The sequence below is a fragment of the Dermacentor andersoni genome, chromosome 3 (genome assembly GCF_023375885.2).
Source record: "Dermacentor andersoni chromosome 3, qqDerAnde1_hic_scaffold, whole genome shotgun sequence".
Lineage (NCBI taxonomy): Eukaryota > Metazoa > Arthropoda > Arachnida > Ixodida > Ixodidae > Dermacentor > Dermacentor andersoni.
In genome coordinates, this window is record NC_092816.1 from 181043123 (window position 1) to 181115211 (window position 72089).

Below are 72089 nucleotides of genomic sequence, written 5' to 3' on the forward strand. Positions count from 1 at the left end.
TTGCGCGCCGACGACAAAATCGTGAAACGTGGCCAGGGACACCACAGGCAAAACATATTGGCCGGTTGTCAGGAGTGCGCCATTGTCCACTGCTGTACCGTGGCTGAACGAAGTGAGGAGCTGGACGCAGTGGCACGACCGATGGGGATGGCGCAAAGGTCGGAGGTGGTGGCCGCGCGAGAGCCTCGGCATAGCTGAGAGGTGCAGTTACCTTGGGAAAAGCAACGGGGCTCGGTACAGGCGGGGCGGAGTCTCGCGGGCAGAAGGGAGAGCTGCGCACATATGCTCGTGGATGACCTGGCGAAGGTTGGCCGGCAAAGGCGAAAGTGGTGGCGTGGCTGAGGACAGCAGCGAAAGCTCACGAGCGACCTCAGCACGGACGAACTCTTTTGTCTGGCCAAGCAGGGAGTCCATCTCAGGGGCCGCTGTCATGCTCGCGAGGGTTTCGTCGGACGCGGGGGGTCGCCGCGTGAGAAGACTCTGTCTGCAGAGCTCGTTGAAACTCTGGCAAAGCTGAAAGAACTGAGAGACAGTGTCTGGGTTTTTGGAGAGGAGCATATGAAAATCATCGTCGGAAATGCCATTTATGACGTGACGTATCTTGTCCGCCTCCGCCGTCGTCGAGTTGACACGCCGGCAGAGGTCGACGATGTCCTCTATGTAGCTGGTGATAGTTTCACCAGTTTGCTGGGATAGGCTTCGTAGGCGTTGTTCAGCAGGAAGTTTGCGCACGTCAGGGCGGCTGAAAACTTCTGTGATGCCGATTATGAAGCTAGCCCACGTGCGGAGATAGGCTTAGTTGTGTTTTAAACACAGCTTGGCGATGGCCGATAAATAGAAAATCGCGTTGCCGAGCTTCAGAGGATCGTCCCATTTGTTGGTGTTGCTGGCGCGTTCATACAATTCCGGCCAATCTTCAATGTCTTTCTCATCGGTGCCGCTGAAGATATCAGGATCCCACTGACGCTGGGCACCGGCACATACGATGGCTGGAGTAACCGGTGGGGATGTCGGGCTGAGGTCGTCAGGCATGGCGGATGGCAGAGTTCGGGTGCATAATTCCAGGTTGGGGGAAAACCGCAGCGCCTCCACCAGAATCTAATATGAATACAGCACAAGAGAGCAGCAGGCAGCGTGTCTCAACCAGAGCAGCTCAGGCAATCTCGAGCTCGCGCCTCCCGGGCGACTGGCGATGTGGCTGCGGCGCCGGGCATTCCTCTTCACTACACCTCTCGCATTTTACAATAAATACATGTTAGTGAGATTTCCTCGTGGTTTTCTGGTGAATATCTTTCGCCGTTTTTGAATATGGCAACAACTTTCGCAGCAGTGCAATCTGACGGGAGCTACCCTGCAATATGACTACAGCCCATGACTACACTATGCTGAGTTTGCACTTTGCTCATCGCTAATTCGGCATCTCCATAAAACTGTTCTACTTCATCATCGTGACTGGAGGTTTGAACGCAAGCTCGTACTACCTTGTTATGTACCTCCTATGTAGCTTTATTACGACTACTGCTACTCTCTCATCAATGCTGTAGAATTCACCAATGCTCCCACTGTGTCCTTATGGATTATGAATTCTACTCAGTACTGCTTCTTACCTGGGTGTCCTCTGTAGCAGAGGACGTGGCTGCTAGTCAGTATTGTATAAGCCTCACCAGCTCTTCTAACCTCACTGAGGCAATAATATCCCGAACAATCCCTGATATTTTTTCAGATTCCTGCTCAGCTAGCTTCACTCGAGAGGGTTCTTGTGTTGACGTTGCCAGGGTCAGTTTGCATTGGCAGCCTGTCCGGACCCACAGATTCTTAGCACCCTCTGCTCCTTTACAGGTCTGACCGCCGCCTTGGTCAGATTCTCCGCAGCTGCTGGGGACTGAGGGCCATTGGCTAATTCTAGATATTATCCGGAAGGTTGTGGCCGAATACTGCACCAGGTAGGCCAATTCCTGTTCTGGTGAGGGAGTTTTTTTTACTTGAAGCTTAGCTGGCCTTCTTGATTTGGTTGCACCTTGACTAGCATAGCCCCACTTGCTGTCTGCATTTTTTTAGATGTAGTGAACTGGAGGAATATTATAATTGAGGTTAAGTAAATTTTGTAGTTTTACGTGTATAAATGATGAGCTGAGGTTGCTCTAAATTATTTGAGTCTTCCTTGAATCGTGATAGTTGTTTACCGATAGAATACGCGAGGCTTTGAACCTTGTTCGAACGTTATTTCTCTCACGTTACCTAGCAGATGCTTCATGGGGCCTTCTGAACCATTTGGCCGACCGGTTCGGGAGGGTTAGCCGAATAACGGCTGGTTATGGTTCAATTCCAGAACGGCGAAAAATAGCACTTCAGTCCTGCTTCGACTGAAAATAACCACTCTACTGCGATTTTCGGTACAGTTCTGGTAAAGCTGGACGCCATACTACGACGTCGGCGACGTGCTTGGATGTGGGGCGCCAGCGTGTGCGCCTGCTTTTGCGAGTTTATATTGTCACGTGGTCGTGACGTCAAAGAACACAGTAGCAATACTGTGAAACACAAAACTAACTTTTATTGGGCGAACCTGTGCCCACAAAGGAGGCTACACTTATAGCACAACGATAGCGGCGAACACGGTCGGCGATCGTCGAAAATCTGATCAGCGGACTCAGCGCGTCGGCTTTTATAGATCAGTCGTTGAATGTTCCAGATTAACCGATGTGACCCGCGTGTCTTGCACAAAGTTCTACACTATTCGCGTCGCGCACAAATGCAATCAGATTACATAAGTTGCGGTGAAAGGCAGTGGACGGAACTATCGATAACATTCCAGAAACTTCTTTTACATGCAGGCGCGTCCTGCGCTGCGTTATAACCTTTGTTAGGCGGCTAAACGAGGTCGCCCGATAAATTTAGGTACACGTGTCAAATATGAGCGTGAAATGCTTTTTGTGCCGGACTTATGGTCACTGCTATTGAGTATCTCACGAAGTCGCTTTCTGGCCAGCAGAGAATTCTCATCAATGCAATTAGCTGCGTTAAAGATTTCTCACCTCGCATTCTCCAGTTAACACAAGTTCATCTTCACCAAAGTAGCAGCTGACGAACGGGTGCAAATAAACACACAAAGACGAAGTAGGTAGGATCCGTGTACTTCATCTGTGTATGTCTTAATTTACACCCTTAGTCGTGTAGCTATATATATCAAACAAGGAAAAAAAAAATTTCCCAAAGGAGGTTATCCTAGGGCATTGCGAAAGCACTGTGGTGTTTCGCTACGATTTTATTGCGTACTTCGCTTTCCAAGTCGCGTGCGAAAGAAGGCGTTTAGCGTAAGCAGTGGGAGCAGCTTATGCTTGTAACCATACTGTGTTAGTGCTCTTCATTTGTGCTATACTTGCTCGTTCTGTGTTCCAACTCAAGGAAAAGATGATGCGGCACACACATGCACTACCACTTGTACCTGAACTTAAGGCACAGACGCTGATCATAAAACATCTCGAAGACGATGTCAAGTTACTTCCAAAGCCAGATGTTCTCTCTTTCAACGGGCTTCTAGGCTGATATTCTGGGTTTTATCATGCGGTTAGCAGTGCTTAAAAGATAGGCTTAGCTTATGGCATACTCTCCTATTTATAGTCAAATGCGAGCAAAACGAAATATTGTTTCAAGAAAAGTTTTGAAAATTGAAGAAAAGTGGTATTTAGGAGAGAAGGTTAAAACCTAGCAACTATACGAAGCGTAGTGCCTAGAAAAGCTTTTTTTTTTCGTTTTGCTATAATGGGTTGATTATTTCAATAAAAAAAAGGCGACGTTCAATTTTTTTTTTAAGTTTCACTCTGTAATGTCAATACGTCGTCACGAATTCCAACTTGCGTGATTGGGTACGGTCCTCGTCGGGATACGAAAATAAATCTGTAAATATGTTCCACGTGAACATTCATGCTACGAAACCCGCGTGATACCTATGCAGATAATCTTGCTGGAATATCGTTTCACACATGCGCCACGCGTAAACCATTTGCAGGCGCTGCCAGATTGCGCAACTTGTTGAGTGGCATGCGTGAGAGAGAAGTCCAGCGGCTTACACGCCTCTTAGAATAAACGTTTCGGCACTGACAGTCCTATGCGACCTGCGGGGTCTGAGTAGTCCTTACCATGAAGAAGCGGAAAGAAGTGATGTGAGCAAACAACTATTTATTACGCAAACTGAATAAATGTCTATGCACAGATTGTACTCTAAAGGAACTGCTAGTGATGGCCAGGGCAGAAAAAAAAGGGAAAAAAAAGAACACGAGCGCTGGTAATTGTGGCGGCGATATTGGTAACGCGACACAGAACATGAAACTCCGGCATAGGGCTAGGCGGGCGGCTAGACACTCCAAGCACCTTGATTTGCAGGGTGCATTAATTAGTATAGGGATGGCTGATGGAATGTTCGCGAAGTACCCAGGACAATAATTCATGCATAGCCTAAGATGACATGCAATAAATGAGCGGCTACGCGATGCTGATGTGTCTCGCATTTTGCTTCCTGACACTGCGCGAAACACACAGAGACGACATACTCTAGCCTTGACAACAAGGTTTAATCACCCCATTGGCTGTGCGAGTTTATGGATACGGCACGTGGTCCTGCTGATTATACACCGAAAAAATGACAACAGTAGCAATTCGCGTAGGTACTCGGCTTTCTTTCTGTGTTAGATGAATGGACTAATGACGCCACCAACAATTTCCTGAGAGCATAGGCAAGTTAATGATATGAAGCTCGATTCTGGCTATGAAAAACTGTGCCGAAATAGGAGAAATCTGCTGATTTCACTCTCTGTGACAGTCAGTTCAGGCGAAGCTTTCACTGGTGTTTGTGAAGAACGCTGTACCTTACTCGTGAAGTACAGCAAAGAGCTCAAGGTGGTCTAAATTATGCCGCAGTCGCAAACTAAAGGCTGCCTCATAACTAGATTGCGGTTTTGGCACGTAAAACCCCATAATTTATTTCGATTTCTTTTTCTCTGGTGGCATTTCTAAGCAGACGATGCGCGACCCAATTAGACACATTTTCACTGGGCACCGCCTCCCTGGACATGAACGTAAGAGCTCGATCGTGCCCATGTCACGCATCACGATGAACGATTCAGAGAAATTGAAGAAACATGATAGCATTAGGATGAACGCACGACGAAAGTGCAACAGCGTTATTTGAATGATAACCATGGCTTGACCGCAGTCACATGACGACGATATAATGACGGCAACAAAGTGACGACTACGGCACGAGTACGGGATGACGACGATGCGCTGACGACGATGGCATGACGATGACGGCATGGAAGCATAATGTCGAAAATGCAATGATGCCGATGGCATGGCGACGACGGCATGGCGACAAAGCTATGGTGAAGGGAATGACGGAGCGAGAATGACGGCGATTACTTCAGGACAACAGGAAGTCGACAATGTGATGACGACAGTGCATTCACTACGACAAGGTCACGACGATGGGACGACCATGATGGCAAATACTGTGTGACGACGACGGAATGACGACGACAGCACTGCGATGATAGAATTATAGTGACAGTGTGACGACAACGGCTCAAGATAGCAGCCTGATGATGGCGATATGGTAGTGCAGTGACAGTGACATAGTAAAGAGCGAGGGGAGATGACAATGACATGACAACTTACGAATGATAGCAATGGCACGAAGGCTTTGAAAAGATGACGACGCAATGCCAAGGTCGAGTGTTGTTGTTTGCGTTCACGCGCGCTTCCGTACATCAACTGCCAACGGGGGCCACCTCGATCTGCTTTATATCAAATCGTAATTTGCACAATGCCCGTCCAGAGACCAATAGTTCCAGGCGCCAGCAGGTACGAGAATAGTAAGACGACGTCGGCAGGACGACGATATTGCTTTCAGTATGAAGGCCCTGAAATAAGGCAAGATTTAATCGCCACGATAGCAGCTGCTAGCCGCAGCAGCAGCTGGCAAGTCGAAGCAACGGGGCAATGAAAGCTCCACGTGAAAGAAAGTGGCCACTTATGTTGCTATTGACGCCCGTTGAAACATGATCTGCTGAAGTAAGAAACATCACAGAAATGAGGGAAAGAAATCTGCAGGGTATGAAAGGCTTCGAGAGGAGCGTAAAAGGCTAACCCACTTCACGCGCAATATGCAAAAAAAAAGCGAAAGTAACGAGGACCACAATAGTGTACAATTTCAACAACGCCTTTCTAGACAGGGAGTGACACTTGTGAAATGCAGGGGCATATTAAGCCTGGAGCTGTATTGCTCCGGTCTCCTCCTTTATGTTTTTTTTTTTTGCCCTCGTCATGGATTTGCACTAAACGGGGAATCCTTTGTCACGAGTATCAGCCAGTCACGGAGAGAGGTAACAAGAAATGAAGAGAATCGGAGGATGTTTCAGTGTGTGACAGTTTTAAGTAACAACCTGTATTCGTCCTTACGAAAATTGGTACAACTGCTACTCTTTGGATATGTACAGATCTCTTAGCAGTGTGTTGTCATTGCCGTACACATTTGTTTGCATCATCAGTTATATATTCCCTGCAAGACCGCCGTACAGGAAGTCGAATCAAATTATCCTTCTGCAGAATTCAAGAGATATTATCTAGAGTTGAGTCACTAATAATCACGATAAATAAGTCATTTTGTTCTCACTGCAGGTGAATTGCACTTCTTTCCTTTCTACTTGTTCTAGATCCAAATCTTGTAACTTATTATTCATTTGTTTTTGTTGCTGAGTTACGTGTTAAGCCGGAACCGCATGGCGCGTTTTTCGCGAGCGAAAAACGTGATGCGCGGCAAACGACCGCGTTGCCGCCGACGCGCGAGCACCCGTACGAAAAGAAGGAGCGGCGCTTTCGCGCCGCGTTTTCCGGGTTGCCAGACAACCTAGCTCCCAACAACATGAATTGTCTTTTTTACTGCATATATTATATGCCCTTAAACTTGCAGAACATTACGATAAAAACAGTCCTCGTGTAATTAGACAGCGACATCTTTTTCCGAAGTGTATTTACGAAGCTTAATTTCAAGCAGCAAGGTTGTGTGCGAAACTGCGACTATGTACCTTCCGCATGCTGAGAGGCCGCTGCTTGTTTACAACTTCGCCTGGAAAATGGAGTGTTGGCCGCTTACTACCGAGCAAAACAGACGATTGCTGCTAATAAGGGGGATGCTGATACTGAAGCAAGAACAAATGCGGGTCAGGAGGTCTATGTGGGTGCGGCCTGCATGGTTGAGAAGAAAGCAAGAGAGCGAGTTACATACACTGGTAATATTTCAAATTGTCTTGCCAGCATTAGCGATAAGAAATGAGGCCCTGAAGCCTATGTCTTTGTTATATGCAGTTTCAGGTTATGAGAGAACAGGATCCGGAGCTCTTCTTCAAATATTGTCGAATGACCCCCGAACTCTTTGATGTAATTCATGGCCGTGTGCGGGAAAGGCTCACAACGATGCACGTCGTTCAGGAGCCCATCTCATCTGGCGAGCGTCTGGCTATGACATTAAGGTAACTAACTGTGTTCACTTTGTATGTGTGCTTGGTTATTTGACACTCACACATTTCTCACAGGCAAGTTATCCAGCCAAATGCAGATGTATGTAATATGCAGATATAACAGATATGCGCAACACCTTGGTGGTGCAATATCAATTGATGGTCTTTCGTTTTTAAAAATGAATTAACACCCTCCTGCTGATACTGAACCTGATTAAAAGTACGGCTCAAGAAGTGCATTTAAAATAATGCTTACATTACCTATAAAACATGTGCTGCATGGTTTTGGGTGTTATTCTTGTTCTGAAAAGACACCTGTGGAAGAATGGACGTTTGTTTATACTTTCTACATACAATGCTTGGCACGCGTCAGGTATCTATGTTCAGGTAATGCCATTGTTGACATCGCCAAGGACTTCCGTGTCGGGCTGGAGACGGCACGAGAAGTGATCCACGTGACTCTGGAAGTTCTGTGGGATGATCTCGCCCCTCAGTATATGAAGGTGCGTCATTTAGAATGAATACATGCTTTTGTGGAATGAGAGTCCACCTCTTGCAAGACCCGGGCTATTTTTTCTAAGATTCTGTGATGTTATCTAGACTTATTTAAAGCCAGTGGTGTCTTTTACCTGAGGCACAACTTTTGTCAAAACTGTGTATTAACTATTTCATGTAATGGGCATCACTGCTGTGGCTTGTATCCTTGCAGCCTCCAAATGAGCAAATGTGGCGGAACATTGCTGATGGCTTCTGGAAGCGGTGGCAGTTTCCGAACTGCCTCGGATCAGTGGATGGCAAGCATGTTCAGATTGTGGCACCAGCAAACTCTGGCAGCCTATACTACAATTATAAGGTAAATGACACATAAGTAATGAATATTCGAATGTTTTTATTTAGATGCGATAATTGGGGTGTTGAACCTTGTACATATAGGTGTGTGATTGCACGTGCTCAACCACTGACAGATTCACTTACTTGAACATGAACTGTTTTTAGGCCTTGAAATTTTCTGCGTCTCAATGCTGCCTCCTATCCAATTTCTTTTTTTACTTTTTCCTGTGGCCATGTCTATTGCTCAAAAGTGTCTTTTTGTGCTTATTTGTTACAGGGCACATTTTCAATCGTGCTTATGGCTGTAGCAGACAGCGGATATCTGTTTCGTCTCATTGACGTTGGGGCTCCTGGCCGCATAATTGATGGAGGCGTCTTCAAATGCTCTCCGATTGGCCGACAACTGCATGCTGGTCTGCTGCAGCTGCCTTCACATTCACAGCTGCCTGGCTCCCACAAAACACTCCCGTTTGCCTTTATAGGGGACGAGGCTTTTCAGCTGCGAGAAGATTTTATGAGACCATTCCCTGGATATAGGGAAGACCCTGCTGAGCGAATATTCAATTACCGTCTGAGCCGTGCACGGTGTGTGTATTTTCCATGTCCTCTTGAAAGGAAAAGTACATCATTTTCAACTAGTGTTTATTTTAACACCGTAATTATGCTCTCATGCAAAGCAAGTTCCTTGGTATGAGTGTAACAAAATTAAAACTTTAGTAAATTAGATAAATGGCCTAGTTATGTATTCATCCACACTAAATAAAAGGGGAGCAGTTGGTAAAAAACTTCTACAGGAAATTAGATCACACAGATGGAATGTTTGTGTTGTCTGCTCTCTTCTTGTGAGTTTCCCCTTTTGTTCAGCATGAGAACACAGAATAGCTAAGCGGCAGCTTGAGAAGCGAAGTATTACTGCAAAAGCTGAGACAGAAAAAAGTTGTGGTTTCGACATTATGCTACACCCCTCAATACTTGGTACAACGAATTACCTGCTATTTTTCTTTGTTTCTAATTAACGGTTAAAGACACCGTTTCCTGCTTTGTTATTGCCACCACAAACTTCTACTCTGATTCTGAGCTCGTTTTTTTTCCTGCTGTGCAACTTCAAATTTATTTTCTTTGTTGTATACTTAGCCAAACTGAAATTATTTGCACATGAAAGCAGAATTTTGTCGTTTGTACGAATCGCCTTGCTGTGAACGCATTTTCCTTTATTTTTGCAGGAGATGTGTAGAGAACGCCTTTGGCATTCTGCGGGCACGGTTCAGAATCTTTCGTGGCCCCATCAGCCTCAGTCCTGAAAAGGCCAAACGGGCTGTGAAGGCAACGTGCATGTTGCACAATTTTTTGTGCATGGAGTCCAATGGACGCTCTTCATATAGCCCAGTTGGATTTGCCGACCATGAAGATGTATATGGTAATATGATTGACGGTTCGTGGAGAGCAACAACCTACACAGATTCGGCAGCATTTGGCCTGCAGCCAACGCATGCACGCAAGTGTGCTCGCTCGGCATTGCAGGTGCGCAAGCAGTATGCAGCGTACTTCGCGAATAAAGGAAAAGTTCCCTGGCAGTGGAAATTGCTGGAAATTGATGAACCCGCTGATGAAGAAGTGCAAGAATAGTGCCTCAATATTGTGGAACTAGTCTTCTGGAAAAAGATGTGAGGTGTCAGAAGAAAAATTGTATTGCAATAAATGTGTCTTTAACTAATTTATTTTTCACTGTTTGCCGAACTTCCTTTTTCAAAAGAGACTGACAACTTCCCGTTCTTCACTGACAGCTTTACTGATTGTCCACATAACGAGCGGCAACTTGCAGTAGTTCCAACTCAAATTGTCCTCGCAGATGTTGGGGGACTCGTCTGTGCTTGTCCCCTATAAAAAGCCCGAATAGTTCAGAAGCGTCGGCTCGTTTGGAAGCCAATTCTCCCAGGATTCCTATTTCTTTTTCAAAGACCTTATCATGGCCCCGTTTCCTTTTCTGTGGACCAGGTGATGCGCTGCTGGCTGGTGATGGCGCTGATGTGGGGCTGGAGCATCCACTCCCATCTTCCTGCCTAGGGGTGGTAGGAAAGTTGCTAGCAACCAGATTGGCTTCAATGTCTATGATGCTAGTTCTTTCAGTCTGAAGATATGCGGTGCTTGTTTCGTCGAATGAGTCGATGTCTTGAATATCCATGAGGTTCCCGCTTGTCCTGCATGGATAATACACATTGCAAATTCACACTATATTTCAACATTTGTGTAAAGCTACCATGACTTGTGGCCTGGACATTTTGCAACTTGTCATAAGCTGATTATGAATAAAATTAAACATGCAGATAAATGAACCGCAAGCTATTTCCAACACTTCGACACTATTATAAGCAGGATTAATTTAACTGTACACAGTAGATTTGAAAAGTATACCTTATGCATATATGCCTTTGAGTAATGTGCCCGATTTATTTATTTAAAATACCTTATAGGCCCCTTGATAGTAAGGGGTTAATAAAAGTGCAAAGTAAGTCGACGGAGTACATACGGCTCAAATTTGCAATTTAGATCAAATAAATGTGGTAATAATAAAGTGGTATGACGGCAATATAAGGTTGGGCAGGAACGAGGACAACACGAAAAAAATATATTGGCTGGCATTATACATATGGCAAAACTGCACACAATAACTATAGAGTGTACCAATCACAATGACGACAGTAAAAAGAAAAACTACAACCAAAGATTGCCTGAAAAGGCGGTATAAAATGTTAGCAGGAATGGAGACAGTGTTTTTAAGAATTTTAAAGTTCATATTGTCAATGCCGGCTGAAGTGGATAATTTAAGCTTATTAATTAGAAGTGTTATGCCCTCGGCAGGTATTTCGATCGGTTCCATATATGGGAAGTCAAGATCGGGTACATATGGAACGTCAAAATGGTCTTCCCGGGTGAAAACAGATGAAAACAATGTGTTAAATGCTGAGGTTGAAGGGAAGGTAAATATCTAGAAATTTATTTTTGTTTAGCAGATCCTACTGTGGAACAATAAGTTATCATAAAATAGATGCCCTAGAAATTCGGAAGAAATACTCACTCAGGATATTCCATTGTGTCAAGGAGAAACAGCAGTTGGTTGTAATGGGGCCACCGCACACTGACAACACTGTCCGCGCCGGCGCCACTTATCGTTGTTGTCACTTCTTTGCGTATTTTCATGAAAGTGTCGCGTAGGGATTTCCACCGCTTCATTACTTGCGTCACTGTAAAGCAGTAACAAAGTGTCAGTGTGAGCAACATATATGCGCTCGCAGGAAGGTGATGCAGCTAATGAAATGTGCTGCATAAATTTATTTTCTGCAGGAAAGAAAAAACAAAATCGAGAAGCCTGCATCAGTCCACGCTAGTTTCCTTCTGCTAGTATTTTCTTACAGGCATATTCATGCCAATCAGATGTCAAGAAACAACACAGCTTTGATCAAATTTTTTCTCTCGCAAATAAAGAAAGCGCGGCGGCACGCTCTCTGCCTGCGAGATAAGTACGAAAACGGCGGGTAAACATGCCAAGTTCACACGCTTGTCGAGGCGAATGTACATAGAACAAGCAGGGCACCCACACCACGTGTGCACAGATTTGGTACATACCGTCTACGCTGAGGGCATCTGCTATTGCTCGCCAAGCCTGGTCACGTTTCATATTATTCTTGTAGTTCCTGTCGCGTACGTCCCACAGGACGCCACGCTTCTCAACTTCAGTTATGAGGGCCTCGCTGAAGGTTGCCTTGTCCATGTCGAGATGCGCGAACGAAATCACGATAGCACTTGTTTTGTTTGACGCAAGCGCGAGTTCTGCGGAGAGAGAGAGAGAGAGAATGAAACTTTTATTTGAAGTAGTGATTTGTCAGTCGACGTGGGAGGGTCCCTTATTCCAGGAGCCCTCTGGCTTGGATCGCCCTCCGGGCCCGGGCGACTAGTTCGCACTGGTCGACCAGGCCCGGCTTGGAGATCGCAGCCTCCCACGTTTCAGCGAGGAGGTTTGGATCTGCGTCTGCTGCTATTAGTTTTGTCGCTGTGATGCTTGCGCGGCTGTTCTTGCATTGCAGGAGGAGCGGCGCCAGGGTGTCAGGCACGTTGCAGTGGGGACAGGTGTAGCTGTATAGCGTCGGGTGGAAATGATGCAGCAAGATTCCGTGGGTAAAGGTATTGCTCTGGAGTCGCCTGTAGTCGGTGCCTTCGTTTCTTGTTAGTTTGGGATGTGGTGGAGGGTACACCCTGCGTCCAAGCCGATAGTGTTGTAGTAGTGCTTGGTAAGTTAACGGTATTGTTTCCGTTTCCTCCCTGATTTGTGTGGGTGGGACCTGGGTAGATTGCCGTGCGCGGAAGCCCGGTTGATGCTTGCGCGGGCCGCGGTGTGTGCCGCTTCATTCGCCTTGAGTACCTCGTGTCCCGGAACCCACATGATGCAGGTGTAGGGGGGGGGGGGGGGGGGGGGGAGTATCGCCACGTTTCAGTAAGTTGATCGCTTTGGTGGAGGTCCTGCCTTTCATGTAGTTGTGTGCCGCTGTTTGAGAGTCGGTGAAGACCACTATGGCATCCTCGCTTGTATGGGTGGCGAGTGCTATAGCGGCTTCCTCAGCTGTGTCCGCGCGTTTGGCGAGAATTGTCGCCAACGCCAGTGTCGTCCCCCTGTAGTCTGTGACGCTGATGGCGAAGGCGTTTCGGCCAGGATACTTGGCTGCGTCCACGTAGCGAGCCTGCGGGTCGTTACGGTGCTTGTGTCTGATGGCGTTTACCCTGGCGAGCCGTCTGCCTCGATGGTGTTCTGGATGCTTGTTCCGAGGGATCTGAAGAACTTGTAAACATTCTCGCAGCTTCGATGTGATCTTTTCTTTACGTTCGCCATCGTGTTCTATGTTGGTTACATATCCTGTGCGTCGGAGGACTGCTCGGCCTGTGGTTGTGAGCTTGAGTCTCTCGATCTGGTTGATGAGGTGCGCTTCCGCGAGTTCTTCCCAGGAGTTGTGAACTCCCATGCGAAGCAATCGGTCAGTGGAGGCGGTTGTCGGTAGTCCTAGGGCGAGCTTCGTGGCCTTTCGTATTAGACCGTTTAGCTTTTGTTTCTCGGCTGTCTTCAGGTTGAGGTAAGGAGTTCCGTATGTAATGCGGCTGTAAAGGAGGGCTTGTACCATTTGCAAAGTTTCGTGCTCTTTGAGGCCATTGCGGCGATTGGCCACGCGTCGTATCAGATGAGTAAGCTGTGCCACGGTGTTGTGTAGCCTGGGGAGTGTGGCGGAGCCGGACCCGTCCTTGTGTATATGGACTCCGAGGACTCGAAGTGAATCGACCATCGGTATCGGGACTCCCTGGAGAAGGACTTGCGGGTCCGGTGCGTCGTGTCTTGGGGGCCGGCCCCGGGTGCGTGCCCCGAGTACTAACAGCTCGGATTTATCTGGGGCGCAGTGGAGGCCGCAGGTGTTGAGGTACCGTTCGATGATGTTGACTGCCTCCTGAAGACGGGTCTCCTGTTCGCCCGTGCTCGCGCCTCTCGTCCACAGTGTGATATCATCTGCATATAGAGCATGGGATATCCCTGGGACGGTGTCTAGGAGGCGGGAAAGGTTGAGGAGGGCCACGTTGAAGAGGAGTGGCGAGATTACCGAACCTTGTGGCGTGCCCCTGTTAGGTAGGTGAAATTACTTGCTTCGGAGGTTGGCAATCCCCACCGTGGCCGTACGGTTGGTGAGGAAAGCGCGCATGTAGGCGTATGTTTTGGCACCGCAGCCGATATCTTCTAGATTACGGAGAATGGCTTCATGGCTCACGTTATCAAAGGCGCCCTTTACGTCTAGCGCTAGAATGGAAGACATGCTGTGTTTGCTCAAATGGTCAAGAATATCTTCTTTTAGCTGGAAGAGGACGTCCTGCGTGGAGAGCATCTGGCGGAAGCCGAACATGGTGTGCGGATAGCGATCGTTTCCCTCGAGATGTGTGGTGAGCCGCTCGTTGACCATGTGTTCAAACAGTTTCCCGGCGCAGGACGTAAGGGAGATGGGGCGGAGGTTTGCGATGGAGATGGGTTTGTTTGGCTTGGGTACCATGGTTACCTCCGAGTGTTTCCAGGGTGTTGGTAGCTCGCCTTTAATCCAGCAGTCGTTATAATACCAAAGGAGAGCCGTCAACGCCCGAGGGGGTAGCTGTCGAAGGTGCTTGTTGGTTACTCTGTCTTTGCCCGGGCTCGTATTGCGTGTTATCCTAGAGAGGGCCGCCTGCAACTCTGCCTGTGTGAAAGGCCGATCTAGCTCTTCGTTCGGCGCTCCTTGGTACTCTCTGGGGGTGGAAAGGTTGGTGGCAGTGGTTTGCGGGTTAGCTGAGCCGTGTAGCTTCGTCTGAAGTTCTTGGAGTAGCTGATCCTCTGTGCCGCCATAGTTGTGGATTAGTCGGTGAATTGTATGTCTTTGTTGGGTTTTGGTGTGGGTGTCGTCGACCAGGGATCGAAGTATATGCCAAGTCTTCTTTGTGCTGAGGGTTCCTTGAAGTTGGTCGCAGAAGGATCGCCAGTTCTGACTCGCTAGCTGTTCAGCGTACTCCTGTGCCTGCATGCTTAATAGGGCAATTCGGCGCTGGAGCTTGCGGTTCAGCTTTTGGCGTCGCCATCGTTTGAGGAGCGATCGCCGAGCCTGCCATAAGTGCAGTAGGTGGTTATCGACCGCCGGGTTGTCCTCGTCTAGTTGAATCGTCCTGGTGTGGCCGTCAGCCGCACCTACGATACCGTTTAGCCAAGATTCAACGTCTTCGATGTCCGAATCGTTGTCAAGCTCATTCCTATACGCATTCCAGTCAGTGAGTCGCGCCTTTCCTGTCTTGTGCGCGCGGTGAGATTGTTCAACCTCGATTTGAATTATGTGGTGATCGCTCCCTAGCGTGTCCGGGAGTCGGGTCCACGTGGCCTTTCGCACGTCTCGAGCTCTGCGGAGCAAAAAAAAAAAAATGCTCCAAGGAAGTTTCGTCGAGATGCGCAGAGACTAGGGCCATCTGGTGGCAAAAAAAAAAAAAAAATGCCGTGTGACCAAATGCCACGTGACTTACCTGAACTCTGATTGGTGGATGCGCCGCGCGACGCGTTTTTTTCTACTCCGAGCAGCAGCACGCGGCGGCGCGATTTCGTGATGGATCTTGCTAGCCACGCGTCAAAATGACGCGCGCGTCCCACCATCCGCGCGTCAATCGCGCCTGAAACCGCGCCATGCGTTTCCGCCTTTACGTATTTACGTATTACGCATTTACATATTACGGTATTTCAATGGGTTCTGGCTAATTGTTAACCTAAATCACCCTTCAGTTTGTTCATCAGTTTACCCTTCATATTTTAGTCTTTTAAAAACTACAGACCTGTCTCTTCAAACCCGAAAGAAAGCATCAATATTGTAGTTCCATGGGCATTTTATTACAAACCTTCTTTTGCCTGCATTCCCGGGTTTGACGTGGTTGGGTGCTGTCGGCTGCTGGGGCGGTCTGTATCTCTGTGAACGTATATGTATATACGAGGGTGATGTGTTGCGCGATTGGCCGGTGCAAGCCGTAGTGCAAACCGCACCAGATGTAGTGCAGGCCGAGGCGATCCGGGCTGTGAAGTTTCACCCCATGCAACTCCACCCCTAGGTAATAGACTTCAGTACGAATTATAACCGGTGTTTGTCGAAAAACACTAATTTCAGGAATGGATGATTTTAAAATTCATGCTGCGCTAATGTCTAGCAGCGCATAGCCACATCTGAGCGATTGTGGTCACCGTTGCGCAATTTCGGCGATAGTGCAACACCGAATCGCAGGGAGCGTGTAATAGAAATTTTCAGGAACCTATGGTGAGTTGTCTTCATAATCTTAGCGCAACTGTCATTGCGAATGACCTAGGAGCATGAAGATGCCTCACGTTAAAACTAGCGTAAATGCCCAGGCACGTTAGTTTTTAGCACCGCCTAAACGGTTTATGTTTGCTGTAGCTGAAATGAGTGAGTATGGCTCTCATTACAACTCGACTGTTTTCTAGTGATCATGGGAGCTTTGAAATATTTTTCTCGCGATGCAAGGACAAAGCAAAGCATGACATAAAAATAAACAAGAAAAACAGGCACTGCCTCTCTACTCGTCTGCACGGAAAGCGTCACAAATCCTTGGGTGTAACACTAATGGAGTTCTCCGCCGTCTGCGGTTTCCCTTTGTTTCATAAGAATACTTCGTGTCCCAGTTAACGTTAGGCAAGCTGTTCAACCAAGAAAAGGTTATAAAAACAAGGTTCATGGTACAATTATAATTCCTGCAGCGTTTAGTTGTCGGCCGTCTGACGACTAAACAACGCAGGTCTTTAAATCATATCTTGCACCGTGTTTCATAAACATTTTGTTTCCATTTAAGAGTTTGGCAAATTTAGCTGGGACACTCTATATAGCGCTGCCGCATGGGGCCGCACACAAAGCACCAGACCGTTAGGTTAGCGTCAATAGGCCTCATGGATACAACAGACAATCCCGATATAACATGTGCTTATCTTTCAACCTAAAAAAATTGTTTGCGACGGTGCTTTCTCTTTCGCACTGCCCTGTGTATAACACACGCCGAATCTTCAAAAGTGGCAAAGCTGAAGGCTACGAAGGATGGCGCGTTGACTTTGTAATTCCGTAAGCATTTCTATGGCTACCCAAAGAGACATTTGTTCGTCACGTAAGGCAATAAATGGCTCATAGCCTTGTAAGCAAACAAAAAATGCAAAGGCGCATACGCACGTAAGGCAGAGACTACAAGCGCTCAGCATGCTGAAGCGCGCAGTGCATACATTCATTGAAATCCCCCATACAACACATAGAACTGCATACGTTTCAAAAAGAACAATCTCAAAACAAGCATCCGAACAAACCATACAGCAGTGTATACACATCTCAGCAAACGTAGTGACGATTTTGAACGGCTACGCTAAATAACCCTGATTCGCCCTAAGTAACAACAATGATGTAGGGTTTAGTGCCCTAAATAAGTGGATCTGCATTAAATGTAAATAATTAACTTTACTTTAATTATTAGTAACAGTCGTGGGTTCGAAAGACGTAACAAAATATGTGCTAAATAAACATGTCTTATTATGTCGTCTATCGAACATGACAGGCGAACGACCGACTAGGGTTTCTTTAATTGTGGGGTTTTACGTGGCGGGTTTTACGTACGTCTTACCAGTACTCACTTAAGGGGCAGAAACCTGGAAGCTTACGAAAAGGGTCCTGCTTAAATTGAGGGCGACGCAACGAGCTATGGAAAGAGGAATGATAGGTGTAAGGTTAAGGGATAAGAAAAGAGCAGATTGGGTGAGGGAACAAACGCGAGTTAATGACATCTTAGTTGAAATCAAGAAAAAGAAATGGGCATGGGCAGGACATGTAATGAGGAGGGAAGATAACCGATGTTCATTAAGAGTTACGGACTGGTTTCCAAGGTAAGGGATGCGTAGCAGGGGGAGGCAGAAAGTTTGGTGGGCGGATGAGATTAGAAAGTTTGCAGGGACGACATGGCCACAATTAGTACATGACCGGGGTAGTTGGGGAAGTATGGGAGAGGCCTTTGCCCTGCAGTGGGCGTAAACAGGCTGATGATTATTATGATGATGATGATGACGTGCCGAAACCAGGATCTGATTATGAGGCACACCGTAGTAGGAAGCACCGGAAATTTGGACCACCTGGTGTTCTTTACCCTGCACCTAAATCTAAGTACACGGGTGTTTTCGCATTTCGCCTTCATCAAAATGCGGCCGCCCTGGCCGGGTTTCAATGCCGCGACTTTGTGCTTAGCATTACCACTTAACGCCGTGCTCCATAACTCCGTCAAAACTTCTATGGCGCGACATTGGGACAACCCCGAACATCGGAAAGAGCGCCTCCGTAGACTTCACGCTAGTTCACAATTCTGGCTTCCACTTCAAATGCGGAGAGGCCAGGGAACACTCATTCATCGATTACGGCAGGGTGTGGCATACACACACCGATACCTTCACAAGATTGGACAAGCATGGGACCCTGACTGTAGCGTCTGTCACACTCCCGAGACAATAGCTGACGTACTTTGCGTGTGCCCTCAATATGCTGCCGAACGAAGAACACTGAAATCTACTGTTGACTGCTTGGACTCCCGCCTCTTTTAAGAAGAAAAAGTAGAAAAGCTTTTGGGCGCGTGGAGGAGTGTTGACTGTGCCCGACTTGCCATCATATCACTTTTGAACTTTCTAAGTTCAACTGGTTTAGACGATCGCCTCTAGTACCTATGAGACGTGCAGTCAGTGCGAAATGTGTTTGCGCAATAAATTTTGTGACAAGCTTGTTTTTTGAATGGACAAGATTGCTATTGCGTGTATTGCGCCTACAGAGCGCATCCGCATATAACACAGCGTGTATATAGTATCTCCTTGTACCATAACATAATCAACCGCCACCTACCTTTCCTTGTGTTTGCCACTTCCCCTTTTCCCAGTGAGGAATTACAGACTAGAGACACGCCCTCTAGGCCCACCTGTCCTCCTTTGTCTTCATTAAGATCTACTCCTGCTCCTCCTCCTCGTGGTTAGCAGCCTCACACGATAGCCACTAAAGAACCATGGACGGTCGACCGATGAGGGTTGATAAGGGTTTATACTGGTCGGATTAGGTTCAATAACACTGATAATGACACCGGTCCACGCGGAGATGAGCAACTGCCACAATGCTTAAGCATACTTAGAGAACTGCAAGATTTCCTGCGTGAATTTTAATAGCATAGATAAACAGGGATGTATGGCCGCAGCTGAATGCAACCGATTACATTCTTATAGGTAACTTCACTCCCACACCATGCTGCATGGCTGTCTAGGCTAATAGACAAGTTATACAGGCTAACGTAAGGAACTTACGCCATTAAAATAGCGTAAATAGAAGAAAATGACTAGTTACTAAAAGGCGTTGGAAACGAAATGCGCGTGACGCAAATAAAGAGAGAAAAAGCTGCGTGATTCTTCGGGCATCTAACACAACAGGCAGTGATGGCGGGAGCCGTCAAGGCGTAAAATCCAGATACGCATAAAGAACTCGGCAAAATTGATTCTGTGATGAAACCACGAATTCCGACTGTATATTAATAGGTGAGCATTCTCCATCGGACGTCTCCACCGTAGATACGTTTGTGCATCGACTGCCCTGCATAGATGTATCTGACGGTGTTCGCGGATTTCCGGCTCTAGATATTTATGCTCCACGCTCGCTTTGTAAAACCCTCTTTCTGCAGTAATAGCTTTCGATTCTGCCGCTGACAACTCTTTTCCCTTACTGTCTATACGGGAATAGACTGTTAAATCTTTCACCTCGGGAATACTGCCATTGTTGAGCGGTTTCAATGTTTGGCATGCCCACGAAAACACATTCAAGTGTTCTAAAGCAGCCGTAATTGTTTCACTAGGGTGAAGAAAGCGTTTATCCAGCGGATGACTACGTGTGCAACATTGTGTAAGGTGCAAAATACTGTGATTTTAGGTAATATGTAGCAGTTAACTTAAAGCGTTGGAACAAATATTCAATTGTTATTAGAGGTTAATTCATGCTTTGCGATGGCCTTTATGTGTTATTACAACTGGACATCGCTTGGAAGAAGTATTTAAGCTATTAAACTGGGAAGGTTTAGGAGTAAGGATTGACGGCGAATACCTCAGTAATCTTCGGTTTGCAGATGACATTGTTCTGTTCAGCAAAACTGAGACGAGTTAGAACAAATTATTAATCACTGGGAACCCTAACCATAAGAAAGAAATTTACAGAAGAATAAAAATTGGTCGGAGCGCATACGGCAGCACATTGTGAGCTCTTTACTGGAAGCTTACCATTATCATTGAAAAGGAAGGTGAATTCAGTGCATTTTACCGGTGCTGACATAGGGGCCAGTAACTTGGAGTCTGACAAAGGAGCTTGAGAACTAGTTAAGAACCGCATAAAGAACGATGGAACGAAGAATGGAAGGCATCTCTTTAACAGACAGAAAGAGAGCGGTTTCGATCCGAGAGCAAACGAGTAAAGCTGATATTATAATTAAATGGAAAAGAATAAATGGAGCTGGGGAGGTCTTGTGATGCGCAGGTTACATAACCATGGACGATTAGGGCTGTAGAATGGGTGACAAGAAAAGGGAAGCGCAGTCGAGATCAGCAAAAGACTAGGTGGGGCGATGAAAGTACGAAAGTCGCGGGCGCTAGTTGGAATCGGTTGGCGCAGGACAGGGGTAATTGGTGATGGAGGGAGAGGCCTTGTTCCTGCAGTCGACATAAAACAGGCTGATGTTGATGATAATGGCAACGTTTTCTGTGCGCAACACTACTCGTATTAAAAGGATGTCCACATGTTATGACCTTTTTTTCACGTTCAGATGGGTACATTCAGCTTCGTGAGGGCGATGTAACGCGTCGTGTAACAGCTGAGGGTGACTCCGTGGCCACGAAGTCCTGGCTTCCAGCGTTCTTCGATCTCTTATCTTTCCACCACTAGCTGTTATGTCGCGGGTCATGGCGGTACTTCGTACAAGCCAGATTCTTAGGAAAGCTGACCTGTGGAACTTAAATAATATTACAGTAATCAAAATGAGGGTGTAGGGTAGCGCGCCCAGCCAATGGTAGGCTATGCAATCGTTGTGGTCATGCACCATATTTTATGAGCATCATCATCATATTCGCTGTGCCCACGTAAGCGTCGTTTCCACTTATGCCCATGAACTGAAGACGAAGAAGAGACTACGCTACGGGGTATGGGCAACCTTCTGAACCCCACCATTGCTCATGACGGCGTCGAAATGGCTGTCGACAAACTACTTTCAAGTGGTGCCGATGAATTGCCCGCTTCCAGCGTACTCATTCCACGACAGCACCTGAGCTTCGCCTCGCCGTTCGGCTGGACAATCAGCAGCCCCATCCACAAAAAGCGCGGGGAGCTCCGACACTCTGTCACTACCTTGGTGATGAAGTCATCCAGTGTACTCGGGGAAGCCAATAAACCGAGGCACGTGAAACGACCACGTATTTTGTTGCAGAAGCGTTCGCTGGGTCGCTCTGCCTCACGATTCAGGACTAGTCGCAGGCACAGGTATCTGTCATCACAGGAGACGCTACAAAACGCGGAGGTAAGGAGCAATTACGTTTATACGTAATTAATTGTGTATACAACAACTCCTTGATACATCATCGCTCTCGGTGCGGAACACTTATTAGCCAGTAAAAAACGTTTGACCGAATTTACTTTGTTATTTGGCCCTTCGCCATAAAAGTGTTGTTATGCTTGAACTGTTCGTAGAACCATATACGAAGCAGTCCTGATGTTTGACATATCATTAGCGAAGGTGGTCGGCCAATGGCAAAGAACACTCAACAACGATTACTGTTGTGAATTCAAACCCCTCTTTGCTTTTGGCCTTCCGCCTTCTTCAAGAGTAGGTCCAGCATCGCAATTGGTATTAATTTTTTATTGCGAAATCTCTAGGGTAAAACTTTCTTGCGCATGCGGCTCCAAGATTGTTCTTCATAGTTCGTTATTCAGGATGGGCGAACATCAGTTTTTTTCAAATGCGTATCGAAACCAGTACTAAGCATCGGATAACGGATCGTATATCGTATAGTTATACGCAGATCCATATATTGAGAGTAAGAACATTTATTTAGGCATAATGAGGTAGCATGCCTGTACTGAATAGCGCATAAAGTACAGCTAACTATCGAAACAAATGATCATTTTAGAGCAGAATATCACAAATTTTCATTAAATCGGCATGAGTAGCTTCAATGGCAATAGAGCCTGCTTGCCAGCAAGCCCTCCAGAAAAAACTGGCTGTTGTATGACTGACTTTTCGACGAAAAGTAAAAATACAATTGCCGAAAAGAAACGATTAGAAAGTGCGGAAAAAGGCTACTGAAGGAGTGGCCTACCGTAGATACATGTAAAAAAGCCCTGCAAGGAAAACATAACTGGTGAAATCGTGAAAGATACAGTTACACTTTCAAGAAGAAAACTACAAGACAAATTATACTGCAAGCATATATCGCAATCTACCATGTAGGCTTCCACCACACAATCGTACACAAAACTTATGTTACCTCTTTTATAACTAAACGAGAGGAAAGGGCGTTAACCGAGGGGCCCGATTTTTATTAATCATATCATAAGAAGCCAACAAACACTTACTGTACTGTATTTACTTACTATTACTGTATTTCTAAAATATTTGTAATACATCTGAAGATTTGCATACCTTTGCGTACCGACTGTTTAAGCATAGGTACTATGCTTAGACAGTCGGTTGTCAAGAACTATTTGGTTAGTTTCGTGCCCTTCAAATACACCAAATAGTTCATTTTCAAATGCAAAACGAATATTACGCGCTTAGATTTCACATTCGCAATTGAAACTTTGAATATTCATCCATACCCTAATAATCCTTTTTTTTTGCTGTTGCTGTAGGCTTTGCGAACAAGCCTGGTACCGAGGTTGTGGACTAGTTAGTTAGGATGTCCGAGGTATTTCACATTGTCTTAACACTTGCCTGAAACCTCTGTAAGTTTTTCGGAAATAAGAATGTCACTACGCACTATAAACAGCAACAGACGCCTACGACGTGTAGCTTGTACGGTGGTGCGGACCAACCGTCTCGTACGGCAAGTTGCAAACGGAGCGAAATGTGACGCAACTGCCTCTCTAATAAGGCCGGATTACATGGAGCGTTTTTACGACCCCATGTCTGCGATTTTCGACGGACGCTGCGCATGCGGCGCCCGGCGTCGAGAAAAACGCTCGCCGCCACCGACAAGGTCCATTCAGATACTTGATGTGCGCCGTGGGGCGCTGCCGGAAGCGGCCAGCAAGTGCTGCCAATCACTTCCGTCTTCCTCGCCGGCACATGCTTCTCGCGCGTGCGCCTCTGTGTTCGTGGGCTTGGCACTTTGTGTTAGATACATGGCCATGACTTCAAAGGCATCTCGCGTGGAATTCAACGATAAGCTGATTTGTGCGGTGCAGATGTGTCTCATATTGTGGCATAGTGGAAGGGTCGATTACAAAGATTATAAAGATTACAACGATGGATACATGTCTGTACGTCACTCTTTTCCGATTACGTACTGCGGGACCATACCACTGATTTCTAACGCAATCTCTCCGCTAAGTAGCCACAAAGTATGCTTATAGATTATTAAAAGCAACCGGAGGAGCTTCAGACAAAGTTTTGTGGTTTTTCTGTTGTATTTTTTTGCTTGAAAAGAAAGAGCAAACATCTATCGGTTTTATTTATGCATTTCCTGTTGACTAAAGCAGTTTTGCTTTGCCTGCCCACACTGAGGCGGCACGCGCCGCTTTGTCGCTCTCTATATCCTCAGCCAGAGAAAGTTGGGCGTCGCGCCGCCGGGGCGTTTTCGGCTGTGCAAAATTCGTCGAGAAAAACGCTCCAAGTATCCCTGCCTATAGGGTGATCGCGAGTGGTGGCGCGTGGGTGACACGAGGGCACGACTCAGAGCAGCCACCGGGGACAGACCGCCCATGCAGCGCTTCGTTTCCGTGCAAACGACGCGCGCTACTCCGGTGCCATCGCGTAGCCATTGTCACCGCAAAGCTGCCTTACGTGGCGCTACGCTTTTCCTTTCGTGCTTTTGTTCCTGCTACTCGCGCTCTCGTCGCTGTCGATGTCTTTCATCTTCCGCTGCGCTGTGCGTTCGCTTTGATCCTCCGTTGTGTTTGTTCGCTCGGTTACGAGGGACAACGTCGGCGCTCGCCGCAGGAACGTGCGCCTAATAGCTGCGCTGTAAAAGTTAAAATATATTTTTGTATATGCACTTTCTTTCACAACAGCAAGCATCGCGCCGACGTCTCAAAAGCAGTCCCTGCGTGGTGGTTAGCCCATCGAAGCGCAACGCAGCGTCGAAATTGGCTACGGTAATGACGGGCCACTGGGGAACGGGTTCATCACCAGTCACCTTGGCTGCGGAGCACTTGGCTTCCACGTCACCCTTGAATGAGCATCGCATACTACTGCCAACTGCGAGTGCGACAGCGGCGTTTGCGGAGCCTCGAGGAGCGCTAGAGGTATGGGCAAATATCGAAAGATAGTGTTGCAGCACCTCAAGTATCAATTACACATTTTTCTTTGCTGTTGGAACTGGTGGCTGCAAGAAGATGAAGAACGTTCAAACATAAAAATGGTTGGACACAGTCGTCAATTTAGCAGCATTTCAGAACCTGCAGTGCCTTTATGTTTATTTGGAAGCGTAGTCAATTTTCTGTGGGGTGCAACTACCCTGCGGCATTCACTATCGCCCGGTACAGTCACCACTCGAGCAATAACAGAGGCCGGCGCTTATGTGATCGTCTCTACACTGTAGCGGGTATGCCCAGTCATGACACCTATAGCGTTGCACTCCATCTGACTTTCTTAGCGGTGTCAGTGGTAAAGTAACTCATTGCGTGAGCTGGTATATAAATGAAACTTGGATTTCGCCACAGCAGACTTCTACTCATAGGTGTATAATATTAAGCAGAAGTATTCTGGATATACCGTCACCAAGGACAATGACATTATCGTAGCCAACATGGTGATGTCGGAAGAAAAATACCGGTGTTGCACTGTTTCTGTAATGCGTTTTGGCACAGTGTCATGATCTACCATGTAGTAAACAGAAGATACTCCTATTAGTTCAGCAACGGTTTTGGAATAGATTAACCTGTTGAGGAAAGGCAAGGCTAAGTAAATAGCCCTGCACATTACAAATACCCCTGACGCCACAAAATTTGGTGAGACCTGAGCAACTTTTAAAGGTTTTCCATCGCACACAGTGAATATATGCCACCACAGTAAAAGCTTTTTCATCTCGTTGCTTCTTTACCGCTACAGCGTGCAGCATGGCATGCGCGGCGGCGTATGAGTCGATTTTTTCGTGACTTGGGAAGCTGTTAAAAAGAAAATTTTGCAAACGATTGTGCATTTCTTGTCAGGTATTCTGAAAAAAATTCCGAAGTCTGCACTTTTACTTCTATGCTATTACTCCATTCTTACTGATGTAAGCAATGCATTCTTCTCCTCAAATGGCTCTGAATGATGTCAGTTATTGTCAAAATGATGTTACTCACTCCTCTCTGATCCACAAGTAGTGCACTTCAAAGCATGAATGCCTATTAGGATAGGTGTCAGTGAGCGTACAAAGCAGTTTTAGCAATGAGTTAAAGGAGGCCATTTGTGAGCTCATACAGGCTCTTGTTCATAAGTATGGCCTCCACCTTACGGTGATCTAGGCTAAGTGGACAAACTCACACAGGCGCAGCGCTTTCACAATCAAACTGGATTGATCACTTATATTCAAGCAGGAGTCCAAAGAGTTGCCTAAATGCTTGTCGCTATACTGCCAGCGCTTTTGAGAGCGCACCTTTCTGTGCCTCTTCCTTCAACTTTTCCACTTATACTACTACTGCTGCTGCTGCTGCTGCTGCTGGTGGTGGTGGTGGTGGTGGTGGTGGCGGCGGCGGCGGTGGTGGTGCCGGGGCGGTGGCAGCATTTGCATGCTGCATCGGTAGGTGGTACCAAGCATGTATGTATTTAGCCGGAGCGCGGCAGAGAGGAATGGCGACGCGAGAAACTGGTGTAAACCTTTCCATCGCGTCCCTACATTGCCCTCTTGGGCTCCCTGGGTGTCCCCACAATACTCTCTTGACAGCTGTAAGTATTCGTCGCCCCCCTGCAAAATCATTACAGAAGCTGCAGCACTAACCTGTGTACTATGTGAAACAGAACAGAGGAGGTGGGAAGGATAGCAGAGAGCAGGTAAAAAGAGGTGTCAGAGAATATGTTGAACATACGCACTTGGGAAACGAGTGAATGCCGAAGGCCTTGCTGCTCTTCACACGCAGCTCGCATACACGGGGGCATGCGGGAAATGGCAAAGGCGACGTAAGAACGCAAGGAAACGCTACCAACAAGACCGCGACTCTGTACTAACCGGATAAAATTAAGTTAAAAAAATTCAGTCCGGCATGTTTTTAGTGTTAATGAAACAGAAACAACCCGCAAATTTGTCTAGAGGTCAATAGAAGAATGGCGTGCAGAGGCAAAGGCACTGTAAATCAACGTAGTGCCTAGGAGCCATTATGGAAGCGGCCGGATGCCAAATGAACGCTTGGGTGCCCGTCGCGGTACCATTGTGGCTATGGCGTTGATATAGGTGGCGGGTTTGATACCGACCGTGAGAGCCGCATTTACACTGAGGACGAAGCAAAAACGCTCGTGTACTTGCATTCAGGTGAACACTAAAGAACCCCAGGGAGTCAAAATTAATCCCGAGTGCGCCACCACGTCATGCCTAAAAATCCTATTGTGGTTTTGCCACCTACTGCCCTAGAATTCAGTTGCAGTTTAACACTTCGGCCATTTAGCGATGTGCTTTGTGACGCAATGACAATGTCAACCTTCTCAGAGGTTATAAACAACGGCGCAGACCAATGCTTCAAGCAAACACGTCTCGCTGTGTGTGCAAGTGCTTCACAGCAAAACAGTGGCAGTGTGCGTAAATTAACGTTTAACATCATCTCCGCAATAATGTATTGTACTAAACGCTGAAGACGTTAACGATCCCCATCGACGTGGCCGCTAATTATTGGCGCTGATTGTCCCTCTTTTTATTGTCAATCAAACCAAACAAGACAGAAAGCTTCGCTTACATCGATTCCCACACTACGTGATATCCGCTTAATGTTTGGGGAAAAGAAAAGCATCTTATAGTTCTAGTGTGGCCCACTTCCGTGGCGTGCAGCAACAATTTACCTTTGCCGAAAGCACGGAAGGGAATGTAAGATTAGCTATAGGTTCGTTGTTTAGCCACGTCAACCACGTCGCTAGTTAAATATTGCAGCGGAGCTATTATTCTGGCTAGAAGTGCTCCAAGAGGCAAATTAATACGCACCAAGATCACCAAAGTAAACATGGACGCACAAGTACCGACAGGAACACGCTTGCCGGGACCCATTCTGAGTCAGTGTAAAAGCGTAGGTGGGTCACGTAGAAACCTCGTACAAGGATTTCTACCACACACAATCAAAAACGTGGTGCCGCAGATCGAATATTGTAGGGAGAATGAGGGAGCCCATAGTTAATGTCCACATTATTATAATTGGCGTGAGGTTTGAGGGTTGTTAGCAGACTATATAGGTTGTCGAAAAAGAATTGCTGAAAGTGTCAGGTGCATAGTTAGTAGAGCGAGAGAGCATGTTCTGATGCGCAAGTAGACGGGCTATCTTATCATCATACCGTCTGGGTCAAACAGCGCAGTGACCAGGACAAACGGAGAGACGCAACAATACAAGACACTCGCTGCATTCGCACATGCTTCATTTCAAAAGAAACACTTCACATTTATAGACGTCTGCACCCTCGGACGTCCAACATAAGCAAAGCGAGAATCATAGCACTTTTAAAATCATATACCCGCGCACATAGGGCCCAAAAGATCGGCAACTTGTCTAACAAAGTGTGCTTTATTAGTTGCAACTGTAACATATATCTTTTTTATTATTCGAAAATTTATTCTAGGGCCCTTACTAAAAGGTGACATCACGGTGGCTCAGTGGAACTGTATGTTGACTGTGACAACCCTTCTGTTTGAGAAACCTTTCTTCTGTTTATGCGAAAGGCTACTTATATTTCCCAGGTCAACTCATCCTGATGGCAAGAAAGACGTGTAGTGTCAATGAAAAGCGGCAGGCACTCATACTGTGAGCAATGCTCTTTAACTTGGCAATGCATGTTTTCCCTCAGTGGCCCCCTGTGTTCCCAAAGTCTTGGGTTCCCACGCCCGTAAGGCTTTTCCTCAACATAGGGGCAAACAGGATTAATTGACGTTCTAGAATTGACAAACGCCAGCGTATGTTTTAATGTGCACATAAGCTTATTTACTTGTACTGTTGACGGAGTTCTATGATCCAGCGAGGCAGATATGTTACCGAGCTTGTTAGGTGCTGCAAAATTTACTTCTTGATCATGCCTGCCACCTACGTTTTCTTTAGGTTATCCGTAATCTTGTGCACATATTGACAGCTGTACTTATCGAACATTTTATCGGGGACTGCATTTTATCTACTAACCACCTATTTATCGCACAGCGAGAGACGCGCTGCATGGTTGCAACTTACTGGAATGTTATCAATGGTTTTGTTCTTTCTCTGCTGTCACCGAAGCTTGTATCTGACTGCATGCGCGACGCGAATTATGTAGTCCTTACTGCAAGACACGTGGGCACAAGCGACTACTCTGGAACTTCAATGACTCATGTATAAAAGCCTGCGTGCTTGACTGGAAGATCGGATTCCGACGATCGCCAACTGTTTTCGCCGCCATCGCTGAGCTTTGAATGTAACTTGCTTTTGTGGGCACAGGCTCGTCGAATAGAAAGCTAGTTGAGTTATTTACGCTTTTTCTGCTGTGTTCTTCCCCGTCACTACTACGTGACATCTGGTGGAAGTGCTTGTGTGTTCATGTACCAGACCGCCCCGGAAAGCCGCGATTAAAGCCCACAAACCAAAGACAGCATCCACTTCAACTGGGACCATAGAGCAAGCCGCAGGCTACAAAAGCTGCCCCCGGTGCGCGGATTTCTCCCTCAGACGACCAAGAAGAGCGTTGCCAAGACAACCACCCTAGTGGCAGCTCCAGCGTCCCCCCTCCTGCTGTAACAGCCCACGGAGACGCCGACCTACCGTTGCTTATCCTTTGAAGTCCCCGAGAACCACCTGGAAACACGAAATTGTTGCTGTATTCAACAAGTGGAACTCAGACGAAAGCTACGCCATGATTACTTCTGCTTAGAAGATGCCACCAGGACGTGGTTTGAGAACCATGAGCCTACCTTCAGAACTTGGGACTTGTTCCGCAGCGCCTTCTTGAAGACCTTCATGAACGCCGTCCGCAAAGAGTGAGCTGGAGCGATACTGGAATCCGGTGCGCAATTACGCAAAATAAATGATCCGCCTGTTCCACTACGCCAGATCGGATATGTCAGAGAAGAAGGAAATTTGCTTCCTCATGCGTGATGTGAAGGAACAGCTCTTTGGTGAATTGATTCGAAATCCACCCAAGAACGTCGCCTAATTTTTAACGGAAGCCATGGGCATCGAGAAGACGCTGGAAATAGGTACTCGGCAATAGAACCGCCAAGTGCTTTCACCTGAGAGTGAATTCAAGCACCAGCCTCCGATTAACTGCGAGAGAACATTAGAGCCGTTCTACGCGAAGAACTCGGTAAGATGTTCCCGTCATCGAAACCTCATGTGGCTATGATTGAAGGCCAGGAAAAACACGGGGAAGGCGGGATATGGAAATTCAAGACGATGATCAAAACCGGAACACGGTAAAAGCGGGAGCCATCGTTTGGGAAAGTGGACATGTCTTTTTTAAAGCGACACAAGAGAACTCCACTTGTCGAAACGTTGACTTCCGCTTTTACCTTGTTCTCGCTTTGCTCTTCGATTGAACACGTCGTACGCGAGGAGATCGAATAGTGACTCGGAGACCCTCAATCGCCGCAGCCTCAGCCGGAAGCGATGACCTAGGCCGTCGTAGGGCGCCGTAGTGTTCTCCCTCCGCGTGCATGCCAGGGCCGGGTAACGCCGCAGTTTCGTCTTCCACCACCGCCGACGCCAGCACGCCAACACGTCGCCCCGTGCAGTATTCCAAGGAAGGCTGACGTTTGGCGCGCCCTCGACCACCGTTCGCTCTGCAATGACTGCGGAAAAACGGGCCATATTTACCGCTGACGTCCATACGGTAACATGAGACTGCGACGGTTCGCAGTCAACGTGCCGCGCCTTCAGCAAGGTGAAGTGTTTCGTGATATTGCAGACTACCTCACCCCTACTCAGTCAAGCTTCGACAACCGTCCTGTTCGCCGTCACCCGGCCACTACCTCGCCCAGCCCGGGGCGGGTCTGCGAGCCCACATTCGAAAAACTAAAGGAGCAACTGATGGAGGCGCGTTTACTGTTCGTCGAAATGACGAAGACCTTCCGCTGTCGACGAAAACACCGAAAAGCCTGCCTCGACGACATATCAACGAGACGTCAACCGTTCGACGAAGCTTGGAAGCAAAGAATGCGCATTCAAAAGAGCCACAGGTCAACACAAAGCCGTGATCTGACGCGAAGACCAAACAATGCACCACCGACCTCGGCATGTTTCTCGACCGCCAAGCAGTGACCGCCTTAGAGGACAAAGGAGCCGACTACTCCCTCGTGAGTGGACCCATTGCCGCACAGTTATAGAAATTAAACACTGCATGCAGAGGCACTAAAATTCGCACAACCGTAGGACAGCTGATAATTCCGACCGGGATCAGCACGTCAAGAATTACCGTTCATGAGCAATACTATACTGCCAACTTCGTTATCCTCCAACAGCATTCGCGTGACGTAGTTCTCGGCAGGGACCTCCTGAACCAACAGTGCGTAATCATTGACCCGAAATGGAAGTTGATAACACTATCCGAAAATCCCGCGTTAGTGCCAGATAGCTTACGTAGTCACCCCGCCTTGCGTGTGCTCGACGATAAAAGTGGGCATCCCGCCTCGCTCCAGCATTGTCATTTCCGTCGCTAATACCCGCAGACGTAGAAAGTGTCGTCTCGCGTGACCAACGTCTACTGCTCGATCTTGAAATTTTTATCGCAAGAGGGATCGTTTGACTGCATGGAGGAAAAGCAAAAGTGATGTTGACCAACTTCAGCCAGTAGTTCAAGCGCGTGAACAAGGGCACGACGATTGCATAGCTGGAGAAAATTGCGGAAACCAGCGATGGGTTTGTACCCTCGGATTCTGCCGCATCTACTACGACGGGCTTCCTTTTGTGCGCAAAGGTTCGCCCGATAAAACGTTTTTCACAGTTTTTTCTGCTGTGTTCTTCCACGTCGCTACTATGGGATATGGTACTTACACAGTTTTTTGGTACAGACGCAAGGGCACATATGCAATCTACATATGGTATTGACACATATGCTATTGACACAAAAAGAACAGCCAAAGGCTGGATGTTACTGTTGAATGACCAAGGAACGACAAGCTACAGTTTTTGGTTGCTTCGCTAAATACCAAACCAGACGGTGTTTGCTAGTCATGCAATCCGTCATCAGAAAAGCCCTTCCTTAGCGGCAATTCAGGACACTGAAAAGTCCTAAAAAGCGGCGTATGTCTGCGTGCGGCCTTAGCTAAGTCCTGCCCGGAAACAAATAAATGAAACTTTAAGCCAATAAGTTATATGCCCGAAGTTCGCGGGATGCGAAAAACATGTGCTCTGTAAATTAGCCTATTGACCCTTTCGCTGTATGCAATCATTGGGCCTGGACCGTTTCCGGTTTTTTTGCTCATTGACATCGCCAGCTAAATCTAGCGAGCAAGGAAGGCATTGGCGGTGATATCGAATAGCAGGAGTGCGTTAAAATCAAAGCCCGCAGATTTTCAACAGTTTTCCTCTGCAACATAACGACAATTCCTCTGTCAAGGTTGCCGTGAACTGTACGAAAAATTGTATCTATTAATCTTGAGGCGAATGCGCATGTCTTTTGTCCAGAAACCTAAATATATTAACTTTCCGCTGATTGGAAAAAATTAAAGAAACACGCTTTGCGTTCCGGCGTAGTAGAATGATAAGGCCCGTGACCGGACGTTTCGTGGGGCCGCTTTCTCGCGGCTGTTATCGCGCGAGTGAAACCGTCAATAGGTTGGTTAGTTTTGTGTCGAATAGCTTTCAGAAGTAACATAAAGAAAAGGGAATGACCGCAGGAAAGAAAGACTGTCAGCACCACATGCGCACAAGAATGCGCATAACTTCGAAAATGTAGGTGGTGGGTATGACCTAGAAGTAGTTTCTCCAGCACCTAACGAGCTCGGCAAAGGATCTGCTGGGCTGGACCGCAGTTTCATCAATAGAAGTAAATAAAATTAAATTATGGGGTTTTACGTGCCAAAACCACTTTCTGATTATGAGGCACGCCGTAGTGGAGGACTCCGGAAATTTCGACCACCTGGGGTTCTTTAACGTGCAACTAAATCTAAGTACACGGGTGTTTTCGCATTTCGCCCCCATCGAAATGCGGCCGCCGTGGCCGGGATTCGTTCCCGCGACCTCGTGCTCAGCAGCCCAACACCATAGCCACTGAGCAACCACGGCGGGTATAGAAGTAAATAGGTATATGTGCACGGTAAAGCACACGCTAGCGTCTGTCATTTGTGGAACGTCCGTTCATACTCTTTGCCTCTATCTTATGAAAACTTCACATGGGTCGGTGTGTGAACACAAGAATTTTGGAACTCAGGACCACTGCGGGGAAACGTTCATTCCAACTTTAAAGGGCATTGTTCACAGTATGGGTGCCTGCCGCTTTTCACTGACACTACAGCTTTTTCTCGCCATAAGGATCGCCTGACCAGGGAAATGGAAGATGCCTTCCACATTACCAAAGCGAAAGAGTTTTTTTATCAGTCAACCTTCGGTTCTACTGAGGAACCGTGAGCTCACCTTACACAGCGAAGCTGTATACGTCTACCGTCCAAGGAAATTTTCGTGTCGTTGTGGTAAGCGAAAAAAGTCCCCATACGTGGGTCGATCCCGGAGACAGTGCAATGCCGAATCGACCCGCGGCGGAGATGAAACAGGCGTTAAGCGCTCCCCGTACGTGGGCCGATCCCGAATATAGTTCAATGGCGGGCCGACCTGCAGCATAGGTGGAGCAGGCGTTAACCACTCCCCATACGTGGGCCGATCCCGAAGATTGTGAAATGCCGGACCGACCCGCGGTGGAGGTGAAGCAGGCGTTAAACACTACCCATACGTAGGCCGATGCCGAGAGAGCGAGAGAAACAACTTTAGTACTGAGCCCTTAGTGACGGTTGGTGCGCGCTGGCACCAGATGGGGTGGAACCTTCTTCTCAGGTCCCATATGTGTCCAGCAGTTCCTGGCCCCTAGCCGCCAGCGCGAGCTGGGTCGGTAGGTCGGAGCTGGACAACGAGATCTCCCATCGTTCGGGGATAGTGCAATGGCGGACCGACCCGCGGTGTGAGTGAAGCAGGCGTTAAGCACTCCCCGTACGTGGGCCGATCCCGAAGATAGTGCAATGCCGGACCGACCCGCGGCTGAGGTGAAGCAGGCGTTAAGCACTCCCCATACATAGGCTGATCCCGAAGATAGTAAATACCGGCCCGCCCCGCGGAGGAGGTGAAGCAGGCATTAAGAGGAAGCTTTAGCTCGGGTGCTCCTATCTAAATACATGTAAAAGGAGAATTCGCTTTTCTCACCAACCACTGCATCAAATTTGACGACGTATCTTGCACTTAAAAGCAACACTTACCATCTAGTGACTGTTCGTTTCAAATTTTCGATTTAGGCCGTCAATTTCTTATTAAATATTCTCAAAAATCACAGATTTTCAGAAAATGAAACCAAGTTTACAACTCTTCAACGCAGCAATGAAAAGCGATATCACAATTTTGTGAAAAGCATCTAATAGTACATCTAAAGCGGACAACCCTATTGCAAAAACCAGCGTCTTCCAGTGTGAAACCAGAGCGCTTTTTGGCACTGGGTCGCACTGGGTACGCTGGCACTCGCTGGGACTCACTGGGACAGCAGTGAGAACGCTGGATAAGAGCTGGGTCACACTGGAAGAGACGCTGGTTCCACTACCATGACGCTGGGGCGCACTGGTTTGTGCTGTAAAGGCGCTGGTGCTCGCTGCAGTTCGCTGGTTCGCACTGGAAACTGCACTGGTTGTGTTTGTGCCACGCTGGTTCCAGTACGCAAGGACGAGCGCTGCTGAATATTAAATGCTTTATACAGTTTCATCGCTTGATACTAGTCTCTTGTCCTAAATAACGCTATATCTTGGGGTTATAAAACCATATTTCGTGTCACAGCTTGGAATAAAGGTGCGTGAGCTGCCCTGTTTATTCATGCACATTTGAAACTGAAAATCACTTTGGTTTTTTTTTTTCATTTTCCCTTTTGACTGGGCGGATACCTAAATTCTTGAACGAAACCACGTAAACGCAGAGGACGCCGCGTTTTTTAGTAGTTCGCACGTAACGTATGACTGGGAGCTGTCGCCGCTGTCGCAGTGTTGTGGAGTGGACATGAAATGCAGAAGTCGTTCAGACGCGCGCGAACGAACCTCGAGTTCGAAGCCTATATCTAGCTGATATTATCGCACCGATAACAAAGCTGAGGTGATTCGTGCGCTTCCACTTTCCCTATTGTACTAAAAAAATGTTCTGAGGCTCAAATACACACATTTTAGCTTTAGCCAGCTATATCTACCCGCGCCGAGATCGGTCCCCACCGAAGCTTAGGCCTAGGATATCCGCCGAGTCCATCCTAACGCTATCGGCGCGTCTAGGCTCAGGAATCAGGAACTCTAACAAGGATAAATCACTCTATATTTCAGCTTTCGCATCGGTGTTCTTAAATAAACAATTTTATCCTGTCTACAGTGCAAGCACAAGAAGCGATGACCGCCGATGTGACGCGTCATAAACACAGGTATATGTGCTATCGCCGCAGGCTCCCAGCACTAGCCTGCGCTTCTGACGAAGATATATGACTAGACAGGCGTGTTGACTGAAACGCATCACTGAACTAAGGAAACGTTGCATATCCTTTGCGTGAAGAACAAGAAACGGCTATCGAAATCGGCAGTAACAGCCCATACACCGTCCCGGGTCGGCGGTTCATTTAGGACTTTTTTTCGAAGGCAAAATAGCAATCGCAAGTGAAAATCGATGTTGTGGCACTTCCAAGCATGCTGCTGAATACGGACAGCAACTTTTTCTTTCTGGTACAGGCGTGAGCTTTAGTTGCTGGGCGATAGCGCATCAACCATGCCTGTACGAGACGTAGCTTTGCGAAACAAACTGCTTCTCGGCTTTGACATGGCAAATTATCCATCTACTTCCGTGTGCTGGCGTGGCGTAGCGGTAGAGTGCCAGGCTTGGGATCTGTAGGTCGGGCGATCGAATCGTGGTTGGAGCCGTTTTATTTTACGTTTTTTTTTTCATTTTTTTATTGCACTAAAACGCTCTTTGTTGGTTTCTGTATTCAAAAAAATATATGCGGCGTCGAGGCACTGCGTATTTAACGCGCTAGAGCTGTTTTTCGCGCGAGTACCGAGTGCCTCCCAGCACGCTGCGCCTTCCCAGCGCCCCAGCATCCAGCGCGCTGCACTGGGCCAATAATCCGGCGCACTGGGTCCCAGTGGCACTGGGTTTTGCAATAGGGAAAAGTTATATATTCTACATAAATCTAAAGAAATTTACTAATATGGAAATACAGCTATTGCAGAACCCTAGTACACAACGTAACACATTGACGTAAGATATAAATTAACATATAGAAATTGTCCGCTTTGAATGATGGATGCCGTTTGCAGAACCGTGATACTTCATTTTCACGCAAAGCTATTAACTGGTAAACCACGTGCTTCAATTTCTTTTTTCGTAATTTCGAATTTTTTGAAAGTAGTTTTAACAAAATACAGGCCCGAAATCTAAATTGCGCTTCCAACAGTCACTAGAATTTAGCTTTCTCTCTCAAATGCAACAAATTTCTTAAAATCGGTCCAAGGCTTATCTCAGACAAGCGCTTCTGTGGTTTACATGTATTTGAATAGGCGCGTCAGAGTTGGGCCCGAGGTAAAGCTTCCTCTTAAGCACTCCCCATACGTGGGCCGATCACGAAGATAGTGCAGTGGTGTCTCTGTTGAGTGAGACTACTTGCACATAAAAAAAAATATGCGGTTTTTCGTGCCAAAACCATTTTCTGATTATCAGGCACGCCGTAGTGGGGGACCCCGGAAATTTGGACCACCTGGGGTTCTTTAACGTGCACCTAAATCTAATTACACGGGTGTTTTCGCATTTCACCCCCATCGAAATGCGGCCGCCGTGGCCGGCATTCGATCCCGCGATCTCGCGCTTAGCAGCCCAACTACTTGCGCATTAAGCGGCGTGACTAAAGTCATAGTTGAAACTCTGTCAATGCTCTGGTACGTTGTGGGAGTTCCATCGATCTGTCAGGCGCATCGTCGCTGTGCCTCCGGCTCCGGGCTCATTCGTCAGTGCGAGGAGACCCCCGAATGTTTGTCATGCGGGCCCGCGATGTTTTCGCTAGGGCCACGGCCACGTCCCGAGGCGCCATGCTACGTGGCCCTCAGATTAGGTCATGGGACGTGACGTAGAGAAGAAGCCTTGACTGGGAAGCGGGGCCACGTCGCGCGGTGAGTCCAGCAGGGGGAAGGACAGGCCACATAGGCCGCATTTCGACTAGGTGGGAGTGCAAAACAAAATAGAGAGAGAGAGAGAGAGAAAAGAAATAAGCTCGTGTATATATATTTAGGTGCGTGCAGGGAACCGCAGGCCGTGAAAATTAATATGGATCGTTCTACTGCGCCATCTGTAACGAACTGCTGCGCAATATCGCGCCTCCATAATGATCTACAATTTCATAATAAGTTGTCTATAAGTGCAACTTTTGCGTACACTGCAGAGGGTTACCCAGCAGGCCTGGTTATGCCAATTTTCGGGCTAAGCATTCGAAGGGGTAATTGTGAGCACGAGTGCCCACGAATACTTTAAGCTTCTAAAGTTATTAACAGGTTCTCATCCTCATAAATGACATTAACCGCCAACAATCATACTTGCTTGAACACACTGCAGGACCCTCAAAGATGCAGCAATTCCAAGCACGCTTGCAGTGGCACACAAATTTATAATAGTGCTGTAACTCCGTGGCTCCATGTAGTGGATGTAAGAAGCCGGGCTGGTTATCTTTATAGCACCGCAGTGCTACTGAGACCAATTCGATCTGTTCTTTGGGTGTGCTTAGAAGCAGCTCATATACTTCTGATTTCCTGGACCAATTGAGCTACCGCGGTGCTGTTTCCCCATCCACTTTCTTGGGTATTTATGTTTTACTGCTACAACTAACCTGGGGAGTGTTAGCAAGCGCCACAACTCACGAACCTTGGCGACGGATGTGGAACATCCTTTCGGCCGCAGACGTCACGAGTAAGTGATCTTTGTGGGTGAAGGCAACCGGTCAATAAACCCACACACGCTGCCTGTAGGCATCAATGTTTGCGGATTCGAGCTCACTTGGTTAGAGCATCGTACGCGTGGTGCGAAGACGTGGGATCGTTCCCCACCTGTGGCAAGTTGTTTTGTAATCCACTTTCATTGCCATTAATTTATAATTTGTTCAATTAAATTATAAAATAGATGTAATTTTTCCTAGGTTGTCCTTGGCATCTTTGTTTGTTGGCTTCTGATGATCCCAATTCTGCAAATTATTTTGAGGCTAGTTTGCGTGAGTTAACCCTTTATAGCACTGCTGATGGGACACCTTTCAGCAAGAAACACAGTTAGCATATCAGTCGAGTGGTATACATCTAAAAACCAACTTTTCAGACGTCAAGCTCCTTTTCTTTTCCTGAACGCAAGCGCTACGAAAGAGCCCATGTATGTCACCTAATCCTCGATAACTTCAGACACTCCCATGCCATCCTTAAGAAGTAGTCAGCCTTCGTAATTAGCGTGTGCCTCTTTGTTTATTGCGCTTATCGCGTGCGGCGTATCGCAGGGTTCGGCTCACGAAGGCTGAACCTCGCCCTGCCGAACAATACGGGTCTGCGTCTTAAGAGCACGCCTCAATATTTCGAAGTGCCCTACGGCGGGTTTCGTGATGCAGGCATATGCCATTGTACCTGCATGTCTGTGCCTGCCTACGTATGTTCCTGAGATATTCTGCTCGCTTCAACGATTACGCGTGCTTTCTATGTGGTTTTTTCACTTTCACTCTTCCTTACGCATAAGCCGTCTGTCGCCCCACCCCCGCATGGCCATGCGTGGTGAGCGATTGCGGCGTATTTTTGCCAATACGTCTGGTCTCTTCGTCTTTCGCTCACAGTGGGCAGGGGCAAGTTTATGTTATTCTTTATGGCGTTTGCACAACGCGCATATTTGTATATCTTTACTGTTTGCGTGTTATTCTGTCTATGTTGTTGTGACTTGCGTGCTTGTTTACGCTGCTGCCACTGAAGACGCCAGAATTATGCCGCAAGCACACATAGAGAGTGCCATCGTAAGTATGCAAGCAGAGAGGATGTACGCAATAACAAATCCTAATTGAAACTGGGCCTTCTGAGGACGCGAGTTGCACGACACTTTTTTACGAAGAAAATACTTTGTCAACCCAAGCTTGACGCATTAGAAGAATCGACATTCAGCGCCCTGACTAGTCTGCATACTTTATCTCCTGCACCTCTACTCGCACGCAGGAAGGGCGCGCAGGTGGACCGGCGGCTGACGCATGCGCTGACTCTGGCCCCACTGGACGCGGCTTCCGGCGGATGTCCATGCTCACGCGGAGCCTGCTCCTCGTGGGCGCCACCGCCTCGCTACTCGGCACGCTAATCGCCGTGGCCACCTGGAACCTCTTGCAAGGACAGGCCGAACTTGACGTCGCCTACAACATCTCGAGCCTGTTGCGGCTACTGGCACCTTCTGCCAGTGGCGCTGGAAGTGGCAACTTCGTTAATCGTAATGCGTCATGGCTTGCAGCAACCAACAGCAGCGTTGCGGATCCTTTCACTACCGCAAAAGCTATGGCGCCCGTTGAAGACAACTTGGCGCCGCTCTTTTAAAACTCACTGCATTGCTTGTGACCTCTTTGTTCCGGAAATCTTTATTCGTATTTTGAACCTGACGAAACGCATACGTTCAATTCATATCGCATCATTTAGAGCAGCAATAAAGAATGTAGCAGCGTCAAAGCGTTGCCATTCATTGCCCCCTTTTCTTGCATTGCGCCCTTACCTGGAATTGCCAAATAGGCGGTGATGCATTTAAGAACGCTAGCAGAAAAATTTCGGAACCAAACGCCTGCGTAATCGCTTGTTTGCACGACACCGTATGCATGGTGGGTTCCGTTTATACGGATATCGTAGGAAATAATAAAAAGTGCGTCGATTTCTCGAACTCTCATTTAAGTCAGAAACAAGGCACGAACAATATACCTAGTCTGCTCCAGAATGCTCGCTGTGAATAGTTAAGTGCAGTACCACAAGAATTCTTATAATGAAAACCGAGTACTAATGCTAGGAATCTGTAACCTTCTTTAATTTATTCTCCTAGTGCGCAATACGATGAACAATACGATGGCTGTTTAAATTGAAGTGAGGTTGTCCGAAACGTCTCTGCTCCTGCCTTTGCTGTAGGAGGATGTCACGAGAATTCTGTGGAATGTTGTCACTGGGTCATGCTGCAGCTCGGACGTTTTATCCTAGAGCAATACGGTCTTCCCTCGCGCTCCCTGCCAGTCCCTTGTGTGCCGGACATCATATGATAGTGTGGTGCCCTTCTAGTTAATTGCCTAAAATTTTCATTATTGATGGGGGTACCATTCCATGTAGAAACAGGCGGCAAGTCGCTTGTGAGTCGGATAATATCAGAGCGAGATTGGTTTGGCGTTTGGCATCCTAAATGGCCAAGGCGATGGCTGCGGCCTCTGTCACGCATACCGAGGTGTTTTTGAAGGATGCCATTATTGTGTTGTTCTGACGCGTAGAGACTATAGTATGAGGGATGACCCGCGCGCTCCTCATAGCGCTTGCACGTCGGCGCCCAATAAAACACCGTGCGGGAGCCTTGCTGAACATTTACACTCTAAAAACTAAGGGAGTGCCGGGCACTCTCTTTGAGGGAGTAGCTGCTTGTCCCATATTTCACTCTCTTTTCGAGAGTAGATCGACCCTCTTTGAGAGAGAGTAGGTCAACTCCTCCTGACAGAGTTTTGTTACTCCACCGCAAGGGATTGCTAGTACTCTTCCGCCGAGTGATAATACTCTTCCCACAGGGAGTGCTAGTACTCTTCCGCAGAGTGCTAATACTCTCCCCGCAGGGTTAATAGTACACCGCCAGACCGAGTACTTCTACTCCCCCAAACAGAGTGCTTGTACTCCTTCAGAACAGAGTGCTAGTACTCTTCCCAATACCCTCTTAGCCAAGTCCTGGTCACGCATGCAGGCAGGAAATCAGATCAAATTAGGGCCGCTGGTATACTGTTCCCTAGGCGGCTCCTCAGAGACACTGGCCCGATTCCAAGCGGCCTTCAGAATAGGCGTGAGCAAAGTTATGCAGGATTTTAAAGTCATTTTTTCCTGGCTATTTGCTGCCTACCGTGAGGCGTGACTGCTCTGAAGCGGCCTATGCGTATGCGTCACGAACGCCACTGAGGAGAAAAAAAGCGAATTAACAATTAATCTGCAAATATCTTCGCAAATTTCACAATCAGGAGTCACACAATCTAATTAGAATACAATTGACAAGGGACTCACATACTTATCAAGAATCACAATGCTCTATACATCATGCGGATTCAAACCCGTGTACACTGGCATTTGTACAATTCAAAACACACATCATAACCATTACACCACAGCGCCGCCACGCCCAGTCGTGTTCTTTTAGAGGTTATATATGTACCAAACGTATTTGATGAATCGGCTGTGGTGGGTGGGGTTTCTCTGCAGTGTGCTGTGCTGTTGTGTACTGGAATACGTGTGCGTTTGCATCATTTCGATTCCTTGCTACGACTAACGAAGGAAGACAACGTGGACGACAACGTGAGAACTATTCACGGCTTGTCGTCACCGCAGGAAAATAACAAATGTGCCGTTCAGCTCATGATCGAGTGCTTCTCCAGTCCATGTTCTCCAAAATACGCGGATACAAAGTATTGCGCCAACCATCCACGTATGTGAATTTAATTCGCGCGTATACTGGTGAGCAACTGCGACGCCAGTACCAGGCATTTCGACGTGCCTCACGCTGCCGTGTAGGCGTTCTTTTCAAGTGCATTAGTTTAGAGTTTGGTTCAGTCCGCTGTGAGCTGTTGTCCTGCATTAGCAGCGGATTGTTAGCGTTTTGAAGCTCATGCATTCCAGCATTTGGAGACTGCTTATGCCGATAGCCGCGTCAAATGCATTGGCACGCATGTTTAAATGACTAATGTGTCCACTTGTTACGCGTGCACTGCTCGTATCCTGTGGCAGTGCTCGTTCTAAAAGCTTCGAAGACCATCTACACTCATGCGTGTGTTCAATTTATATATGCACAGGATGGACTTGCCGGCTAATTGGTTGAGCATTTTAGAAGAAACAGCGCAACACAAGGACGACGCAAAAACATGCCACACCACGAAGCGCTGGTGTGGTTGATGCTTTTTTTCGTCCTTGTGTTTGCGCTGTTTCTTCTTCCACGATACACGCACACCACAGGTACGCGAAAGTTTAGGAGCATAAGTGGTTAACTCTGTTTTCCCCGTTTTCTCTCAGTGTCAATGGCACAGTGCGTTGCCCGGAATTGTGCACACTTACCCCCATATGCAGAAATGCATCATAACTTGAAGCCCATGCTTGACTTGATCTAAACGACGCAAGTCGTGAACGCACCAAAAGAAAGGCAGTGAGCGTCTTGGGGGACGTTCGCGCCAGGCGTCGTTTATATCAAGTCAAGAATGAGCTTTGTATTAAGATACATTTCTGAATACGGGGGCTAGACATCTGCTTCTTCCAGAAAATGTCGAAGAAACGCCCGCCAAAACCAGGCACATTCGTAAACTTAACTAGGCAATACGAAGCTCCATAGAAAAAAAGAAGAGTGGTATTAAAAGCTTTCAGTATTTTTCTTTACTCCAAAATAGTTGCGCTCTCGTGGCTTCACTGTACAGAGATAGTGCAGCGTTAGCTAGAAAGCATGAATTTCCAAACTCCATGCCAAAATAAGCTTGTAAAATTATTTAGGTGCTAGAATCCAGGGTTTGTAGCGATCCTTGAAAATCCTTTATTTCTAAAATGCCATTTTCAAGGCATTGAAAACCCTTGAATTTTTAGAAGTACTGGAAAGTCCTTAAACTTGTACACTTGGCTAGACTTAGAAGAAATTGCCAAGCGCTTTTTTTCCCTTCTGTGACACTCTTTCGCATGTCACAGAAAATTGTCTCTGGAGGTAATAGAAGGAAAGCGACATCCTTAAAGTTGAAATTACAAAGGAGCTGCAGATACCAGTTTTATGCACATGGAACCGGCGACAAATGTGCTTGGAGGAGCAGAAGCAGGAAGCTCAACAGTTGAGGCATTCGAAGAGAAGCCGTGAAGAGTAAATTGAGAGCGACAGAGACAATAAAAAGAAATTAAAAATGACTATTGCTTATTTGATGGTGAAAAAAGCTGAGGCAACAGATGACATCACATACACTGTCAAACCAAACAGTATTCAAAAACTGCAAATGTTGCAGGTCCAAGTAGTTAATTGTGCTATTGCAGAAAAACTTTGAGCGCTTTCTTGAAATGCTTCCTTGTGTGCGTTTAGTGGTGGGCGGTGAAAGGCAAATTAGCAGTCTTTCAAATGTTTGAAATCACTGAAATGCGATTTGTTTTGTTTTCTTTTGTTTGCATTAAAGTTAACGTTGTTCTTGAACAAGTTATTGCCTGTCCAAACTACTACACACATTGCACGAGGTCCTTGAAGTTACTGTGTCGGGGCCTCGAAAGTCCTTGAAAACCATTGAATTTTTTTCTTCAATATTGCTACCAACCCAGTAGAACAACTGTCATGGAGTAAAAACCTTGGCTGAACAGGGGCTTATACGCAGAGCACAGGAAAACTAGAAATGCAGTAGTAGGCATGGAGGGCCCTGAAAAAAATGTGCCACATCCGCTCGTCTGCCTTATGTTTCTGCACCGACTGTCGCATAATTAATAGAAGTGCACTTTCTGTTCTACTCCAATAAACGCAACATTACGAACTCCAGTGTGGGGCAGTCCTTCAGCCAGTGCAGAACTCTTTCTGTATATCCGAGTCAGCTCTGTCATTTTTCCAGCATTGTAGTACAAGATTTGTTAAACTGGTTTAGCAGAATATGAGCAGTATACTCTTAAATTAGCTGTTTATTTGTATGCACAAGTTCAGGTCCTCAGTTTGGTTGCATGACAAATTGCCATACCTCAATAGATACAAGAAACAATTTTATTACAGTTTAATAAAATCCAAACAGTAATAATCACAACAATATAATGACATACATTTCTTTTGGTACGTATACAGCCCATGTCTTGGCAGTGTATAAATTCAACTATACACCGCAAGTACTGTGTCCTGACCACTATTATTCACATGTGTAAAACCATCACAGCAATTCAACAAATATCACAGTAATTAGTGACATACACTTTGTAACTGCTTTACATGAGCATAATGTATACAAATGGTCCCTGTGTACCTACACATGACTAGTGCCACCCGAGTACTATTACTCACAGGTGTAAAACCAACAAAGCAGTTCTTTAAAAAATATCACAGCGCTTAGTGACGTACATGCTGTAACTCCCTTGTAGAAACTTAATACAAACACGTGAGGACACAGAAAGCTAGCAGTGGGCATACATGGGAATACCACCGCCTCAATACTAATTCACAAGTGTAAAACCAACCAAGCAGTTCTTTAAAGAATATCACAATGCTTAGTGACATACATTTTCTAACTAGCTTATATAAGCTTTATACAAACATGAGAACATACACAAAGCTAGCGGTGCACCCGCATAGAAGTGCGGCCATCTGAACACGATTATTTGCAAGTGTAAGCTCAACAGAGCAGTTCGTTATAGTGACGCACATTTTGTAACTGCCTTATACAAGCTTAGTGCAAGCACAAGAATGCAGAAAAATATAAATTAAAAACTTGCTCTATGCTGTTGCTCACTGTGGCCAGTGATGCAACAGCAGTGTCTGTGTGCTTTTCATCACACTTCTGTCCTATGCCATTCTTACCAGAGTTGGCGGCACATAGATACCCAAATTTCGATAGTGTTGCTTTCTCAGGTGGTTGCTTTTGATTTGCTCAATATCAGTTGACACTTCAGCTGCATCAAACATCTTTTTTACCTCTTCAACAACAGCATCAACAACAATCTTATGACACCTGTGTTGTCCTTCTAGTTGCCTACAAAGACCAGTCAATCTAGCAACAACACTGACAGTCTCTACTATCTTGTAATGGGGGAGAGGTGTGTCCCACCATGTGTTCCACGTTGTTGTCACTATGTGGGCTGGCTGGGGAGGCAACAACTGTAATATGTTTGCATTTGCATATATTAAAGTGATGCTTGTACTGTGTTATAACACCTAACTTAGTCTTGCACTTGCTGCACAATAACACTGGCTCACAGTCGTGGTGAAAAGCTTTTGCATGTTGAGCAAATGAGTTGTATCCACTACAAAAAAAAAGTCAGTGATAGCACACATGTTGCTCTACCAGGCCTGGTGTGGTTCCTTCTGACACTGCTGCTGATGCTGACGCGCTGCTGCTTGCCTCGTACACTGTTGCAGCTGCAGTAGACATGGCAGTCTCTGTATCTATTGCTGCCGTGTCATCTGTCATGGTAACTTCCAAGTGGTATCGGGCTCACTTCTGCAACAGAGATGTTGTTTGCCCCTTGAGGGCTCTCATGATCAAGGCCAATAATTTCGTAGGCATTGTCTCCTGCATCGAAGAACCAATAAGAACAGCATGAATTAATAAACATAGCTCTAAAAAGTACGGACATCAAGACTTAACCACAAGCTTTGCACATAAGTGACCGGGCTTAATGAATAATACTTGCAGGAGGAGTTACACAATTGTTTGTGTATATTACAGTAAAGCCTCATCAGAAGATATTCAAGAGGCACGGGAAACATGTCTCTCGAAACCAAAAATTTTGAGACACTGAGGAGCCAGACTAGATCACTTTATTATGCATCATCACTAAAGTATGTTTTTATATATCTGAAGGAATAAATGCTCAGGGTGGCTTAAAGGGCCCCTAAACCACTTCTCGACATTTTTTGAACATTTCAAGTAAACACGCGTATCGAAATCAGAATGCCGTCACAATCGACGAAGCCAAATGCCAGAGTGCGTAGCACTGCCGGAGCACCACAATATGAAGAAAATTACCCCGTGCGCCTCTCTGGACCTATCCTGCACCCCCCAGTTTGTCCTGACGTCACCAGGCTGTCTCTGATGATGTCACCAGTTTCCGGTGCTGTCGATTGGTCGAACGAAAGTGTACGACTGCCGGCAAGGCCTGCAAGCAAATACACACACTCCTCCTTCCACGTCGCGTTGCGTGCGATGCCATTGTGGGCAGCCAATGGGGGCAAAGAACAGAAACGCCAACAGAAGGGTCTCCCTATGAGGCTCTTCAACACGAGTCACCATACAGTTCCGTTGTATTAGCGCCACCCCTCGCAGGACGACGGGCCAGCGCGGCAACAACAGAGCTCGTTGGTGTTGACCTGTCCCGTAACATTTGGAGGTGTACTAGGCAAGGAAAAGACGATACTGTCCATATGGCGTGTACCAGTGAAAGAGTAATATGAGTGGGGACTACTTTTCGATAATCAAACACACGTAGCTCCACTATTACTGCACCGTTTCGAAAAATTCTCGTGGCTACCTGTTCATTGCCTTATTGTGTAGAACTGCAATACCGCAACTAAATTTCAACCTCGGTGGTTTAGGGGCTCTTTAAAGAAGACATTCACAGCTTTTTAGTGACTGTAGATTGTGTTAGCTTCCTTCCCAACTTCTGGAATTTAAACACTTCACTTTGCAAGCCTTGTTGCTCGCAGTACCTTTGAGGTGCTCTTAGACGCTCGTCAGCTTCAACTGCCGACACTTTCTGTCCTGCACTGTCCTCATTGCCCTCCTTTTCTGGTTCATGCTAAAAGAGACATGCGCGATTGACTTGTGTAAGGATTGCGTGATCTTTACGCCATTCGGAGCACACAAGGTGCACAAAGTGAATGTGTCTGGGTTGTGTCCCTTCGGTAGTGAATACTTAAAAAGTCATCCTTAATAACAAAGGTGTCTCTTGTATACAGTATTGTTAACGTGGCAAACATCGGAAAACCAACCAAACCATTTTCAGATGTCTCTTACAACCAAGTGCATCTTGTAATGAAATTCTACTGTACTGAATATTTTTCAACTATGGATCATATGCATGTACATATAGTCACAAAGACATGTTGTGTGGAATGGCGAATCGGGAAACAGTTCGTACTCTTACTTTTTGTCCCTAACACAAGCAGCTGATAACAATATGATAAAAAAGCAGGCAATGAGGCTAGAATGGAACATAATCCTTCAGCTCTAAACAATTTTTTGGGCCCACATCATTCCCTCATATGACATAAGGAAACAACTTGATTGCAGTAATGGCTGCATGTGATCTGAGTTGATTGAAACAAACTATACGTAAGGTTGTCCTGTATGTAATTTTATCAGAGTGCTTTTTAGATGTCCTGCTGGTGATCCTGGCTGCGCGATGCTTCTCATGCTTTTTGGCACGATTCCTTTTTTTCCACTCCACTTTTTTTTCAGATTTTCTCCCCTTTCCCTTCCCCCTTGTGTAAAATAGCACACTTGAAGTATCAAATCTGTTGAACTAACGTGTGTATCAAACCTGCTAACATGTGTGCTTCTCTGTGGTCTGTGTTGTATTTTTGCGCTGCACAATTCAATTCAATATGAAAGATGGAACGTCCCTGCCTTTAGTTTAATTGTGTATGTGTGTGTGTGTGTGTGTGTGTATATGTCTCTCTCATGTTTTGAAATATATATACATTCAGGAGTGCCTGCATGCCCTTCTCTCCTGCTCCAGTGACGAAAAGGAGAGCCTGTTTATGTACCATAGTAAAAAATTCAAAGGTTTTCGCTGTGCCCATTACATCCCTTATCATATGGATCTGTCACAATACAGAGTAGCAGTGGTCCATAATACTAGCCCATCCCAACATAATTATAAATTAAAACATACCGACATGCTGCGAAACAGCTGTTGCAAAGCCGCTGGTGAAGGCAATTTCCACAGCACTGCAGTGGTACAGCCGAGTTCCACCTGTATAGTGACAAATCCATATGCGTGTTAGCAACTCAGTAGTTGCTGATGGTTTCATAAGCTTTACACTACACAATAAAGTAATCTAGACAACTTTGTTGGAACAAATGCACATAATTAGGACACCACTTAAACACTAACACGATTAATTGCCCCCAATCTCTCACTCACTAAGGGATAATACTTCTGAAACATCGGTGGAGAGCTCAGATTAACACAGCCCATAAAGGACAAGCGTTTTTTGAGGAAAACAGCTATAACAGCGGTTAGTTTTCTTGATCATTTTATGTGGTAGCTTTGATTTAAATGTCATGCAGTACTATAAAATACGAAGTGCCGCATTTCTAGCAGCAGAAGGCGTCGTCAGGCTCATGATACAACAGATTTTTGCACTCTTTGTCAGTGAGCCGACACATACAAAGAAAACCGAATTCACACATACATATACAGTGTCAAGTGCACTTCTCCTTCTGAAAACGCAGCCACCAGTTCCAATGTTGCTGAAAGGAAAGGTTATATAAAGTGCGAGACTGCATGGAACTGCCACTTATGACTGTAAATGTATGGTCTGCTGATTGCAGAGGTAGTCACATGCTATTTCTAGTCTCTTTTAGAAGCATTACTAAAGAATAAATTAAAATCTATTCATAAGTCACGAATTTCATGCATCCACAGTTTGGCTAAATAACCTGTGAGAAAAAGACATGTTTACCTGGAACAGCAACCTTTTTTCCTGCTGCAAAACTTTCCTTCGAATTAATGAAATAACTTTACAGCGTCATAATGCGTTTCTCGCAACTACTTGCCGGCAGTGGCGAGTTAGTGTTTATATCCGACTCATTGGGCGACAATACTGCCAAACACAAATGCTTCACGAACACGAGAACACGTCCCTCGCAGAGAATAGCAACCATATATGCCTCTGTGAGACATGATCGCACCTTTGTGGTCAAAATGTACATTAGAACGACATCACCATCTCATTAAAAAAAAAAGCCTCCGTACAAGGCAGCCGCCAACTGCATAATGTGAAATTGCAACTGATGTCCACTTACTGGTGGCCTGTGTTTGAGTCACTTTTGGCAGTTGACTGGGTGCTGAGAAATGCACGTCCTCGGTTGTCCCTGCAAAACATACAGGGTTAAGTCAAATGTTGAAAATATATATATGCCGGCATTTCATCAGTCGCAAAACAAACGAGTAAACTAATAAACAACTGTAATGTAAACAGAGTACACATCATAAGATAGGCTGTCAACTGTTAATGCATTACGCAAAAAACCTAATGCATAGGAAAGACTATATGTATACACACGAAGCTGACACACAATTCGCTCTATGTTTTTCCGAGCAGTATATTCAAATTATTATGTCTCGTGGTTAGAGCAAAATTAGTGTAAATTACGAACTAAATTATCTACCCTGGAAATGCACCTGTGCGCGCTTCGAACGAGTAGCGTTGTAAAATTTACGTACATGGCATTTAACATAGTTGCTGAACACAGATTTCCTTTGCCCTGTGTCGTGTACAGTGAGCTACACATATCTGCCCCCCTCCCCCTTTTTTGTACTAGTCATACTGCGTGCCACTGCACCTATACGCACGTCAAGAAACCTCACGACACAGAAATAAAAGCGCCAATCACCCATGCCTGCATGTTGTAGTGGGCCTAACCTAACCAAGCATGGGTTGTTGCTTTTTATAGTAAACACAGGCACCGTGCTCATTGCAAGTATGTATCATGTCACTAAGCAAATATGCAATTTCACTGTACCACTATTTTTTTATCACATGGATATATCTGTTGAGAGGCAAGACAAAAAGCAGTCACTTCTCAGAACTAATCAGCTTTCTTAAAACACATTTTTAACTTTTCAATGACACTTGCTGCTATGTGTTTGTCTCCAGAGAGCATACTTGATTTGACTTTCCAATCAGAGACATTACATAAATATACCATGTTAAGATGACTGCCTGGAGCACGTGAGAATTTTCATCTTCGTGTAACATACTGTATCTTGATTTTGTTGACATTTGGTCAAATGGTACACCCAATATACTCACATACTAGTTTTCTTGTCCAAATAACATGCCAATGTATTTTGATTTTTTGGCATTGGCTCCTCCGCACTACGTGAAGTCCTGCTGCACTGGCTCTTTCACGTCCTCGTGTCCTTGCAGCTGCCTTCTTGCGTTATATAAAGCGGGTGCCTGAAAAATATCGTATGCAAAAGTCAACACAAGGGCATGGTGCAAAACAACATCAAGACAGTCAAGGCCATGGCAATAAAAAAGTCTTAGCTCTTAGTCTTCCTAGTGAAATGCATGCAAAACATCCAAATGACTGCAACAGTCAACTGCTAAACTAACTTCAATTTTTAGATTTAAGCAAAAAAACAAATAAACCACAGTTCATCCTTGTTTTTCATGAATGTTAGAATACTCCTGCTAATGAATAGAATATTGGTCATTTTCAGACGTCATAGGTCTGTCATGAGGCTGGTGTATCGCAAACACCACTTGTGACACATCCTAAGCACGTGCCCAGTGTGCCCCCCCTCCCCCGCACCATCCCTGGTTGTGCCACTGCTGAAGCCATAATCTGAGGATTATAGCTGCAAACGTGATGCTCAGTAGGGATGAAAATATTGTCCTTCAGCTCAATGGATATATGGATCTGCCTATAAAAAAGGGCAACAAGGCTTGTTATGGCAAGCTTACCCACATTTCAATACTAACAAGTTCACTGCGGCCTGCATCTAAGCTTACTAAAAGGCATGAACTTATTTTCATGCATGAGGTGCGCAGTGGAGTTCATTTTTGACAGACCCGACTACTGCTGCAGTTTGAAATCTAGCATTTTAGATTCTTGTAGGCATGTAAAAGTTGCAGTTAAACCGCAGTTATTAATTTGTTACACCAACCTATTGTTCTGTTTACGACAGACTGGTAACACGGAATTAAAGCAACATTTTATTTTGATATTTTATTTCTCTACTAAAAATATTCAAGCCATAAACACATCTTGATCTGCCATGCTATAGCAAAATGCACACATTACGCTTGTAACCCCCAGAGGAAGGCTGATTTAGCTGTTCATATGACATAACTCTGACACGCCAACTCATATTAGCAAATGCACAGGCGTGTCCAAAACAATAAGCGTATGCAAAGCGCCCCTGCAATTGTAATTCCACACAGCAGCCGTTATATTCGATGCCGATGCGTAACTAGCTGCTCGACAATTCACCGAGTTCGTAGACATAAGCATCCTTTCAGTTTCGCACCGTGCACGAAAACCGCAACAGGAGACAAAACCAGACCTATAATCACACCATTTCAACATGAGCAAAAACAGTTCAGTCTTAGGGATAAACACTGTGAGAGCGATTTAGTGCGCGACGGCGACGAGCGGCGGCTTCGAGCGACAAAACGGGCCGTCGCTTGAACAGATGGCTCAGTTCTGGAAACATAGAAATCGTCGCTCGTCGCCCAGAAGTGCTATGAGCGACTAGCCAATAGCGCGAAGCCGGAACTGGATGTACATACATCGCTCAAATACTACCGATTGTCGCGCGGAACGAGCAAATGATTCAATTTTTATACGTGCAAGGATAAGAACGTACTGCAAGACCTCCGGAAATATTTTATGCTACTTTTTATAGTAAAATACATCAACGTAAATTACTAAAGCACGCGTCACGCGTGACTGCAGCCCTCATGCCGGCAACACCGGGGAGGCGTCGCTCAAAATCGTAGCTCGCACTGAGTACGACTTGTAGGCGACGAGCGAACGCGACAGCCATCTCCGTCGCGTCGCTTGTAGCTGCCGCGCGCAAGATCGCTTATATGGGGTTTATACTTTTTTCAGCATAAAACATGGTTTCCTCATGCGTTTTCAGTGAGTTCAAGATAACGCGCCCAACTGAACTTTTGCAGCACGCAGCTGAATGCCTGCGGCACAGTTTCTAACTAGCACTGGTGCTGCACGTAACTTCAGTGGTCGCAGATTCCCCCTGCGCGAGACACCGTCAAGCGCGCGGTTTATTTATAAAAAAAAAGCATGCTGCCAGCAAAATGACGCCTTCTGTTATGTGATTCCTTAGTTCAACAGCGTTCCGTACACAGTAGACTGCCAAACTGAATAAATTCAAACACACAAAACGCACGCTAATCACGCTCCGCATAGGCTCGGAATCACGGGCTGGTGAACTAACCATTTCAAGCGTCCTCTCGCCTGGCGTCTTATTGAGCATACCATAGTTCTGGCAGCGTTTGCGATTTTTAAAGCTCTTACGGACAACGGCAAAGTGATAAAATCACATGCAGTTATCGCGACGACTGGCTTTTTCGATTGACATCGAGAGACAGCGCGTACGCCTAGTCCTTTGTCAATCGCGTCGGCTAAGCGCAGCGACGACTTCCTGGCGATAGCATGACATACGGAGAATGTGCACCTCAGCTAGAATTCACTTACCGTGGAGGATTTGTTGTTATATCCAAGGCATGACGAACGACTGTCGTGTTTTCGTGGCGACGCGAGATGGCTGATACACGATCTCCCTCGGCTGGCCTTTGCTCGCTGGACAGATCACCTTTCTCCGGTGCTGTGTTGTTCCGCGATCTTGAGCGCGCGCGCGCGCGGTGGAGCCACTCCGAGTGAAAAAGTAGAGCGCTCGCTACGCGTTCCTTTGAACTGCGGCGGCCTGTTCTCTTAGAAGCAAAACGATGTGTTGTTTGCTCAGCGTGCATGAATGATACATTGCCATGTTCGGGGCCAGCCACCTACAGTTGAAGCAGAAGATTACGCTACGTTTTGTTTTCTATTGCCGCAGGAGTCTCTCTTTTCTATTGTCGCAAGAGTCTTTTCACTCTCTCTCTCTGAAGGGGAGAGTGAAAAGCACATTTCACTCTGCCCTTGGTGACAGAGTGAACAATGCATTTCACTCTCCTTGACATTTTGCGAGAGTAAAACGACGCTTTGAAGAGTGAACCGGCAGCTTCACTCCTGCGATACCCTTCCTAGTTTTTAGAGTGTATGTAAGCACTCTCGCAACGAAGGAAGTTTTTTACTCTCAAAATGATAATATTGGCCAAAGATAAAGCACAAAATGGCCACTACGTCCGCATTTCGACGGGTGTGAAATGCGAAAACACCGATGTATTAGATTTGTGTGCAAGTTAAAGAGCTCCAGCTGGTATAAATTATTCCGGAGTCCGTGCCTCAGAATCACATCGTGGGTATTGCATGTTAAACCTATAATTTTTTAAAAATTTAGTTCAGAATGGTTTACAGACACTCTTTACTTTACGATCTCTTTACTAAATACCTATGGTGTTAGGCTGCTGAGCACGAGGTCGCGGGATCGAATCCCGGCCACGGCGGCCGCATTTCGATGGGGGCGAAATGCGAAAACACCCGTGTACTTAGATTTAGGTGCACGTTAAAGAACCCCAGGTGGTCGAAATTTCCCGGAGTCCCCCACTGCGGCGTGCCTCATAATCAGAAAGTGGTTTTAGCACCTTAACCCTTTACTGCACCTTGTTGCACTTACGCACCATTCCGATGAACGGCGTTAAAAACAGACGCAAAGTCCGTTTGGAGCTGCCTGTACACGTTGTTCCATTTCCGCAACATTCTTCTAAAAAACGGCGCCTTGTGCTGCCATCTGTGCTCATCCTTCACATCTTCAAGCAAAACAAACGTGGCGGAGGCTGCACGCGCCCGCGAGCACTGATAGAAGTAAGTTCTGCCAATTTTAAATGCATTTCTCCATAAGATAAAGCGCAAAAAAATTCTTACTCTAAGCTCCCCATCCTCTTGACTCTGTAGATTAAAGAAAACTTTGTTATCTCGGAATAGTTTCTTAATGGCGACAGAACGCTGCTATGTTGCGCAAATGCAACAATGTGTACATGGTTTACTTTCTTCGCAAAAGTGAAATGGCTCCCAAGCACTATTATGGCCGAGCAATTCCTCCTGACAGTGAAGGCAGCGACCTTTCCAGGAGTGACGACAACCAAGAGTGTAAGTCCGTCTCCATTCAATATGTGCGCAAGATGTTTTCTGGTCGAATTTCCTTTTTTTTTTTTTCAGAAGGATGCGGTGCATCCGCATGCTGCCGTGTCCCGTCGTCACGGGCAGAACCTTACCTCTGTGCTTCAATGTTCTAAATTTTGACAATAACGCGAAAACACTGGATTGTTTCCTGGCTGCACGGGGATCTGCATGACATACTGCACGAAGTGTGGGGACCACCTGTGCTGCACAAACAAAAACAATTGCTTTTTTTGTTCCACACTAAAACATAAGTGCACCAATGAGCGTCACGTGCAAATAAACATCCGAGTATGAATCGCACTAAGCCCTATCGTTCATCTTCAACTTCTTCATTTGCACGTTGTTGCAAATATGCAATATACTCTTTTTCTCCAAATTCCAACCACATAAATTCGCTAAACTTAGTTTCCATGGGAGTGCAGCTACTTTAATGCTTCCCTACAACTCCATGAATAATACTTTGAGCAAACAAAAATTGTGCAGTAAAGAGTTAAGCCGCATAATTTTTTTAAAATGCATGTTCGCGCACAATGTCTCGCTTTCGCGGCGAGCGTGTTTTCGCACCGTGCACGCCATGGGGTTTAGGCTCCAGCATTGAGAATTTCACCGTACACAAGCTGCGTGAATACGATCAGAGCTGTTGAAAAATAATTTCGTTATAGCCATGGACTTCGAAGCCTAAGGCGAATTGTGCCAAGACACGGCGATGATTCAAACTTTTCTTTCTTCTAAAGTCTTCGACCTTTGAATATCATTACTTCTCAAGTCACGTCGCACTCTATGTTTATCGGTCGGTCTTCTCAGCGGACATTTAGGCGGACATAACACCCGCTGCTTCTTTTTCTTTATCCAGGACATTTCATTGTTTGGTGCAAACACAAACAGGAGCATATGCCATGCCTTTTTTAAAGTGCGTCTTACCGTTCTCTTTCCATTCCAGTGAACTAGCCGGTATCTAGTATAAAAAAGTTAATATACCAAGGCTTCGTGACATTAGCCGGGTAGCGTGCGCAGGCGAGCGTCTCAGTGCGCGCTTTCGACTATTCACTGAGCATCGCAGGTGGTGGTTGTACAAACTGTATTTAGTGAAGGCCAAAAAATAAAAAAGGAAATTAGGATGCCGCCTTCCCATTTAATTTTAAATGACCAATAAACAAGATACGAAAACCGAAACGGGTTGCGGCTTCATATGACGTCACGATTAGTCGATGACGTCATAATCTACACAACCATAATATAAACACGCAGAACGCGTGCTAAATTCGCAGTACACGTGGCGCTAACGCCAAGGAAGCTAAACTGACGGTGTCTCCTGACGACACAGGGAGCTTTTACCAATTTTCCGAACCACACAGCGGCGATTTCGGAGACGATTTCAGCGGCAGTGGCGATGTAGTCTCTGACGTCACAAACACAGGGTGGCCATTAAAAGCTCTCGAGTCGGGAATGCAAACCAATGTTTAAATTTGTTTAAACATTGCTTCAGGAAAACTAGATGACTTGCAGCTATATTGTTTCGAACAGATAATGAGACTGCAAAAGAGAACGCATATTCAAAATTTCGTTAAAGTCAGTGGACGCCGCAAAATCGCTGCAGTTCCTCTTTAGGCGTTTAAGCCATTGTCGATTCATCATACGTACCCTCTAAAGCACGGTTTTATATGCATGAAGATGTAGACGTAGTGCAAGGCGCGAGCCAAGCACAGGCGTCCCCTTCCAGCAGGGAAGGGTGTGATCACGTTTTCTCGCCTCGCACCCGCCGTTTCCCGCTTATTCAGGCCCGGCAGTCAGCTGGGGAGGTTGCGTTTGGCTCGTTCCGCTGAGGAGGAGAACACCACACGCGCTTGTCGAGGTCAGACGTGCCTAAACACTGCTCCACGGCACGTACTTCGGCCCGAACCGCCGCCCCCAGCCGGGGGCCCCCGAGGCACCGCGAGCGGCACGGCTCGCCTCGAAACCCCGGTGACTCCGGCTCCCCAGCTCCGGAGAGACGCTCGGCCGCCGCGACGGCGAAAACTGCCGGTCGCTGCTATCTCGAGTGCGCACGACTACACCAACGCCTTCATACAGCATGGAGGTTCAGGTGCAAGGTACCGACATGGACCCGAGCCAGTACGACCCTCGGGACTGGACCCAAGTCCTGAGAACACAGGCGAATCACCGGAAAACCAGAAAAGCGACCCAAGGTCCAAGCGCCGATCCTACCGGTCGGGAATCGCAGAGTCAGTCGCGGGAAACGCGGGATACCGCCACAACTCCCGCACCACACAGCTCCTCGACGCAGCTACGCGTGCTCCGTACAGCTGCACAAAAGATCAAGAAACTGCCGGCTCTTCCCCCAGACGAATATAAAGTCGTCTTCCGCTCCCAGGGAGGCCTTGACCTGACGATGCTCCAGCCACGCTACCTCCTCACCGCTCTCATGCAGGCCGCTTCACTGACCGACCCATCTACGCTGACACTTCGAATTCACCCGATCAATAACACCTGCATAGTGTCTGCGGCGAATCAAGATGACGCTCTCAAGCTTGTGCAACTCCAGCACATCATCTACGACCAACGTGAGTATGCCATGGCGGCATATATCGCACCCCCTGATGGCTCAGTTAGGGGAGTTATCACGAATGCTTACTGGAAAGAATCGCCGCAAGAGCTTCTAGCAGACTTGATCGCCCGCAACCCCTACGCTACTATACTAGATGCTCGACGGATGGGACTCACACGCTCGATACTTATCACCTTCGGTCAAGCCATCGTCCCCCGAAAAATTGTTTATGGCGGAGGACTGCATCTGTGCACGCCTTACACACCAAGGGTCGAGACCTGTAGCAACTGCCGGACCATAGGCCACCGCACGGATGTCTGTATCCAACCTAGGACACACAAGTGCCCCAGATGCGGCGAGTCACACCCGAAAGAACCAAATCCAACATGCACTCCCGTCTGCATCATTTGCCAAGGCCCGCACTTGTCCGGAACCCGGGAATGCGAGCACCGCCACCTCCACAGGACAACGAAGCCTACCCCCGAACGCGAAGCACGATCCCGGCGACAAGACGACCACCACTCACCGCGCAGTACAGGATCCGAACGCCCGGAACCATCTGCCGGCCAAGAAACAGGGCGCTCTAAGAGCTCGGACCGACCGACATGGGCGGACAAGCTGAAGACGCCCAACGTGAACACAAAACTGGCAAGCAACACCCCGCATACCCCGGACCCCCGCTACCAGGAGCTTCGGGCTCTGCGTGGGGAGGTAAGCCGCCTCACAACACTTTTAACACACAACCCCGTTCCCCCCTCCACACCCCAGCATCCCTCCCCAGAGCGAATCCTCCCACCCACTGTAGAATCACCCACCGCACCAGCCATACCCGCCTCACCCCCCCATAAAAAGAAACGCACATCGGACTCGCATGCCGATTATCAGGCTGATCTCAAAGACTTGGAATCCAAATTTGACGCCAAATTGGTAGCTCTGGAGACGCGCCTCGAAACCAAGTTCACAACACTCGCCGAACAGCTATCTTCTCGCCTTGAGCAACAGATGGACACACTTTTCACACGCTTAAGCCTAACTCTCGAACGTACTTTTGCACAATTTGAGACGCGCCTTCAGAGGCTAGAAACAAATACCAGCTCTTCACAGGAGGTTTCCCCTACCTCCATCCTACACCTGCCTACTCCTCCTATTCCACTACCACCACGAGAACCTATCCTCGCCCCACCCACGCTCCAATATGGCGGGCCGGGATAATTCTACCCACCTATCACTAATTCAATGGAACTGCCGCGGCTTTCGGGGCAAGCGCGCGCCGCTGCAGCTCTTAATACCTACCCTCCCTGCCATACCTAAGATCCTTTTGTTACAGGACACACAACACCAAGCCAAACTTCCCAGTTACCACGCAGTACACTCAGACACCACCGCCAACCCTCGGGTATCCACACTGATACATCGCACTATTACCTACCAAGAACACACAATCACCTCCGCCACTCCGTGTGTCCTCATTGAAATCATCCCCACGAAACTTAATACACCTCCGATCTTTATTGCCAACATATACCACACCCCACGCCAAGCTATGACCACTCTCGATACTCTACTCCATAAAATTAATAGCATCGCGGGCCGAAATCCCCTACTCATAGGAGGCGACCTTAACTCTCAGCATACAGACTGGGGTTATCGGTACACCACAGCACGGGGTCGCAGGCTTTGGACTACTGTCCAAGACCTGCGCCTTACTACACATAACAACTTTCACACACCAACCCGCATTGGCAACAGTGTAACCATGGATACTAGTCCGGACCTTACACTTAGCCGTTGCCTCAAAGGTATCTCGTGGTCACGAACGCAACACACACTCGGAAGCGACCATTACATGATAGCCATCCAAATACCTCACACACAACACAGCCCTCGACTCCTCACCCACAATCTTATCAAATGGGATGCAATCCGGTCCGCACGACAAGAACACCCAGACACCCCGATACAAGATATTGATCAGTGGGTCGCATCTCTCTTAAACGATATAACCGCACACACACAACACATTACCACGTCACCCGACACCCCAACACTGGACACGCGCCTAGCCCACCTCTGGGAGGCACACCACAGCATCCTAGAGAGATGGAAAAGCCAAAAACATAACAGAAAGCTAAAACGAAGACTGGCCACGCTACAGACACAAATCGCTGCACACGCCGAGGAGCTGTGCCGTTCCAACTGGGGTCAGGTGTGCAACAGTATATCTGGCAACCTCTCTACCAAGAACGCATGGCAACTCCTACGGCATCTTGTTGACCCCACACACTCGCGCACAGCATCACAACATCACATCACACGCCTCATCCACAACTCCACGCTCTCCCCCGACACCCTTCTGGACCAACTCCGGACAGAACACACGGCACCCGCCACCTCCCCCCCTCTACCACCCTACACAGGAGCCGCGAATGAGGCCCTTGACACCGATATTTCGGAACAAGAGTTCCGCATGGCCCTGCAAAACATCCGCACAAGCTCTGCACCGGGAAAGGACAAAATAACAAACTCTATGCTCCGTAACCTGGATGATCAATCTATCACACAGATTACAGAATATTTTAATCAATGCTGGAGAGAGGGCACCCTGCCACAATCCTGGCGCCATGCCAAAATTATCTTCATCGCGAAACAGAACAAACCCCACACCATATCAAACCTCCGCCCCATATCACTCACATCATGTCTCGGGAAGCTTCTGGAGCATGTTGCTTTAAACAGACTCAATCAGCATATGCACGACCACAACCTATATCCGCACAGCATGGTGGGCTTCCGCCCAGGTCTCTCCGCCCAAGATGCAATGCTTCAATTGACGCACGACATCTTTGACCCTCTCATCCCCGCTCATACTAAAGCCGTCTTGGCCCTGGACTTGTCCAAGGCCTTTGATCGCGCAGAACACCAAGCGATCATGGCGGCTCTCTCCCCCCTCAATGTAGGCACCCGCATGTACGCGTACATACAAGCGTTCCTCTCGGGACGTACGGCCGAGGTTCATATGGGCTCCCATGCGTCCCCTCCGTACACCCTCAGCGGAGTGGGTACTCCGCAAGGTTCTGTCCTTTCCCCTTTTCTCTTCAATTCCACACTCATTCCCTTAGCCCATGCTCTTCAAAATATCCCTCACCTTCACCACACCCTCTATGCAGATGACATCACTCTGTGGACCACCCACGGCAGTGATGGTGACATAGAGGAAACCTTACAAACCGCTGCAAACATCACACAACAGCACGCACAAAGCATTGGTCTCTCCTGTTCCCCGGAAAAGTCTCAGATAATTTTCATGCGTCCCTCACCACGTACTCTTCCCACCGCCCCAATCACCGTTACTCTGGCCGGACACCCCGTCCCGGAGGTCGACACAATGCGGATCTTGGGCCTACACATCCAGAGCAACGGCCGGAACACTCTCACTATCCGGAAACTCAAGCGGGTGACAGAAGCGCTGTCGCACCTCATCCGAAGAGTATCCGGCAAACACTATGGCATGAAGGAGCGCGATTTGTGTCGTCTCATTCATGCCTTCATACTTAGCCGTTTCCTCTACACAATACCATATCTTCGACTTCGACAAGAAGAAATCGCCACCCTAGATGCTATGCTTCGTAAAGCCTACAAGGTGGCCCTACACCTCCCCCCTAACACGCAAACCACCAAACTTCTCCAGCTTGGGCTCCACAACACCACACACGAACTCATAGAGGCCCATAGACAAGCACAATACACTCGTTTAGCTCAATCTATCACTGGACGTTACATACTAGACGCTCTCCGAATTAACATACCAGCAGCCGACCCCACACTCCTATCAGTTCCCCACCCCATACACACTCAGCTCACAGTAAAACCTCTCCCTCGGAACACCCACGCCACCTATCATTCGGCCCGCCGCAAAGCCCGCGCAAAAGCTCTACACAAATACTATGGTATCGAAGCTGACGCGGTATGGGTGGATGCGGCCTGCACGGGCGAAGACGCAGCAGCTGTAGCCGTTAACAATACTTTCCAACCCATCGCAACTCTCCACCTTCCTGGCGCATCCACCCCGGAATCCTCGGAAGAAGCGGCGATCGCGCTTGCCCTTACACACACTAATGCTCGCTACGTCCTTTCCGACTCAAAAACCGCACTCCTAAATTTTGCACGAGGACGAGTCCACGAGACCGCCTTCCGCATTCTCAGCTCGCCCTCCGCAAACCCGCCCCGCCAGGTGGAACTGATCTGGGTGCCTGCGCACTCTGGGAACCCCGGCAACGAAGCCGCCAATGACCACGCCCGAGGTCTCATCAACCGGGCGGCGGCGGAATCGGAGTCGAGCTCTTCCCGGGAGCGCATGCACTCTTTCAGCGAGCTGACCCAGACATATCGCGCCGAACGTCAGCTATACCCCCCGCCCCACCAATCCCTTGGCAACTATCACCAAATACTATGGCGCCGCCTCCAGACCCGCACCCTTCCCTCCCCCTATTTTCTCTCCCGCATCCGCCCGGGAGCATACACCCCCTCGTGTGCTCAATGCACTCACCCCCATGCTACGCTTACCCACATTCTCCTTGAATGCCCGGCGGACCCTCCCCCGCGGGGCCCGGAGCTCCTGACTACATGGGAGGAATGGGAGACCCTTCTGCGCTCGACGGACCCGGCCAGGCAGAAGATCGCCACTGACCGGGCCGCCCACGTCATGGAACTCCATGAACTCACAAACGTGTAGCGCAGTGGGGTCGTGCGGGGACCCTGGGACCTACGTGCCCGAACCCCTTGGTCAATAAAGTTGTTTCTCTCTCTCTCTCTCCGCTGAGGAGCAGGCTGCGTTAAAGGAACGGCAGCGGGAACGAGCTGCGCGTCATGCGTTCGGCAGAAGAACAGGCGGCTTTTAATGAACGCCGCCAGGAACTCGCTCGAAGAAGGGCTCGTCGTCGACGTGCCAACTTCACCTTGAGATAGCGCGAAGACGAGGCGTTGCGACAACAAAGAGCCGCGGATCCCGAACTTTGCGTGCACCCCTGTTCCCACTAGGGCAAGGGTTATTATTTTTACAGCGAAGCTGTTTACCTCTACCAACCGGCGATTCTTTCGTGGCGGCCCACAGAAAACTCGACTCCATCACCTGGCCACCGTCACGAAAGCGGGTCTTGCCATGCTGCGAGAACCACACTCGATCTCGCTTTGCTCGCTCAACGTGAGACCGCTTGGTCTTCATTCCAAAGATATTACTCATGACTTCGTACTCAACGAGGCTCAGGTGCTGTGTCTCTCGGAAACGTGGACGGACATAGTCGCCAAAGTGACCGGCTACGTTGCAATAACGGCCGCGAAACGAAGTGACGACCGCTCTGCCGGAGTCTCCGTGTACGCAAGAAAAGAAGCGTGCGTGACCGCGTACGAGCTTAAGCCTGACCCGGTGGACTGCGGCGATGTGTGCGCGGTGAAAATCCGACATGGAATTGTGATCGTCACCTTGTACATTTCGCCGGGCACTTCGAAGGCCGACGTAGAGCGGTTCATGCGAACGCACTTCGCGGTGTTGGCGAGAGATAAGATTACGCCATTTTGTCATTGTGGGTGACTTTAACGTTGACATTTCTAAACAGGAAAACAAGTGGTTCGCAGACTTTGTCTTCGAAGAGTTTGTACTGAAGTGTTACACAGAAACGAAACTACCAACCACCCTTGACTCGTCTGTTTACCTAACGTTGGGTGAGAAGATGGCAACTGTTAAAACCGAAAACCTCAGTGTATACCACAGCGATCATAGAGCCGTCGTGAATGTAGTTGTGCGATAAATCATTATACAATGCATTTTACGGCGTAGTGATTTCATTCGCTAAACTATGATAGGTTGAGTAAATGGTAACTGCTTCGCTGGCAATCAACCTTCACAGACTGGATTGGGCCTTCAGTCGCTTTTAATTTGGAGCCTCATTATCACTATCCCGAATGAAAAAATTTTACCGGTGTGCGTTTCAAGGTTTATAAACCCTTTTATATACGGTGGTCTGTGGTTACTGAACTGCGATATGTGAAAGAACTATGTGTTTGTGCGTAGATGGATCATAAGAAGCCAAGAAACACTGACACCAAGGGCAACATAGGAGAAATTACTTCTGCCTAATAAATTTAATAAAGAAACGATAAATTAATGGAAATGAATGTGGATAAAAAGCAATTTGCCGCTGGTGGGGAACGATCCCACAACCTTCGTATTTCCCATGCGATGCTCTACCAATGGAGCTACCGCGGTGCCGTTTTGGGAGTGTTCGCCAGCGCCACCTCTCACAGACATTGGCGGCAGATGTGGAACATCATTTCTACCCAGGGCGTTACGAGGACGTGATCTTTTTTTGGATGAAGGCAAGCGGTAAACAAACTCGCGAATACGAAGGTTGTGGGATCCTTCCCCGCCTGCGGCAAGTTGTCTTTTTTTTTTCATCCACTTTCATTTCCATTATTTATCGTTTCTTTTTTATTATTAAGCACAAATACCTTCCCCTATGTTGTCCTTGGTGTCAGTGTTTGTTGGCTTCTTTTGATATGACTAATAAAAATCGGTCCACTCGGTTAAGCCCCCTTTCTTCTCGTTTATTACATAACGAGGGTCTCGAATCCGGCAGCATTGATGCCTTCAGGTAGCATTTGTGGGTTTATTGACCAGATGCCTTCACCAAAAATTATCACATTCTCGTAACGCCAGCGGCAGAAAGATGTTCCACGTCCGCCGCCAAGTTCTGTGAGTTGTCGTGCTGGCTAACAATCCCAAGCTTAGTTCTAGTAGTAACACATAAATACCCAAGAAAGTGGATGTGGAAACGGCGCCACGGTAGCTCAATTGGCAGAGCATCGCACGCGAAACGCGAAGGTAGTGCGATCGTTCCCCACCTGCGGCAAGTTGTATTAAAGCGAAAGCTTTACTGGCCGCGAACTTGCGATTTCGCCATGGCGGTGCTCCGATGAGGCACATGACGTCACAACACGAGCCTCGCCGCGGATATTTCTCTTTCTCTCGCTCCCGAGTCATCACTGCGCATGCGCCACAAGTAGCAACGAGCCACAGGTACAGTGGCTAGAATAGGGAAGTGTGCGCACGGCGCCGCCGCTCGCGTGGGCTTCTCGGATGTTCCGCTCAGGTGGCGCTCGCATTCGCTTACACGTCGCTCGGAGGCAACGGCGGTCTGCCCCTGTGGCATTGCAGCCGCGGCCCTGAGGCAGCTTGGTGCTCTGAACTCCTTTCTTTACATTAGCTGTAGTCATCATGCAGCCACATCTGATGCAACTGCGATCGCATGGCCTCCGCACTTCGCTTTGCGCTGTTGCAGAAGCCGGTCCAAAATGCCTCTACAGCTGCCCATGCCGTACATGCGTCTGGTCCGTTCATTCTCTAGCGGAGGCCACGCGATCGCAGTTTCACATGTTTACCAGACTAAACACAAAGCGTATTAGTGCCGAGGTCGGAGTTTATGCAGTCGACAAGCGACGCTGATCTGTTGAACAGCGCCTTGTTTGACCTATATCCGAAACTAAATTATCACGACCGCGGCATTAGCTCCTAAATAATAGTGCGAAAATGACCTTATTGTAACTGCCTTCGTGCCCTCCTGCCCATCTTGCTCCTCGTTAACCCGTGAGGTCCGAGTTAGCTAATCGGTTCACCTTGTGAGATGACCTGAATTACTGGACATTCAAAATTACTGGCGTGCTGGTGTTGACTGCTAATTCCTAACAAACAGGCACCATCGCACTGTCTATAAAAATAAAAAAAATAACTGAGATCCGCACAAGCTTCTTAATTTTTATCAGTTTTATTCAGCAAGTTAAGATTAGGCAAAGTGAGCATCCGCATTGTTATGTTGGTTATGTAATGCGGCGCATCTTCAGAAGTTTCTTTTTTTCTCGCGTTGATATTCTTTCTTTGTTCAAAGACTTGGTGTAGAAGTGAAGTCGTGTCAAGATAAAAAACTCCACTATATTGCTTGTCAGTGCTTCTTTGTGGGCATCACAACCAATGGAAGGCACGTGTTGCATACAATGCAAAATATCGGTGACACTATCTCTTTGGACCTTCTTCCAACTGAACCACATTGTGAAGCTATCCTCCAAAGCTTCCACGAATGAAAAAAGTGGTCTTGGGGGATACAGAAGCCCTCCTTTATCACAAAACTGGGTGAAAGATGAGAGAGCTTCATCCGAATTCTCAACCGATGTCAGCAGCTGCTCAAAGCAGTCCCGACATTTCGTTGTTAGTATTTTCCGTCGGGCCACATAGCCAGCCAAATAAGATACCAGCCTTGCATCACTATGCTTCTCCGGATAAGGATGATCAGTGCGCAAAGATGATGTTTCAAGCACGCTGGAGGCTTCCTCAATTATCCCTGCACCAATCAAGTTGTCCACTTGGTTGGCTGCCTCAGCTGGTCCGACAAATCACACGATTGCGCCACCTGAGCAGTTGCCTGTGTCTAGAGCTTTCACGAAATTATTGAAGCTCAGACAGTTAACAGCAGTAAGGAACTGTGCTGAGGTAGGCTGATCATTATATTCCGAAAACTGGCGAATTATGCCAACCAACTTCTCTATGGGATCCTGGCTCAGGCGGGAAGTTAGCAAATATTTGTAGCCTATTTGCTCCGTTAGGTATCTTAAAAGCTCCAACGTTCCTTGAAGGGTTACTCTTAAACCTTCTGCTGTGTTTGAAGACAAAAAACCTGCTTTTGAGGGGCCTGTTTTGGCTTCCTATTCGTTGATGTAGAGTAGGGAATCACTCAGCACCTGTTATTCTGGTGAATTCGGTCTGAGGGCGCTGGATGGAAGTCTCGATGTCATGATGGCAATTAACTTCTGCATAAATCCAATGAAATGTTCTGTCTGCTTCCGGTGTGCCAAGGCTTTGTCAATTTGGCTCTTATAGAAGAAGAGGCCACGTAGAACTTCAGAGCTGCAATGATGAAAGGCATAATTAACTTTCATTTTTTTCAAAATTATTAGGGTTCAGGTGGACTTGGCTTATCTTTGGCATAACTTTGAGCGTTGTTGCACATTTTTCCAGTTCATAAGCTATATTTAGTGGTTTCACGTCCACATGCCCTGCTGGTGTCTTGTAACCAGCTTTTATAAATCCGTTTCTCACACACTTCACTAAGTGTGGAAAGTCTGACAGGAAAACAGTCGTCGGTTATCATCAGTGGGGTGGGATGTTGATGGCTTGATAGCTGGTCCTTTACCCGATATTCCGAACTGTTGCCACAGTGTCGACGACTGTGAAAAGCACCAGCTTTTGTGCATGCAGAACACTCACGTTTTTGGGCACAGCTAAGCACACTATAAGCTACCTTTAACAGTTCTTCGCTGAGAAGACGGACATTCTTATAGTCATGTGCGCATTCATCGTCGGAAGGCACAGGTAGATCAAGGTGATCAACGTCGTTCTGCGAAGGTGGGTGCAGCGGCCCATCCTTTCGACGCCTTTTTGGTGGCACTGGGGAATGCAAGCTTGACCTCTCTTTAGGATTTTTTTTCTTGGGAACTGCCTTGGAGAGGTACTTTGGTACATTTGGAAATATCGTCGGTACGGCGCCCCGGCAGAAGAAATAGCCTGCTTCGGTCCAAGAGCACTGTTTGGCCGTCAAATTAGTGTTCAATGTGTCGTGAGATGAACTGCTGATCGAAGTGCAGCTCACATACGGCTGCGTTGCATTCAAGCGGCTTGTCTGCTCTCGGTATGTTCCTTTGCCACTTCTGAAACACGGCGTCTTCTTCGGGACTCCGAACAATGAAAACTTGTTCTTGCATGACTTTAACCAGTCGTGCATCCGGGCACAAAACAATGGCTTTCACGGCGTCTCATTGGGCGTCATTCGCACAAACTTCACCGAAAATCTTAGCAAGCAGACTGAAAAAACTCCGACAACACGTGTAGGAAACTCGCAGTCATCCGCTGTAAAAGCGCTCAACTCGACGACGACGTGTAAACAGGATCGAGCGCCGTCTGGTGGTGGCATCGCTAGACAGCGTCAGCGACTCCCATAGTGGCCGCTCGTGGATAATGACACTTCCCCTATTCTAGCCACTGTACCACAGGTGGGCCGCCGCTGCGCAGCGCCGCACCTTTCTGCCGACGCCGTTCGGTGTGACGTCAGACCGCGTTCCTCGTCGTTGCGCTCGCTTCGCCAGTTGCGTCGCATGCCTGATAACATGTCGAAGGATTCAAAAGGGGAGCACCCGTGCGCCGCGACCACAGTTGATGCGGCAGTATGGACGGCGACAATTTTGATAAGCAGGAGGAGGCCTGGAATCGACATCGCAACGAGATGAAGAGGAAACTAGCCGCCCAGGAAACAGACGAACAGCACGCCGAACGACTGGCTAAACGCCGCAACATAGCTAGACAACCAGACTAACCTGGAGTTGCAATCAAAATTAACCAAAGCTAACCATGCTATGCCTTAGCTTTCGCTACGTTTATCCTGGCATAGCCGAGCTAAGCCACTGCCAATTTCTTTAATCCACTTTCACTTCAGTTAATTTATCGTTTCTTTATTTCATTTATTAAGCACAAGTAACTTGCCTTATGTTGCCCTTGGTGTCAGTGTTTGTTGGCTTCTCATGATATGACTAATAAAAATCGGGCCACTCGGTTAACCCCCTTTCTTCTCGTTAATTGCGCAGATTGATGTAATAAAGACAGACGGTGAATCCGTTTCTCATAAGTTTATTACAGAAAATAAGAACATTTGCATGACACAAGGACACAGAATGTTATTGCCAAGTACAAACACGCACAGAGAATAAGAAGAGACAGAACTATACACATCTTCTGTTTCCCTCGCGTATGCGCCCATAGTTGGGTCACTGGAACCATTGCTCGCACTGAAACAACTCTTCTTGCACCATCTGCTATTTCATTGGCGAAAGATCATTAGGCTAGATTTGACGTTCGACAAACGGAACAATTTTCGCGCTATCCCCTGCATTTTCTTCGTTTAATATGTGCGGCGGTGTTGTACCGCCTTTAGGACACTGAATTCGAGCTCTCCTTTACAATTAGGAATCGCAAACATCTGCGTTTATCGCTATAAGAACGTACCCCACTTTCTCTTCCATGGACACTGTGATGTTCACTACCTTGAAAAATCTTCAGATTTCTTCAAAATCCGTAGTACCTGTCTCGCATGCAAATTGGCCCTTTGAGCGAAACTCTGCTCAGCGCGTTTCTTCTTGTTCTTGGAATCTCCGAAACAATTCTGGATTTCTTCAATGAAACAACCTTCCTAAATTATGAACGTGTCTTTGTGGTTTTACTACCACACGAGAGGAGTATTAGTGATGAATAAAAGAACATTAGTGAGCTTAGACGCTCATTACGATCCGTGGCTTTGGTAACACTTCATCCAGTCGTCCACGTGTTCTCCTGATGTCCCGGCGAAGTTCCGTGGCCCTCGGTTGTAAAGGTAGGAACTGGTAGTCTTTGCCCGCGGAGCTTCAGAATCCTAGTCTTGTGGCGTATTAGTTCGGTAGGGCGGGAATTTAGCAAGGCCGCTCCAGCGGTGAAGACGACTTAGTAGTGTACTTCACCGCAGCTACCACCTTGCTATGCTTCCATTCTTTTGTTCCTGCTATGCCGCGTCTCTACCAAAATTGTACGTGCTTTAGAGAGGTCCAATTGAGTTTTAATAATGTAGCTAGAAACCAAGCACAATGATCATGGAGGGCCAAAAATCTGTTTCGTTTTCCTTCTTTTTCTTGTCGCTTCTCTTTTCGTCACCTTCGATGTGCTTTGACAATATTTAAAATGCGATCGGCTCCAGCATGTGTACATGTTGTAAAGCAATGAACGGGGCTAGTTGGTGGACGTTCATGATTATATTGCGCTTAGTGTTACACTGGCGATTTTAAGCGAAGGACAGGACGCGGACGTACTTAACGCAATATATAAGTACGTTGCGCTAACCACGTCCACGCCCTGTCCTTCGCTTAAAATCGTGAGTGTAACACTAAGCGCAATATAATCATGAATGTGCACATGTGTTCACGATTACGTCATTGAAGCTTCTAAAACGCGACCGATTTCGCGTCACGTGCGCGTGCGGCAATATCCTAATAAATGTTTTTGAAACAGCATCAGGCACACGACTTGTGCATGTTTTGCTGCTGCCTTGTGTTTGCGCCTTCGTTTCATCAGTGCTTCATTTTTAGGTGACATCATTGCAAGCGCGGTACAATCTCTCCGCATCTGCGTTTCCTGCTCTAGTCGTCTACTTTCCTGTGTCATAGATCTCTTTACGCTCTCCGTCTACAGATCGAGAGAGACCAACTTTACAAAATAGATCAAATAGCTGAAGAAAGACATCAGAAAAAAAATAATGAAAATATCTGGCGTTCGTGTCCCATTTAGGGCACGATGGCATTTTTGAGGCGCGTCATTTTTTCCAGCGAAAGTATTTCTCGAAGTCATACGGCGTTAACAACTTTTTATATGAATGATTTTATCTACAGCACGCGCTTTACAAAACGCAAATGTATATAAAAGGCACTTTGCCGCATGTTTTCTATGAGCACAAGAAAGAAAGTGTATTGCTTGACTGCTATTATTTCCATCTGTCACTCTTCACCGTGATGCCATTTGCATAGACCCAGAAACGTGTTTTATGCGAATAAGCAGAAGCTGTGGAACATTTTATTTATAGTTGCGGCAATTGTTGCTTAAAGGAAAGAGTAATGCTCCATTAGGTAGCATGCTAGAAGGAATAACTGCCACAAATATTCCTAAGAATACTTGGAAAATTACTACCTTCTGATTTCACTGCTTGCAGGAGACAAGTAATAAGAGAGATGTATGATGCGGTTAGACCACAGGCGCCGAATAGCAGCTGAATAGCCTGGGGAATAGCTCAGAAAAACGTTCTCTTTATAAAAAACATAATAGTTAGAAATAATGGTAACGTATAAGTATTTCCACATAAAAGAAATTTGTTGTCAAAGAAAGAAAGTCCCAATGCTACACATTAGAACGAGCCCTTTGCGTTTCTACTGGATAATATTATACGCATATGCTTGTTAAATTTCGCCTGATCGTGTATGGTGCACTACGTCGCCTTCCTTGAGCTTCAATTTTAGTCGCAAGTACTGTTGATTGTTTTCATTTCGATAGGCGAAAACGAGTAACTCCGAGTATAAACGAAAGTAGACCGCTGGAAACGCAACGCCTGCCTGCGACATGGCGCACCTGTATTCGCGAGCCATATCCACTTCCTGGTGTACACACACGTGAGCGGTTGGAGTATGCCCAGCTTCCGCATATGCTGTACTGAGTTAACTGCCAGCGTACGAAGAGGATGGCAAGCAGAAAACTAGTCGTTGCCGCCGTTGTTGCCAGCTTCCTGAGCTCTGCCCTTTTACAGCATATCGATACCGATGGCCTTCTTCCTGTTTCATTTTCGGACGAGAGATTCGGCTGGTACCAGGACACCGCAAAGGTAAGATCTTTGTAATCTGAAGCTATAGTAATGAAGGATTCGATGCGTGCAATAGGGAATTCGAACCAGCAGACACAGAGCATAGAGCAAGGTGAAAATGCTAGCTGCGTCTCATTTATACAAGCTACTACTGATGTCGCAGTAAAAAAAAAAAAAAAATGCAGATACCACGCACTGTGGGAATCGATGTCCTCGAAGCTTTCCGTGCTGGATGCTTTGACTGACGATAATTAGCGGTAGTGTTTACGGCTAAAGCTTAATGTATTCAACGTTTTGGCTCACACGAGAGTGGTGAGTTGATGTTAAACGTTACCTCGGGTGCACCACTGCTCCTTGTCTGCGTAGTACACAGAATTCACAGGAACAGCTGTTTGCTTGAGGCGCTGTTGTGCGCCATATTTTATAATCTCTGAGAAGGTTGAGCGTTGTCATTGCCTCACGTGGAACATCACATCGTGGCAGAAGTATTAAACTTTAATTGGATTTTGGGGTTCTACGTGTCAAAACCACACTCGGATTATGAGGCACCCCGTAGTGGGGGACTCCGGATTAATTTTACCCCCGTGATTTCCATAAACGTGTCCCAAAACTAAGTGCACGTGCGTTTTCTATTTCATCGACGTCGAAATGCGACTGCCGCGATTGGGATCAAATCCGCGACCTCTAGCAATGCCATAGCCGTAAAGCTAATGCGGTGGGCCGAGAAGTGTTGATTTGACCGTCGACCGCTTCCGTAGTTTCCCCTGGACCCTGCTGTGTGCTTTAATTAATGCAGCTCTGCTTCAGCACGCGCCGCGTGAGTTGCCCGTGTTACATATTTCCATGGCGTTTATTTTTCAGAAGTACCAGCAACGTACTGTACCCTACGTTGAACTTAAGGTTGTCCTGTTTCCCCGCAACCGCTGTCGTATAGTAGTGGCGTTTCCTTGCCTTCTCACGTCACATCCCCCCCGACCCCCTCTATTGTATGGGAACTGCCTCTTCCAGTTCCTCTCTTTCTTCTCATCTTCTTCTCTCTGCAGTTCTATCTGCGTCCCCTCTGTCCTCGCACGTTAGTAGAAAGGGAAGAGCTGTACTTTCTGTAATGCTTCTGAGGGGAGTCACCGATAATTACAGCTGTCAAGCGGCAAATTAGGCGACGGCCAGGTAGCTCTAGAGGGCATTGTGCACATTCAACGCGGTGCGGTGAAAACAAGTTTCTTCTGTCACCTTTCCTCTCTCACTCGCGCCGGTCATTTCTATACACAGTCTGAACGACCCTGCGACGCCGCGTGCGCGACACCAGCAGCCACAGCAGCCCACAGCAGCAGTGGGAAAGTCGAAGAAAGAGGCAAAGAAAGCTTCGCTCTAAAATGCACCAAATGCTCAACATGGCAATGCGTAAATCTGGCTAATAGTCCCAGGGTTCGATCATGAATACATGCGTAAATACTCCAGTATCTCCACGTGGGAAAGGCCGCCACCGTACCACAATTATTAATGCCACGAATGCGTATTAGGGAGACGGTGCGCTCTGCTTCAGCCAGCGGTAAGTCGTTATTTCTTCCATTTTTCCCCTTTAGGTTATTATTTTTACACTAGAATAAGATAATCAATTTCTCCAAAGCGTTGCGTGGCTTCATTATGCATTGGCTTCATATGATTGTCACTAACAAAAGTCATGTCCCTTACTTTCCCTTTTCGTTCAACAAATGCGTTAATATAGCTCTCGGCTGCAGGGTCGACATAGCTACGTGTCCACAGGCAGCCTTAGTCCTTCAGCAAAGGGCATTAGCCATCGAGAACGGCCAGAGTTAACAAAAGAAAAGAATGATGGCCTTATGAGTGATGGTGTAATATAATATTTTTTTCTTGCGTCAAAGCAAATGAGTAACAGCGCAAGTCACCGGACATACGAAGTAAACGGACGAAGCGTTCGTTTTTAAGTGACATCTTACGATGTCACGTATTGTTTTCATGCAATGCGTTGCACCGACCAAATTTCACACTTTATTTTGCTTACGTAGCCTCTAGTCCCTTCTTCCCTTAAATTTCGAGCAAGTGGAAACTACACGCAATAAACTTAAATAAGAGTTCTCAGTATGTAAGCGCCATATGTGCTGTCTTCCCAAAAAGGAATTTGATAGGTCAGTCACCCTTTGGCTCACAAACTATATTAAACGCGGCTGCACGAATTTGCTGTAGACTAACGCGTAGGTTATTGCATGTCTGGTCACGAATGGGGCTGAAGAAGTAGTACACTGTAGTATAAAGGTTATAGGCATGGTTAAGGTACCTCATAAGTGCTGGCCAACGTTTCGATAGGAAGACCTATCTTAATTCGTCAATGGTGGCCTCGTCATACTCGGCGGGTTAGTTTTAATTAAGGAGTTAGTAGAGCGACTTCACGTGCGGTCGCTGTCGGTGGCGGCTGGTTGTAAAGGGAGAGACTGTGAAGAAAATGACCTCTGTTGCTTGACGTCTCTAAGTATGGTTTCTAAGACGAGGGGGAAGATCTGTACCTCAATGTTATTGTTTTGCTTTCCTTTTTTTAACATGTTCTAATTAAGATTCGAATCCTTTATTGTTTTGATATGTTATCATATTTTGAAAGTTGTAACACTTGTTGTGCTGTTGTTT

At 47.1% G+C, this 72089-nt stretch overlaps 2 protein-coding genes and 1 long non-coding RNA gene across 3 annotated transcripts; 1 reads left to right on the top strand and 2 right to left on the bottom strand.

The window, feature by feature from the left end:
* Positions 1-8231: 8231 nt before the first annotated feature.
* LOC126524437 (uncharacterized) lies at positions 8232-10054 on the top strand. The gene is made up of 3 exons (XM_050172755.2): positions 8232-8364; positions 8620-8927; positions 9566-10054. The coding sequence occupies exons 1-3, from the start codon at positions 8236-8238 to the stop codon at positions 9966-9968; spliced, it is 840 nt and encodes a 279-aa protein (XP_050028712.1). The 5' UTR covers positions 8232-8235; the 3' UTR covers positions 9969-10054.
* On the bottom strand, positions 10053-12171 carry LOC129382952 (uncharacterized). Its single transcript, XM_055067165.2, has 3 exons — positions 11967-12171; positions 11419-11584; positions 10053-10540 (listed from the first exon to the last, which is right to left on the bottom strand). Exons 1-3 carry the CDS (start codon positions 12109-12111, stop codon positions 10129-10131), a joined length of 723 nt encoding a protein of 240 aa, XP_054923140.1. The 5' UTR covers positions 12112-12171; the 3' UTR covers positions 10053-10128.
* A 31369-nt stretch (positions 12172-43540) lies between these two features.
* LOC126524443 (uncharacterized) lies at positions 43541-48702 on the bottom strand. The gene is made up of 3 exons (XR_007597962.3): positions 48432-48702; positions 47296-47376; positions 43541-44972 (listed from the first exon to the last, which is right to left on the bottom strand). It is a non-coding gene; the product is annotated as an uncharacterized lncRNA (long non-coding RNA).
* Between the last annotated feature and the right edge of the window lie 23387 nt (positions 48703-72089).

Coding starts and splice junctions, on each gene's coding strand:
- LOC126524437 (XM_050172755.2), top strand. CDS start 8,236: ATGTGGCGGAACATTGCTGATGGCTTCTGGAAGCGGTGGCAGTTTCCG. Junction 8,365..8,619: donor GCCTATACTACAATTATAAG/GTAAATGACACA, acceptor TATTTGTTACAG/GGCACATTTTCAATCGTGCT. Junction 8,928..9,565: donor TACCGTCTGAGCCGTGCACG/GTGTGTGTATTT, acceptor TTATTTTTGCAG/GAGATGTGTAGAGAACGCCT.
- LOC129382952 (XM_055067165.2), bottom strand. CDS start 12,111: ATGGACAAGGCAACCTTCAGCGAGGCCCTCATAACTGAAGTTGAGAAG. Junction 11,585..11,966: donor AGATGCCCTCAGCGTAGACG/GTATGTACCAAA, acceptor ACTGCTTTACAG/TGACGCAAGTAATGAAGCGG. Junction 10,541..11,418: donor GACACAATGGAATATCCTGA/GTGAGTATTTCT, acceptor TTATCCATGCAG/GACAAGCGGGAACCTCATGG.